Source organism: Durio zibethinus, chromosome 9 (genome assembly GCF_047325235.1).
Source record: "Durio zibethinus cultivar Kanyao isolate XHJ-2024 chromosome 9, ASM4732523v1, whole genome shotgun sequence".
In the NCBI taxonomy this organism is placed as follows: domain Eukaryota; kingdom Viridiplantae; phylum Streptophyta; class Magnoliopsida; order Malvales; family Malvaceae; genus Durio; species Durio zibethinus.
In genome coordinates, this window is record NC_143170.1 from 21569642 (window position 1) to 21641730 (window position 72089).

Below are 72089 nucleotides of genomic sequence, written 5' to 3' on the forward strand. Positions count from 1 at the left end.
ATCTTTTAATATGTTGGCAGGATTAAAATTTTATTTGTTTATGAAAATAATTTATTTTTAAAAATATCTTCCAATATGTTGATAAGATTTTCTGTTAAAGATTATCCTCCAATATATTGGTAGGATTTTTAAAAAATATTTTTTCAGAAAAATTCATTAAGCCCTCCAATAGTTTGGTAAGACTTAACTCAAGATTTAAATCTTTCAATAGTTTGATAAGATTGAAAAACATTTTTTGAAAACCTTTTTTTATTTAAAAGAAAAGATATCAATTAGAATAAACAAAAATCATCATACAAATAATACCATGAAATAATAATATCATATATCATGCAATAAAATATCATACAATTATCATGCAATTAAATATAATCATGCAATTATATAAAATATATTTAATAGATTACCCAATAAATATGAAAATATGCAATTATATAAAAAAATTATGCAAATATATTAAATTCATGCTAAAATAAGTACTAAAAAAATAAATTCATGCAAAAATAAACTATTTTTTCACCAAATTAATTCAAACAAACATAATAAATATTAAAATATAATATAATATATATAATAAAACCAAAAAATAAACAATAAAAGAAAAGGACAAACTTGCGAAACGAGCGAGTCAAAAACGGGTTATACAAGGATTCTATTCGAGTTCAGGTGGATCTTGAGTTCCAAAACAATACCATTTTGGCTTGATATAAAATAGGGCTCTCAGCTTGTTTTCCTCATAATGTCCTAGCCCATTCTTTCTATAACCTGATTTCCCTTTATTTTCTCTCTAGAAGTTTTATCGGGAAATTCAACCAAATGAAGAATCTAGCCAAGAAACTTAGGTTTTGACATCAAAAAATTCAATCGACCATTGGAAATAGCAAAATTTCCTAGAAAACCAATAAAATCGAGAAATCAGTCACTGTAGACCCCTCCAGCCACTGTTGAAAACCACCAGAAAAATCAAACTCCATCAGGATATTTAAGTAAAACCTAGAAAAAATCCAATTTTTCCAAAAAATTTCCAAAAAAATATCAAACCCAAAAAATAGATCTTAATCCAAGGATTTGAGATTCCACAAAACAAAACAAAAGCCTAAAATTATTTTTCTAACAACCAAGATTTGAACCAATCTTCAAAATCGCAAAATTATTCCTAGAATCTAGAAAAACTAAAAAAAAAAACCCATAAAACCCATGAAACAACCCAACACTCGAATCCCAACCCAAAAATTCCCTGTAATCCCAAAAAAACCCAGTTAAAGAGCACAAACCCAGAAAACCCAAAAGAATTCAAAGCCTTTGATTTTTTTGTATATTTTTCTTTCGTTTTTGTCTATTCATTGTTTTTATAGGGATTTAATCCCTCTCAAATCTGGAAACTAAATCAAACCGGTTATTGATTTGATTGATTGTGCTATGAATTGATTTTGTAATTAAGTTCCAAAATCATTGAATCCAAAATTTAATATTTCCACTTGTTTTTGTTCAAACTTTCCTTTTTCATTTTTTAACTGTTTTTTACTTTTTGACTTTTTGAGAAAAAAAAAAGAATAAAATCAAATAAAATTAGATAAAAAAATACAATCAAATAAAAAATAAAAATTTTCTTATTGGGCCCAAAGTTTCACAATTGGGCCCAACTTACGATCGAATGCCCATTTCATTTTCGGAGAAATTCCTAGACAAAACGGGTTATCTACAACAACAATTTTGCTACAAAAGAGATTTAATGAACATTTAAAAAATGGGCATTATTGAAAACCAATATTGACATTATGGTAAAATTTTATGTTCATTAAGTATCTGATATTCTTAGCTCCTTTAAGAATTATTTTTATGCATCTTATTTCAAATATACATGATTGAATTATGTAAACATAAACAAGATTTGTCTCTAATGAAAACATTATTGTTAGATCGTTATGGTATCTCTCATTACATGTAATGTTTAGTGGAAGGGACTAATAATGTGATACATGAAAGGGATTATGTTGAACTAATTATGATCCTTATTAGTTTTGCTTAATAATGATTTATAATTTAATTAATTTAAGAAAGGACTTAGTTTATATTTTGCACATTATATTTTATTAAACCATAAAGTTGAATAATATCACGTAGATTAAGTGAGAGAATGTTGAATTTATCATTTATGTGGCGTACATGTCAATTGTTCAACTTTAAGTAAATATGTTTTAATTTAATTAAAAGATAATAAATGGTTAAATGAATGCTAAGAATTTGAAAGGAAAAATGTTATTTTGATCAAAAGAGAATTACTAGTTTATTAAATCATATGGTGATGGAACGTATGAGTAACAGCTTTAAAAAAGTCGTTCCTCTCTTTCTATAAATTTAAACTTTCTCTCCATCAAGAAAATATGAAAAAGAAAAAGAGATCAAGAGAGAGAAACCAATCTTAATAAAATTTCATTTAAAAATTTATAATAGATTAAGATATGATTTTTCTTTAACCAAGAAATTGTGAAAATTATATATATTGTTATAAAATCTTAATACAAACAGTGGCGGATCCATTAAAGAAGCCCCCAAACATTTTGAATTGTTTATATGCATATATTATTTTCATAATAATTTTGAATTTTTTTAATAAAAAAACTAGTTTGGCCCCTCAAAATTAAATTTATTGTATTGATATATATTATTCTTTATTCTATGTTTTTATATTGGATATATAGTTACAAAAGTTATTTATATCTAAATATTGTAATTCTTAATTTCAAAATTTTATAATTTTATAATTTGTATTTAGTTATTATAAATAATTTTGAATTTCAAATGAATAATAAATTTGTGAACACTGTTTTTTCACAAACCAGTAAATTTAAGTTTAATATATACTAGTATTACAATAATTAAAACCGACTTGATAAATATTTAATTGTGATTTTTTTTAATTAAATTTTTTACTATATTCTGCATACTTATTTTATGTCAAATAATTAATATATATTTAAAAGCCAACAGTTTGATCTGAAAGATTTAAAACTTCAATCTGTCAACATGATGAAATTTGTGCTATTATATTATCTTCGCGTCCGAAGCTTGGTGGTATTACAGAGTGTGAAGCAGATTGAACATTTTGGTGATGGTTTGGTACCAAAGTGGAAAGGATTCATAGCAATTTCTCTCAACATGCACATGCATTTTTTTATTTTCAGTCATTTTCGAAATAATTTTTTTTTGAAGTAATATTTTCGAAATAATTTGTATATCTTTATTGTTATATGTTGGACTTGGAATAAAGCTAGCCTATTAAATCCATTTGAATTAGGATATGATCCTATGTGAATAATTTTTTTTACACTGAAATATATAATACATATCTTGTTGATTTATTTATGTATATTTTAAATTTTTAACTACCATTCTTTCCAAGACAATATGCCTGTATTTTTTTTTTTTTTTGGGTACATAAAAGAGCAGACAAAGTCTGCTAACATACACAAGACCTAGGTCTTGAAATATCCCAGCAGTCCTCAAGCGTAAAAAAAAAAAAAAAAAAAAAAAAAGGCTCTAAATATGTGAGTCTTCAACTGCTTTGTTGCTTGCCCGCTTGGTCAATGAATCAAGTATATCTATTGCTTTCTCTATTAACATGTAAAACCTTACCGTCAATCCTCGTGACTCTATATATCTTGCTTTCTCAGCCCTTATTTAAGGGAAAAGAAGAAGTCGGTTCTGCAGCAGTTATATGATAGTGTGCCAGGTTGGGCTGTAAGGATTTCTTAGTCAATTAATTTGTGTGTATTCATGTTGTGCCAAAACAAAATGAATAATTAAAAAAAATGAAAATAATTTTAAACGCGTCAAATTAAAACATGAATATAAAGTACGTTTATTATACATAGATATATCACATAACACGATTAACATTTTAAAAGTCAATTCATTTAGATACTTTATCCAATACAAAAAGATTTGGCATGATTAACATGTAAATAAAAAATTTATTAATGATCTAATTTTAATTAATATAAATAAAAATAAAATCATAACCTCAAAAATAAAATAAATTCTTAGTTTTATCTTTATTTTTAAAACATGTTTCATGGAGGAAAAAAATTTATTGATCATTATGTCTATTTGATTTAAAATTAAAGTATAAACAAAATTATATCTTAATTGAATAAATAATTAGATATCATAATTAAAAATTTAAGATACTCTTACATGCTAATAAACAATGTAATAAATGTGTTATATTTGTTTTCGTTAGATATGATTTAATTAAATGTATTATATATATATATATATATCTTAAACACGTTAAACATATAAAATACATTTTAAACATCAAATTATTATATTGAAATTTGTACCAATTAAATAAATATAAAACATGCTCTTTATTAAATTCATAAAAAAAAATATTTTATTTTATTTTTATATTAAATTATCATATCATATACTTATAATCTTGAGTGGTTCGTATTCTCTCTTTTAACTTTGTTAAATGATGTGAGTTACTATTATTGTATAATATTTAAGATTTGTCAGGAGATAATAGTTACCCTTGTTATTGTCACTTGAAATTGGGTGGCGATTGGCACGAGGTTGAGTTTTATTACCATGGAAAAAAAAAAAAAAAAAAAAAAGGTTGTATGAGTTTTACAAGGCTTCGGTTTACAAACAATTGATAAACAATTAAACATTTCTTAAACAATAAATTGTTCATTTTGGATTTACACAATTAATTTGTTGAGGGGTGGGGCCGAATAATTTAGATATAAGAAATAAGACCAGGAAATGTAAGTCAACCCGTCAAAAGCCCAACCTCAAATTATATTATATTATATTAGTATTATAATTGTTATTCAAACAAAACCTTTGTTTCCTTTGAAGAGCATTCCTTTACCATTTCCACATTTTAAACCGTCAAATTTTCAATGGTCAAATCTTGCTTTCGTTTTGGTTTATACTAACAATTCAATTTGAACGCTTCTCCTCGTCATTTCTTTCTACTTTTTTGTTAAGTCCTACACTTTGAATGCCGTGTGAAGAGCTTGAAATTAATTCAACGCCATTTGCTATATAAACCTCAAAAACACCCATTATCTTTCATAAAGACAAAAACAAAAAAACATTAACTCTTGTACATTTCTTGATTCTGACATCATTCTTCGGCAATGTTCAGTTGGAGGAGAAGGAAAAATACAGACCGTCATGGAGACAAAGGGCAGAAGCAGAAGGAGCTTGAGATCCCAAGTCATTTTCTATGCCCAATAACTCTTGATCTTATGAATGATCCCGTCACATTATCTTCTGGGATAACTTACGATCGAGAAAGCATCAACACATGGCTTGAGGATGGCAATTTCACCTGCCCTGTTACGAATCAGGTTCTCAGAAATTTTGATCAGATACCCAATCACTCTCTCAGGATAATGATTCAAGATTGGTGTGTAGAGAATCGGAACTATGGCGTTGAAAGGATACCAACGCCAAGAATTCCTGTCACCTCACAGGAGGCCTCTGAAATTCTCTTTGGGATTATGGATTCAAACAGACGCTTGGATCAATGTGGCTGCCTAGATTCTGTGCGGAAAATCAAGAAATGGGGCATGGAAAGTGAGCGAAACAGACGTTGCATTATAGCAAACGAGACGGCTGGAGTCCTTGCTGCTGCATTTGACGCATTTGCAACCGACTCTTTTGAGAGGAATGCCAACTTGTTGGAGGAGATACTGTGTGTATTGAACTGGATGTTTCCACTTGCCAAGGAAGCTCAGCTTTACTTGGGGTCACAATCTTCTTTGCGTTGCATGGTTTGGTTTCTGAAATGCGGGGACATTTCAGTGAAGCAAAACTCCATGAATGCCCTGCAAGAGCTTCTTTCTTGCAACCAGCAATATGGAGAAGAGTTGGCGGCTATTAATGGGGTCAATGAAATGCTATTTAAGTTCATCAAAGACCCAATTTGTCCTTCAATCACAAAAGCTTCTCTCATGGTAATTTTCTACATGGTTTCATCTTCTTCTTCAAATGAGAAGATCAAGTCAGAATTCCTTGAGATGGATCTAGTTTCTTTACTGTTGGAGACTATTGTCGAATCTGAAAGAAGCCTCTGTGAGAGGGCATTAGGTGTTGTTGATAAACTCTGTGATTCCAAACAAGGGAGGGAAGCTGCTTACAATGATGCTCTGGCAATGCCAGTTCTGGTGAAAAAAATTTTGCGTGTTTCAGAATTAGCAACCGAGTATTCTGTTTCAACAATTTGGAAGCTGAGCAAATATGGAAAGGACCACGAAGAAAGAGTTTTGATTGAAGCTCTTCAAGTTGGTGCCTTTCAAAAGCTATTGTTACTCATACAGGTTGGGTGTGGCGATGAGACGAAAGAGAAAGCAACTGAGCTTTTGAAACTAATGAATCCTTACAGAGCTGGATTGGAGTGTATTGACTCTGTAGACTTCAAGAGCCTCAAGAGATCGTTTTGAAATGTTTGATCCAAATTCTTTATTCTTTAAAACTCCAAGCTAAGATCAGTGTTTGGAGTTTCAATTTATTGTACAAACTAAAAATATAGCATAATTTGTTCTTTGAATGGGAAATTCTGGAGATGCAAACTACACTGAAATGGAATTGTTTGGAAATCTGAGTATTAAAGTTTTGAGGAGAGGGATTCAAAATGACTAGTATATTATTCTATTCTAGCTATCACGGGTTCGTAGCAAAATTTTTCATTTCCCACTGGCAAAAGAATGAAGAAATCAAGCTAGGGTTAGAAATGTGAAAGGAGAAGCTCAAAGATTCCGTGTGGCTGGGGGGGGGGGGGGGGGTAAGGCTTAGTCCAAAGCCGTGGCGTGTAGCACTAGTTTTTGGACCGTCAAATTGACGCATTCAAGCCTGTTGGTAAGTTGATTGCAAGGGTTTGAACCAAGCAACGCCTGGTTTGATGCGTTCAAAGCAGACCAAATCAATTTCTGCAGTGGTATACTATTACCACCATTATCATTAGTTTGATACGTTTATTAAATTTTTTAATTTTAATAACCAAAATTTAGTATATGGTAACTTCAAATATAAACACCAAAGCAATTATGAGTCAATTTAGAAAAGGAATCATTTAATTATATTAATCTAGTTTATATAATTTTTTTAGGTTATTAGATTAAAGTTGTTAAATTTAAAAATATTATTCTAATTCAAATAAATCATTATTTTAATTTTAAAATAAAATTAAAAAAATAAAAATTACAATAATATAATATATTAGAACCTCCTCAAAAGTCAAAACCTAAAGCTATTTTGTCATTAAGAAAAGTATATATATATATATATATATATATATATATATATATATTTTAAGTCACCGGAAATTGAACTACACTATAATTTTTTTCTTTAAAAAAAATGAAAAAAGGAAAAGTGTAAACGTTGTCAAGATTTTAGCTTCGGGTGATTGGGATCTTTCTAATTGGAGTGGACAACGTGAACAGATTGAATCAACATCTCTCACTTTCGGACTTTGTAATGTGGCTTCCAATAAAATGAGAATGCGACCTATTTCTGAACATAATATATATATATATATATATATATATTTTAAGATTTGATTGTGAAATTAAGATGAGTATCATTTCTCAAACAAAATTGATTTCAAGAGCCAACGATTATTTTGCATGCTGGCAACTTTCTTTGTAGCACATTGTTTCTATGTGTGTTTTACATCTGCGCCATGCTTGTCACGTTCTCTATATACAGGCTTGTCAATCCTAATCGGGAGTGAATGTGTGAAAAGGATGGCATAGTTTTTAGTGATTTCTAACGAGAGTTAATGTCACCAAAAATCTACAAGTTCTAATAGAATATTAAATATAATATTTAAATTTTAAAAATTTTTAATATGATTTTTTATTATAAATTTATTAATTAATGTAATATTTATTTTTAATATGATTAATTTTAAAATAATGATACATCATAGATAAATTATTTTTTAAAATATTAAATTAGTATATAAATTTTTAATTTAAATATTATATTAAAAAAAATTTTAATTTAAATATTACATTAAATATTTTATTATAATTCAGAAGTTATTCATACATTAATCCTCACAACAATAAGGAGATAATATGACATTTTTTTTTTTCCAAAAAAAAAGAGCTAATGTTATTAATTTCCTTCTCATCGAAAATTTTGGCTTTTTAACAAATATATTTTTATATTATAAACTGGGATTTTTACATTGAGCCTAATTTAGAGATTATTTTCTTTGCCATCCTTAACTTTTTACTTACCCCTTGGAAGTCTATGTTCAAATAAAGGCCAACACAGACTTAAAGAAATCTTAATATATATATATAGATATGAAATGTTTAGTCTATATATGAAATTTAATCATCATCATCAACAATCATGTAATTTGTTAACAAATTATCGAACTTTTAATTTTAATAATCACAAATACCAAAAACAGAAATTTTATTATTTTTATTAATATGTGTTTATTAGTTTTAATTATCTATAATGCAATTCTTTGTTCATTTATAACTATTATTTAGAAAAAATTAGTATTTGATGTATTATTTTGTAACTTTAATTTTACAATTGAAATTAAAAGATGAAAATACGTCTCTTTTTTTAATTAGTTTTTTTTAAATACACCTAAAGAATATATATCACTTTATTAACCTCGTTTATGAAATTTAAAAATTTTACTGACAATTAATGAAATAGCTTTTCTGTTTGAAAATATATTAAAAAAAAACTTTCGTGGCATTTATGGAAAAAGATGCTAGCGTATAAAAAACTAATAGAACAAATATTGATAATTCTTTTATTGATGAATTTATAAAATTTAAACAATTTATGAATGAAAAGTTCAATTTTATTTAATTAATTCATTTGATAAAAAGAATAAAATTTTTATTTAATTGCTTTATCTTTTAAGTTTTAATATGACATTAACGCTAAAAATATCAAAATTTTCATTAATATGGTATTTTACACATTAAATAAAACTTTAAATGTTAATGCAAATTTTAACTATGATACACATTATTAATTTTAATTATTAGTACAATATGCAACATTATGTTTAATAAATAATTATTTAAAAATAAATAAAAAGGTTCACGTGCAAACAATGACTCTAATATAACTAAAAATTACAATTATATCACAATCAAACAAACAACCCTCAACTTAAAACATTTTTTTTCTCTAATTTTTTTAATGTCTTAATACTGTACTCTCTCTCTCTCTCTCTCTCTCTTTTTTAATTTGATTTACTCTTTTGGATATTCCAAATATATTTGTCATTATTATTTTACCTTCTAAAATAAAGAAGTTATCCTACATAAAATTTTTCACTCGAATCCAAAATGTTAACATAACCAACCTACACTCACACTCGAATAGAAAGATTTTGGAACGGAGGAAGTAAAAATACTGTAACATACTAACATTATTATAAAATTAACTTTTACAACTATTTCAACAATTCAGAGCTCAAATTCATAGAGCAAACTTTAGAAAAACTCTTCAACACTCAATCTCGAATGAACAACATTTGCTGAAACACACTCCTCGACACAAGGCTTGCCATATTTATGGCGCCTATCGATTGAAGGAACCTTATTCAATTGCTTCATGCCCGACAACAGAAACAACCAAGTATAGTTCTTCCTGAAAAAAGAGTTACAAATTCCGTTTAAAGAGAAAAAAACAAATACAAGGTGCTTTAGCCATAATGAAAACATGCCTTGGGGCATGAAACACATAATACAAATATAGGTAAATATACATACATACATACATATATATATATATATATATATATATATATAAATGCTTTTAACATAACATTATCTCTAGAGGTAACGTGAGTTTTGTTTAGAAACATTCTGAATTGAATTGATTGTCAGCCAATCCCATGATGGCCAACATAAGAAGTTACTGATTCTTGTATCTCTCCTCTACTTCCTCCAAACTCTGAATTTCCTTGTGATACTTGCAAATACGTTGGATACACCTGCATAAGGATCAGATGCAAATTATCTCAAAATTTAATAACTCCTAAAATTACCTTTTTCAAGCAAAGGCTGTCAAATTGCTAGCACATACCAGTATAGAAGACATGCAGTTGCACACAAAATTACATTCCTTTGAGCTTTGAAGACCTGCAAAGCATCCCACAAACTGAAATTATTTACAAGCCGAGCTCAACATAAGAATTCAAAAGATATTTCAGGGAACAACAATAGGATCCTGTTCCTTCTTCATATATTAATCAGATATAGCCAGCTTCATAAGAAGCAATGGAATGCTTAATTCATTAACTAATCATAAACAAACTCCATGTAAACCAATTGTAAAATGTATTAAAGCCCAAAAAACACAAATGATGGGGAAAATGCAGGTAGCCCCTATGGCTTTCTGAATTGAGGACCTCAATATTATTAGGCCTGTCTTGTCATCATAGCTTGTTGATGCAAATATTAGTCTTTGAACCTTGTTGATGCAATACTATTTGCCCCATCTTTGGAATTTAAAGCAATAACGAAGATGTCAGTTTCCCTAGCCCAAATAGGCAAAAAAAAAAAAAAAAAACCAAAAACAGGAACACGAAAGCTAGCACAGCAGAGTTATCAGTACTAAACACTATGTAGGTCCTGTGTGCATCCACATTAGCATCTTTGAATTGAGAAACACTAAATTATTTAACCCCCATTAATCCAAGTGGGAACATCAGATTTCAGGAAAACTTTGTACCTAAATTTTTTGTTCTACAACAAAGAAGTTTCCATTGGTTGATCCATAACATTAACTCCAATGTAGGTATCTAACATGGGTATTTTTCCAAATGTCTATGTCTTTTACTTGAACATTTTGGGCTTGAAGAGTTGGCTAAAGAAAATCCAAAAAGCAGGATATAGATATCTGTATTCATCTTGTATCTTATACAAATAAATTTTCTAATTTTATTTTCCTTGTGATCAAACGACATGACCTCTTTCTTTTAATATCTTTTGCATAACCAAATTCATTTATAGCTAGTGTTACCTCTAAATAGCTATCTTCTGTCAAAAGATTAAAGTACTATTGCTTAAATAACTTTGAATGGGCGAAAAACATAAAGCCCCCTCCGAAGAATTGAGAACTACACAACCACCTCTTGTTTGAATGGCAATTTACTGCCCTTGACTCTTAGGGAGTTAGCCAACGACTAGCCTTTTAGACTTGAATGCCATATCGAATAAGGTGAAGAGGAAACTTAAAAAAACTTAAACAGAAAAGGAGAAATTAATGATAGCTGTCTTTGAACTCTTTCTCTCTCCCTTCTATCACTTTATCATTCTTTTTTTTTAAGTTTTGAGCTCTTCCCCGGTTTCCCTCTTTTTTTTTTTCTGCTGATGATCTTGCAAACGTGTCTAAGTATTTGACCATGGTTGGTTTATATCATTTTTTTATTCTTAAAGGGATCTTTCCATCAATTCAACATTCCAAAAGCAACAAATGAAGAAAATAATCAAAACCAAGAGGGGAACTAATGTCTTAAAAGAAGAAAAGAAAAACTACAATCTGAAATGAACAAGACAAGGAAAATGATTTAAAGCTTGTAGATTCTAAATATGAGGCGACTAAAAACCTTAAGGAAATGAGTCAAGTCTGTAATTGACTAGTATTTTAAATTTTTATAAATACACACATGCACACTATATATATGTGTATATATATGTATGCAGGGTTTCAAATAGCAGTTGTGTAGTGGCATTATGGCTGCTATTTTGTGGTTTCGGTGGCCTCCGCCACTGCTACATACCCGAAATTGGGGTGTGAAAGGAATTCACACTCATAATGGCGGCTCATGGCCGCAAAATAACAGTTTAGAGGACAACAGCGGCTATAGCGGAACGCTACAGCTGTAATCACTGTTTTCAACCCAAAATGTAATTTGAAAACCCATTCCATTTTTCAGCAGTCACAGAATTTCAAATGAAGAAAACACATTCGAAACAAGAAACACCCTTAAGTCTATGACTTAATCAGCAAATATAAACCTAAATCAAGATCAAAGAAAATGTTATTGAAGTTAATCAATGACCACCTCAGACCATGAGAGTTGAGAAGAAGCAAAACATCTTTTAACTGCCAAGATGGAAAGATGAGGGGCTTAGGTTCACTAGTAGCATGGCTCGTGGCTTGGGTTGAGGAATAAGGTAGGGATAGCATGGCTGGAAATTGGAAGAGGTTAGGAGACAAGGAAGCATGGGAGATGCTGTGGATTTTTGGAGGAAGAGACAGAGAGAAAGGGAGACTCAGAGAGGTTTAATCGTGAATTTTGAAGAATGTAAGGATGTAGGAAAGGTTTGGTGGGTTTGGGTTCAGCCCAACCAATCACAGTGTTTATTTTTTTAACTTAAAATAACAGTATTTCAATATTACTAATGTTATTGTTAATTGTATATTTTTATCAGTTAATAAAGATTAGTTTGTCACTATTATATTATTTTGGTCAATTAGTTATTTAATATGTTGCACTTGAAAATTTGATCTAATGGTCAAGTATATGTATCCACGGTCAATGAGTTGGTTTTAATTATATTCCCCCAATAAACATATGTTATAAAAATATCTAAAATGTTCATCACTATTTTTCTAATTAAATTAATTATAATCTTAATTAACTTCATATAAGATTTTTTTTTTCCATCATATGTATTTATAACTTTTATGTCCATGAATTTAATGGGTATAATAATGAAAAGCATTTATAATATGCAATTTAATTCTGAATTATAACTATAAAATATAAAAAAAAATTATTTTAATTTATAAATAAAAAATTAAAAGTCATAAATTATTTTAAAAATTATAGAGTAATAATTTTTATTATTATAATTATAATTACTCCATTTCATAGTAAGTTGAGCAAAAATTAAAAAAATTCACAACCGTTATGACTGCAATGATCTCCGTTATATCCACAACCGCAATAAATACGATGCAACCAAAAACGTGTTCACAACCGCGATTTAAACCCTTGGTATGCATACACACATTCATATACATACATACATACATATATATATATGTATATATATATATATATTAGAAAATCAGGAAGAGAGGGGGCTGTATTATAAAAACAATCAATCAATATCATACAAAACTTGCATAGACTCAAACTTTGTGCACAGACAAACAAGATTCTGCTCTAAGGAAAAAAGATTTTCAATAACTTCAAAATTACATATACCAAAAGCAATCTTAATTGATGCTTTCAAACATGCATTTAATAATGATAACAGGCAACCTGGAGAGAGAGAGAGAGAGAGAGAGAGAGATTTAATACGTTTAATCTAGGTTAAAGCAACGTGTAAACATGTTTCTTTTGGGGCTTGATAAAAGAAAACAACAGTCAAAGGTTTCGTGATGAATATAGGTGTTACAAATATTTGATGGCAGAGATTGGAGGCATCAACAAAGAAGGCTTGCCTATTGCTCGACACTTAGGAGTTCACCCTCTTCGTGTAGAGTTGGATGCAGCTGTCGTGGTCTCATCCTTATAATGTCTTAATGATAGTGTTGAGCTTAATAAAGGTGGTTGGATGATTCAATTTAAAAATATTCACTAAGAAGGGAAGAGGTTTGCTCATTTTTAGCTAATCTTGGTCAAAATGCGAATGGGGGAGAGCTATTCTTGAGGAGCCTCTCCCACTTCTGCGGCCTTCATTGTTAGCTAAGGCTGCTGGGTTATCTATCATGCAGTTGTAACATGGGCAGATTTCATTTTTCATGTACCAACAAGATCTAGGTAAATCAAGAATCAAAGCAAGCATAAATGTTTCCTTTGAATTCTAAAAAACCAAACAAAAAACTAAAAGCACCACAAACAACAATAAAATATTCAAAGCTCATCTAGTCCTCCATAATTCTAGTTGAACACAACATCCATAAATGAAGTAGGCCAATTTGCAAATAAAGTAAATGAATCACAATATATATGGCCAAGGGAACTGGACATAAATGCAAAACAGAAAAACACTGGAAGCCACATTAGAAAATGTGGACAAGGGAGATAAAGATAAAACTTGGCATCTAACATTCCTTCCTCACAATCTTTCTAGTATTTGTTCCATCGCAATCAGAAGTTAAAAAAATTTGACAAAAGAAGTTAAAAATTGCTCTCAAATACCAACATCCTGCAAACATTAAGTACTCCAAATGCTTCATAATTTTCCACATGACAAAAAAAATGTGCACAAAAAATTGAGATGTGCTTCTTTTAATTTTAAAAGTTTCATTTTTCGTATTTGGTGCACTTATTTTCTTTTCACTAAATCAAGGCATTTCATCCCATAAAAATGCTACAACACTTTTCCCTTTTTTTTTTTCATAGTTCTTTTGGCCAGCAAAAGTTAAATTAGAGAAATAAATAAAATCCCTAAATAGCTCTTAGTGGTTCCAGAATCAAAGTTCAGACAATTATAATAAAACAACAAAACTATGTCACTGACTACCAATTTGAGGCAATGTTAATAGTAAGATTTCAGCGTAAAACATCTAGGATTTTCAACCACTTTAAATCCTTGAACTTACAGTCCCAAATAAAAGCAGTAATTAAAGATAAGGCTGATACAGATTAACATACAATAAAGCTCGCTCATGTGTTGGATAACTTAAGTTAAATAAGAAAAAAAAATGGTTCATATCATTCATAGAACGGACATAGACACGAGTGAAAGTGAGAGGAACTTAGAACTATTAATGTGGCCAAATTTGGTAAATAAATGAAGCGATGCCCCAAAGCCCATTTCAATTGAAAACGCAATATTTCATAATCAGATTCCAAAAATTGGAACAGTCTAACACTTACAGATTTCTCGTAACGATCTCTCTCGGCTGCAGTGCAGATCTCAGAGGTACATATCAAGCGATGCTCATTTTTCCAGTAGATGTCTGTAATCAAAAGAATGAAAAACCTAAAACCCATTTCATTAAAGATTGAAAAGGCACAAGCAAATCAATAGAGAAGCAACAAGGTGAGAAAACCTAAGATCTGGAATCCGGCAAAGGGGACAACGAACAGAGCAGGCTGCAGAATAAGAGAGATGAGAGAGACCAAGCGATTCTTCAAGAGCTTAGGAGAGGGAAGGGTCAAGATAAGAGCCAGCGCTGCCTCGGCTGCGACCACGTATGTAAGAATCAACCACTGCAACGCCATTGTCAATCCGTCTTTGAGCCTTTCTTCTTTTTTTTCCTCTCGGTTGCTTCCTTCGTTTGTAAGCTGCGAATTGCGAAAGCAGATTTCTGTTTTCCGTGGCTTTTTGGGCTTTGCTTAATGGTGAAGGCTACCGCTCGGATAAAACTTACATTAATTTCTTTCTTTAGTGAATTTTTTAAAAATAATTTAATAAAAATTCAATCCAATAAATCAAAGTTTAACGTGAAAAATTAATAATATATCAAAATTATTTATTATTTAAATTTGTTCAATATTTATTTAACGGTTAAAATATTATTAATATTTTTATTAAAAATATTTATCTAAAATATATCAAAATTTATTAAAATTTTCTTACATTTTGCACATTGATATGACAAGACTTTCAATATACCAATTTAAATTTTATCAATTTTAATAAAATTTTTTTATAAATTTCATCTAAAAAATTAATAGATATATTGAAAATAATTCCCTAAGAAATAACCAACCTACTACTCTTATAAATTGATAAGAATTTGACACATGATCAAATTAATTATTATGCTCTCGTATATTAATTATAAAAATAACATTTTTCTTATAATTATTTCCTATAATATCTTATATCGTAATTATAAAAATATCTTTATCTTAAATTGATTATTATACTCTCATATCAAAATTACAAAATATCCATTTTTTATAATTATTTACTATAATACTATCATATCATAATTATGAAAATATGTATTCTTTTAAATTAATTATTACGTCTTTATATCATAATTATAAAAATATACATTTTTTTAATAATTCTCTCGTATCATAATTATGAAAATACTCTTTTTTTTTTATTGAATTACATAAATATCTATTCTCTTATTATTGATAAAAATTACTAGAAGGCTTTCCTATCATAATTATGAAAATACTTTTATCTCATAATTGATCATAATTTCTATAATATCCCTCTTACTAAAATTATGAAAATACCCTTATTATAATTAGCTAAAATCTACTATAATGTCTCTCATATTATAATTACGAAAATATTTTTATAAATATTTCATAAGAAGTTGACTTCTCACATTTTGTTTCAAAATTATTATAATACTTATATTAAATTATATATTAAATTGTAATACAATATAAAGTTAATTATATATTAAATTATTAAAATATCATCACAATTGGTTTATAAAAATTTGACATATGACATTTTATTTGAAAATTATTATAATACACCTATTAAATTACATATAAAATTTTAGTATAATATAAAATTAACTACATATTAAATTATTAAAATACCCTTACTATTGCTTCATAAAAATTTGACATATAAAATTTTATTTGAAATTTACTATAATGCCAATATTAATTATTTATTAAATGTTAATTAACATATATTAAAACAATTTCTATAAAATTTATTATAACACCTTTTTATTTATTTGATATGATTTTGACACATAAATTTACTATAATACCTTTCTATCATAATTATGAAAATATTATTATTCTTATAATTAGTCATATTATTATAATACTTTTCTACCATAATTATAAAAATGCCCATCTTACTATAATTGATCAAAATTATTATAATGACATCTTATTATAATTACAAAAATACCTATGCTACTATATTTGATCAAATTTTCTATAATATGTCTCATTCAATTCTTATGAAAATGACTCATCTAACATAATTAACTAAAATTATTATAATGATTCTTATATTATAATTACGTAAATATTTTTATAAGTGTTTCATAAAAAATTAAGGTGACATTTTATTTTAAAATTATTATAATATTTTTGTTAAATTACATAATAAATTTTAATTTATTATAAAATTAATTATGAGATAGATAATTATTATTTTTATTAAAATAAAAATTTAAATAATTTATATTTTAAAATAAAATTATTTAATCCCAACTTGGGACCGCACACTAGTTTTGTTTAAATCTTTTCCAACTATTTCTCTTTCAGATGGGCGGCGGGGACTGCGTTGACTAAGTTTATGGCCGTTGGATTTCCAAACGCTAGATCGAGTGATCAACCACCATCCGAGTGGTTCGCTTTTACCATTGCTATTGCCTGTTAGCATTGGAAAAAAAAAAAAAATTCGACTACAATTTTTTTTTATTACAATGATATAATTACTCATTTATTAATAAAAAATTATATGAATATCAATCACTTATAAAAATGAATTTTACATAATATTTTATTAAATTTTATATAATTCTAAAATCTAATTAGTTAATTGTAATATAATTATTATAAGTGATATCTTTTAAAATAAATTTAATTTTAAAAAAAGCACAGTATCCCTGTAAATAATGTTGAAAAATTGTGTTTTGGGATTTTTAAATATTTTAGTATTTTTGGGTAAAAGCAATATTAAAATTAAAATATTTAGTAAAGACATGTGACTAAAATTATTATGAAATTTAATTTTAAAAGTGTATAAAAAAATTTTTAAATTTTTCTTTAAAAAATTAAATTAATTCAAGTTAAAAATAAAATACTTATGCTCACTATGTATTTTTATTTTAAGCTGAAAATCTGTTTGTTTTAAATTATAGTCAAGGTCAAGAGGGAGAGCAGCAGGATCCTTACGATGGTGAAAAAGTTCGAAGGCATCATCATGGTCATCTTGAACTACAATAGGAACATGGTATGGGTGGAGTCGAACCAGCTCTCCCAATAATGGCATGGATGACAGTCCGTGTCCCTCCGAAGGCAGAGTCATGAACAATCTCGAACTCTAGATGGATTTATTGGCCCATGATCCTAAAAAGTCTAGTTTAGGTGCTTATTTTCATGAATTTTCTAAGCCAACAAAATTCAAAATACACAAAAATTATCAACATATGGTGCCAAAGAGCACCTCATGCGACAAGTGCTTCTCCTTGCACACCTAGGTGACAAATTGGGCCCCCTATCACTTCAATGTGGCCCACCACAGAATGCCCGCATTCTTCACATCCATGGGCTGCAAAACCTCTAATTGCCTCAATCTATTTCATTGTAAAATAATCGGGTTTCACGGGGGGAAAGTTTCTGCTCATATCATTTTGTTGAATTGGACAAGCTCAAACAAAACAAAACAAAAAGTCTTCTTATTTCACTCATTCTCGCGCCTTACAACATGTCATTCACTTAGCGTGGTAAAAATTATGGAAAAATTATCTACGAAGAATTCCGAGAAAATAAAAATAAAAATTAAAGTATTAGGATTAGTTAAGAGTTTCTTTCCACTTCTTTTCCTTCATCTTTTCATTGCATTTTGCATTCATCTTAGGCATATCTTCTCAGCTTTATGGCATCTTCACATTTATAGATCATTAATGCATCGATACATGTATGTACTTGTGTCACGGGTCGAGACTCAAGCTTCGAATTCGTGCGGCTCCGAGACCCGGACATTCACCCTTCCGACGTTTCAGATCAGCCTTCCGTCACGGTTCACAGTTTTGTCTTACAAAAGGCGTCTCACAAGGAAGAGGTGGTGTGAACCCTTTTATACCTCAGGGACCCTTCTATTATGTTTGATGTGGGATTCAAGACTCTTTCTTAGGTCCGTGACATTCTCCTGCACCCAACCTCGTGACGCCCTTGTCACGGAGGCTGGCCACCCTGCCTACCTCCCTCGAAGTGCTTGGCGTGGATCGAACGGTTTAGGGCTGGCTTTGATATCACTTGTCACGGGTCGAGACTCAAGCTCCGAACCCGTGCGGCTCCGAGACCTGGGCATTCACCCTTCCGGCGTCCCAGATCAGCCTTCCGTCACAGTTCACACCCTTGTGAGGTATTGTCCGCTCTGACCCCCCTAGCCTCACGGTTTTGTCCTACAAAAGGCGCCTCACAAGGAAGAGGTGGTGTGAACCCTTTTATACCCCAAGGACCCTCCTATTATGTTCGATGTGGGATTCAGGACTCTTTCTTAGGTCCCTGATACTTGTACATTCATCTCATCATTACATAATATGAAAGCGTCGATTCATGTTTTGTAGTTTAATCAAGAGGAATTTTAACATGATATTCGAAAGATAAAATTGCTGCTTACTAGATTGATGAAAATTGTCTGACCACTACTTCCATAGCCTACTCTCAAATTCATAAAAAATAAACAAAAAAAAAAAAAACTCTAAATCCTCATTTAAAACAATTCTATTTAAGGTGACAAAAACTTAAAAATTAAAAATTGATTTAAAATAGTAATATTCGAATCAGATTGGCTTTTCTCTTATTCAATTTAGTTTAAGTTAATTATTTTATATTTTAATTCAGTTCGATTTAATTTTTAGATTGAAAAGTGAAAAAAAATTTAAATCAAATCGAATTATATATTTTCATAAATTTTTATAAATATTTTAAATTATATAAAATAAAATAAATATTTTATATCTAAATATATTTAAATATATGTCAAATAATATAAAAAAATTAAAACAATTAATTTAAAAAAATTGATAAACTAAACCAAATTGATAAAATTCGATTCAAATCAATTTAATTTCCTAAAAAAATTAATTTGGGTTTAGATTGAACTTTTAAAATTATAATATTATACATTAACTAATGATTTGATTTTTAAATATTCATAATATTTTATATTAACCAAAGTAATCAAATTGAATCTAACCTGATCCATTAGCTTTCTTACCTTTATTATAATTTATATATTGTGAGAACATGTTACGTCCCCGATGCTTGTCCCAACGCTGAGGTTCATAGTTTGAGTAGGAGCAATCAATCAATTTATTTATATCTTAAGAATCAATGTCGATTGCAAGGTCAATATTGAAAGAATCAAAACTCCAAATCTAGTATGGGATAAAACCAAGCTTACTTTTTCACTTCAGACCATAACCCAACTTAGCTTTTAATTGAATAACAAAACTGTCCAGTTTATTCTTTTATGGCATGCAATTTCACAATTAATTATATATCTCGTACGGTCACATATGCATTTAAAAAGATACATAAGTGTTTGACAATTTCAATTAATTTATTAACCAGTAAATGATGCAAACACCATTTTGTCAAACAAATACATTGAAAAATAAATCAATTCATGCCGTATTATAAAGAAAAAAAAAAAAAGAAAAAGAAAGTACCCGAAGAAACGTGTAATACAACCCAGTCTAGATGGGATACTTAAATGACAATTTATAAAATGCTTTTATGACATATTTAATGCAACTCATTTATTTATATAAACTATGTGACAAGATTGAGCATGAGATGATAGATGTAAGTTTACATCATAAAATACACTACAAGAAAACACATCTTTAACGACAATTTTTTTGATGAAAAATTTTCATAAAAAAATCTCTTACCTTTAACAACGAATTTTCGACATAACTGCAACAGAATATGAATCATACGACTCAAAATTTTCGACAAAATTCCATTGAAAAATACCAACGAAATCTAAAACCGAAAGCATTTCTGCTAAAATTTAACAACGAAAATTATTTCGATGACAATTCCATCAACAAACATGGTACCATTTAATTACATTTTTATGCAACTTTTTTCAGCAAAATTAACGACAAAAATACGTCAAAAGTAATAGTTTTTTCCATCGAATTGTGTAAACTAATCTTGTTCTAATTAACTTTTCATATTCAAAGACATATTGGTAACATCAATTAATTATCTAAAAACCGATCATGAACAACTCGAACTCGATTCATATTCTGAGTTAGAACAATTTTACTAAACCTGATTTAGCCAGGTTTAAATCACTCAATTACGAATAAGGAGAGGAGCCAGAAAAATAAAAGCTTGGTCAAGCTTGAGGAAAGATTCAAACCGCCTGTTTTCAAATCAGCTTGGCAAATTATGGACTCAGTCTGATTACATCCCTAGTCTCAATAGTCAAGGAAGGCCATCCTAAGTCAACATTTGACCCATGCAAAATACAGCATTATTATTTTGAATAGTTCTATTTAGATATTGAATTACATTTCCGGAAGCTTTCGATATTCAATAATATGTATGGATAAAATTCGCTTTCTCAGCTTAATGCACGCCCCACGCCCCCCACCCCCCAACCAAAAAAAAAAATGCATAAGCAGAAAGCCAATTAGTTAACCATAAACAAAACTTTGCTTGGTCAATCTGCAGCAAAAAGCAAACATCAAGTGTATGTTGAGGATAAAATTTTGAAAGTTTGATAGATGAGCTCATGAAGCTTGATATTTATCCATCACAGCCAAAGCTGCTGCTCTGTACCAGGCAGCTGCGGCCATTGCACCAGGATCTGGAACTGTTGCAAGTACACCGGCAGATACATAGCTTGACCGCCCAGCCTGCAACAGCTACCATCAGATCCCCAAACACACAAACTGATATGCATTATAACAGCAAATAGTTACTCAATATAACATAATATAACAATGCAAAAATTTATAAATATTGTACAAATGAAACAAATTATAGTGTTAAATTATTTTAAAATTATATTTTATCAATATACATTATGAAACATTAATCATATGTTTAAATACATCGAATAAGCACTAAGGCAAACCTAAAAATATATAAGACAGAAATATTTAACATTTTAAAATTAAAGGCTATATTTTCATGTTCTGTTAGTATAATGTTTAATACATAGTATATTATTTTAACATTAAAATATTATAAAACTTATTATTTAATATTTAAGTTTAATTACTGTGAAAAAATACTTATTTACAATTGGTTGTAATCTTGTAATCTATATAATTATATTTGTATATTTAGAATTAAGCATTTGTATCCATAAAATTAAAGACAAAAAAATTATAATAAATAATATGCCAATTGTAAGATCAGTTTTAGGAAGATTTAATTTCCTGATTTATCAACTAGTTAGTTGTATATAAACTTAATATGCTTGTACAATTCTTTATGAGCAGTTTTTCAATATACTTTCAATTTTACTTTTAGTTTTTCACAATTTTATTTTTTAGTTTTTCTACATGTTTTCAGAGTTTTAGGCTCTTTTTGGGAAGAAAATTTATTCAATCTTCATTACTGAATTCAATTTCACACTTTCATAGCCCAATCTTGTTAAATCTTTTAGTCTTTTTTTTTTTTTTTTTTGGCCTTCATTGCCTAGAAACGTCTCTGATTAAACCTTGACTATCAAAACTCATTTCAGTGTTGAGAAAGATAACCATGCCAAAGATAACAGAATCTGCCACTACTACAAAATTTGAGGTAGTGACAACTAGTAAAACCACCAGAGTATTACAGAAGTCTCGAGAACAAAAAGAGTTGGCCAGAAAAAAGATTGAGAAACTTAGAAGCCTATTAAAAACTCTCGAAATGCCTACTAAGATATGTTTTTTGGATAAGCTCTCTAGTTCAGGTAAAGCTTCTAATTCTCATGGATTAAATGTCTTGATTAAACCTATTACGAGTTCTTGGGTCATTGACTCAGGAACCATAGACGATATGACACATTTCTCACAGAAGTTTGGTACATATACCCTGTGTCCTAGTAGTAAGAAAATTGTTGTTGTAGATGGTTCATTTACTATAGTAACAGGATTAAGAGATGCTCAAATTAATCCCTCGTTTGTTCTTAAATATGTTCTTCATGTTTTTGGATTGTCTACTAATATGATATTTATACAAAAACTTACCAGAGACAAGAATGGCAAAATGACTTTTTTATCCCTCTTATTATGAATTTCTGAACCAGAGTTCGGAGAAGAAGATTGGACTTGCTAAGGAGATGGATGGACTATACTATCTTGAGACATAAAACAACACAAGTAATATCAAGAATAGTTTACCTTTGTCATTTCTTTGTGAAAAATCATATAACTAAGACAAAATCTGACTTTATCATTTCCTCTTGGACATCCTTCTTTTGAAACTTTGAAAAACATGTTTTTTTTTTTTTTGTTCAAAGGATTAAATGCCAAAGATTTTTTTTGTGATGTTTGTGAACTTGCAAAACATAAACGTGTATCATTTCCAATTAGCAATAAAAGAAGTTATACTTCTTTTTACTTGATTCATAGTGACATTTGAAGTCCCTTTATAATTTTTAATATTTCTAGTGCAAGGTGATTTGTTTCTTTTATAGATGATTATACGAAAGTCTTTTGAATATTTTTACTTAAATCCAAATCAGATGTGAATAATGTATTTTTAAGCTCCTAAAACATGATTCAAAATCAATTCGGAGTGAAAATCAAGAGATTTAAGTCTGATAATGCTAGAGACTATTTCAATTAGAGTTTATCTACCTATTTTCAAAAAAAGAGATTATCCATGAGTCATTTTGTGTTAATATTCTACAGCAGAATGGAGTGACAGAAAGGAAAAACAATCATTTACTAGCCACAAACCAAGCTCTATTTTTTCAAGCAAACATAACCAAATCCTATTAAAAGGAAGTCGTTCTCAATGCCACACATATTATAAATAAGTTACCTTCAAGGGTTTTGAGATTTAAAACTCCTATGAAACTACTCTCATAATTCAATCCCAACTTTAATACTACAAACAACCTCACACCTAGGATATTTGGTTGTACATCATTTGTTCATGTTCATAGTCATAATAGGGGGAAGTTGGATCTTAGAGCAATTAAGTGATTTTTGTGAGATATTCATCAATTTAGAAAATGTATAAATGCTATGAGCCTCCTACCAAAAAATTATGTGTCTATAGATGTTACTTTCGAAGAAAGTAAACTATTTTTTACTCAACCTTATCTTCAGGGAGAGACTTTATTCATGGAAGATAAGGATAAAGATTTTTTTTTTTTTTGCTTGATTTGTCTTCCTCTTCAATATTTTCACCCATTAATTCTTCTGAGTCAAAACCTGTTTCTTCTAAGTCTAAGTCAAACACTAAATTTGAGTCTAAACCCATTTCAAACACAAAAGATGTGACGAAGGCTAATATTGTTCTTGATTGTATAAAAGAATTATAGGTGTACTCAAGAAGAAAAGTTTCAGATCCTGAACCAGTGCAAGTCCAAGAACCTGATCCTAATTTTTGAAATGAGGTAACTACAGTCTGTGACTTTGTTTCTCAAAATGAACATGAATCTCTTAAAACTAGAAAATGAACCAAAGGATGTACTAAGTATCCACTATAACCAATATCTAATTTTGTGTCATTTGAAAAATTTTCACTATCCCACAAAAATTTTCTTGTGAGCCTAAATATTATTCTGTTCTAACTATATTATCTGAGACATTATCCAGTGAGAAATGGAAGCAAGCCATGAAAATAGAAATAAAGGCCTTAAAGAAAAATAAGAATTGGAACTGGTAGATTTGCCTAAAGGAAAAATTCAATTAGGTCTAAATGAGTTTTTACTGTAAAATACAAGACAAATGATATTGTTGAAAGGTATAAAGCTAAGTTGGTCGCTAAAGGTTATACTCAAATTTATGGAATGGATTATCAAGAAACTTTAGCTCCAGTTGCCAAGATGAATATAGTTAGGATTTTGTTATCATTGGTTGCAAATTACAATTGGCAGCTTCAACAATTCGATGTAAAGAATGCTTTTCTACATAGTGATTTGGAAGATGAAATATATATGAAGGTTCCACCATGAATTTAGAGATCACCTAAAAGCAAACAAAGTATACAAGCTGAAAAAAGCTTTATATGGCCTTAAACAGTCTCCTAGCGCTTAGTTCGAGAGATTTGCCATAATGATGTTAGCAATGAAATATAAGCAGAATCAAGGAGATCACACATTATTTATCAAGCACTCTGATTCAAAGAGAGTCAATTCTATTAGTGTATGTTGATGATATAATTATAATCGAAGACGATGACAAAGAGAGAGAATCTCTAAAATAGTGTTTGACTAGAGAATTTGAGATAAAAGAGCTAGGAAGATTGAAATTCTTCCTAGGAATTGAAGTAGGTCACTCACGGTCTGGTATTTTCATCTCATAACAAAAATATGTGATGGATCTTTTGAAAGAAATTGAGAAGCTTGCATATAAACCTGCAAATACTCCTATAGATCCTAATCATAAACTTGGACAAGCTGATGAAGATGCTGCTGTAGATAGAAAGATATTCCAAAGATTAGTTGAAAGGCTCATTTATTTCTCTCATACTAGACCTGATATAGCATATATTGAGTGTGATAAATCAATTTATGCATAGTCCTAAAGAAGTGCACCTACAAGTTGTCTATCATGCATTGCACTATTTGAAGGCCAATCCTGAGAGATGTATCTTATTTAAAAGAAATTCATGGCTGGTTCTAAAGGCATACATAGATGCTGATTATGCAGATTCAGTAACTGATAGAAGAATCACCTCAGGCTACTGCACTTTCTTAGGTGGTAATCTTATTACTTAAAAGAGTAAAAAATAGAATGTGGTGGTAAGATCAAGTGCTAAAGCATAGTTCAGAGTAATGGCTCAAGGAATTTGTGAACTACTATGGTTAAAGATTATCCTAAAAGACTTGAAGATCAAGTGAGATAGACTAATGAGACTCTACTATAATAATAAGTCTGCAATAAACATTGTACATAATCCTATGCAATATGACAGAACAAAACACATTAAAATAGACCGACATTTCATAAAAGAGAAACTAGACGTGAGTTGATTTGTACACCGTATGTATCAACCAAGGGTCAACTTATAGATGCATTAAGTAAAAATCTCAGTAGTGCAACATTTCAAAAAATTATTTTCAAGCAGGGAATGAAAAACACTTATTCACCAGCTTGAAAAAGAGTGTGAAAAAATACTTATTTATATCTGATTGTAATCTCGTAATCTGTATTTTTATATTTGTATACTTAGAATTAAATATTTTTATCTCTAAAATTAAGGACAAAAAATTAAGATAAACAATCCATCAATTATAGGATCAATTTTAGAAAGATTTAATTTTTTAATTTACCCACTAGTTAGTTATATATAAAGTTAAGGTGCTTGTATAATTTTTTATGAGTAATTTTTCAATATACATTCAGTTTTAGTTTTAGTTTTTCATACAATTTTATTTTTTAGTTTTTTCACAACTACTAATACAAGTGCTGCTGTTATTTTTATTTAAAAGAAACATGTTAAAAATTTTCAGATAATAAGATATAACATGGTATAACATAGACACAAATTTATAACATTATTAGAATATATTATATTAGATAAGATATTATTTATTACTAGTTTGTTAAAAGTTGGCTTCTATATTGAATTATCATGTTTGCAATAATTTCATTCTCCTTTATTATTATTATTATTATTATTATTATTATTATTATTATTATTAATTTTTCAACATGTAACAACACTACTTCTCAAACATGTTTTTTGCTTTCAATATTTTAAAGATAATACAAAGTAAAATTTGTTAGAAAACACAAAATATTAAGGAGTAAACTTGAACCAAACAGATCTCAATCAATTAAAAAAATAATTATCCTATATAAAGTTTTGTTACAATTCTGTCATAATCCTTTTGTTGGCCATTATGTTTTTCCGTGGTTGCACAAATTTGAAATCACAGATTGTGATTTAGGAAATTGATGACACAAGCAACTCTCCCAAAAAGGAACGAAGAAAAAAATAACTGCAAAAGAATAATTATCCCGTCTATCTTGTTTCTAGTAAGTTGCTTCTGTAAGTTTTAGAGTTTAATTTGCAGCTCATAGCTTTAAAAGCTTCTTACTTTAATATACCTTTCGCAATCACAGCATTTTAATAAAATTTTATACCCTATAACAGCCAACCGAAAGGAACAGCCAAGTAAAATCAAAATTCTAAATAGTATATAAGCAAAGGCAAAATGATACAGCAACCTGTGCCTGCATGTCTTTAGTTGATTCAGCTCCTGCCAATGCTGCTTCAGATGAGAGAACAAAAGCAGTAGAGGAATCATCAGCAGCAGCTAATCTCTGCTTGCAAAACAAAATATTAACATGAAATCTTGGACCACAAAAAAAAAAAAAAAGGCAAAGAATGGCAGTTGTTCTATATAACCTCCTTAAGAACTGCTAATGCAGGAATAAGAGCATCCAATAATGTACGACAACCACCACTAGCACCACCATATTTACTGACTGCAGCAATGGCAGCTTCAAGTGCTTCAGCCCCTGAAATCAAGAGTCATTAAGTCAAGGTGTTTAAATCAGAAAATCTTTCAGATGAAGAGCATCATCTCACATTTGTTTGCTGTGACAGCTGAATCCGAGTTTGCTTTCAACTGTGCATATGCTGCCTTACAAAATATATTGTACCTGTTCAAAGAGAAATGTCGAGAGTTTATATTTCTAGTTATCTGTTTAAGTATATATAAAGCAGAGAGAACAGGCAAGTAAACTACAAGACTCCACTTGTTCCTCCCATAGTTCTTCTAATAGATGATCCAATTTCATTCACTGTTTCTGCAGCATCATTCAGAGGATAACTGGGAAAAGATGAAGATGATTCATCAAGTAAGACCATCAAGAAAAGAATGAAAATATTTGTTTGGAATGATAATCACTGAGGTGCAAAAGCATTATTTCACATTAAAAATTTAAAACTACAGGCTCTAAAGCTGACAGCTATCAATCAATACATAACACATGCAAATGTGTACTATTGTGCAAATTATAATGGAGGCAAAAGAACTAATTATGACAGGGCTAGAAACAGAGCAATAACACAACAATGCTCGAAACTCCAGCAACCTGTTTGACTACAACAGTTTTATACATTACTATATCTATTAGGAGAAATATCCTCTGTAGAATCATGGGCACATCCAAGTTTTTGAGGCATCTCAACCACCAATTTTTCTGGGATTCTTGGCATTGCAATGAAACTAACACAGTGTATAATAAGTGAAATACAAAATTAATTCACATGTACCTCACTAATTTTAAGTCTAATCAAGTAGTTGTAGAACCAAGAAAAAGATCTATGCGCAGGCCATGTCAGCCCACATTGGAGTAAGAGTCTTAAAATATATATAATACTCAGTACTATTGGCAAGCATTATAAATTCAAGTTAAATATATCCCTTCCTACATGTCTAAGAGAATGACCCATCAAAACCTGCAACACTTCATTGAAAACCTATATATGTCCAGCAACCTTAAAACCAATTACTATGGTGGGCAGACAGCTTGCAGAAGTAAATATATGTCCTAGCATTCTGGCCTAGGACTGCCAGACAACTACTATGGTTCCCTTATTCAAGCAAAAAAAAGAAAACGTAAAAATAGAGAAAGGGCATACTATTTTTTCATATCATCAAGGATTGCTGTTGCACCTCTGTACATCTGCAAAGCAAATTAATCACACATATCACGCAATAAACTGTGAACCAAAAGCTAAATGATAAATTAAGACAGTTTTGAGTGTACAACTTACCGTTGACCCACAGTCACCATCACCTACTTTGCTATCCCAGTCATTCAAACAGTCCCTCATATCAATTACGGCATTTGCCGCTGCCTCTATAGCGGCTTCAAGAATACGGCCTTGTTCATTAAGCTGCAGTGGCCGACTTAATGACTACCAGAAACAAACACGAATGATCAGCTTGACTGAAGGTTATCCTCTATCCATAACCCCCTCCCCTTCCTGATTTCCATTTCCTCCTCTTTTTAAGCATTTCATTTTTGTTTTTCATTTTGGTGATCGTAACATACAGGTCAAAAACAACTATAAACTGCCTTTTATTCAAACCCAACATCTCTTAATAATGTCAAGTGCCTCAAGAACTTAAGCAATAAAAAATATTTGCTATTTAATGGATATTAACAACCCCACCCACCACCATGTGTAATACACTGTTCAGGTACCAAAAAGAATGTAACCACAGGATTTAGTTCCAAAGGAAATGAAATTTCATCACTAACTAATGTACATACATTTTTGTCCTTTCGTTCTTCTTTGGTTTACTAATTTTTTCTGTTTGCCCTTTTTGGACAATAAAACACCTGCAGTTATTTGTGAAACTATTTTATTTTTCAAGTCAAAAAAGCCTAACATTAACCATATGAGCTTCTCAGGCTATTGCAGTTGATCCAGAGGATTATCAGTGTAATCCATATTATTTTTGGTTATTCTGTGGACTTGACCGATTTGTATTCATCAACAGAACATAAAACTCAGTAATTAAATATTTTATTTTTGGTACATAATGAGTGCTTAAATATGATGCCATTACATTCTCTTCCATTGATAGTAGTAACCCCATTATATTTTTCATAGCCTACCAAGCAAGTCTAAGATTGTGCATTTGTCACTTTGGGCTGTCTATAACTATCAATGGTAACATCAAACACTTGAAACGAAGCCAATCTATTTAATAATAGCAATTAAAACCTAATATGCACTTTCTGCATGAAAGAGATGTTAATTAACTGTAAATGTCACTTTTAACTAGAAAACTTATCTATAATAAATGACATGTCCATTCCTAATATACCCTTTTATAGTAACCAATAATTCCTAGAACCTACCTCCTCACTCTTTGTTAAACGAGATGGTGGCAATGGAACAGGAATCTTGGCAGGTGGACGATTACCTACAAGAAAACAGATCATTTGAGCTCAATGAACCCAAATATCTTTTTAACTTTATTCTAAAATTTCAATCTGTAGAAACTGAAATGGTTAACCTTAGAAACCATTATACTGAAAGGTCGAGTTTATATTCTTAACACTGCAATTTAGATCATCAATACTTGATGCAATATATGATGTTAATTCCACTCCACGTTTCTTACTCAAGCATCTTATAGACAATTGGAAAAAGAAAACATAAACAAGAAGTATTGATATTCTAACACATTCACAGACCAGCAGAACCAACAGGCCAATGTGGAGCCTTAGTGGTAGCATCCAGGCGTTGCAACAGAGTTTGATCAGCCTTCATTATAGAGATTGAAAATCCTGAAAGAAACATTGTATTAATAATGAACAATACTTCTAATAAACAAGAATTTTTTTTTTTATAAACAACAAACCTGCCATATCAAGAGAGGTCATAAATGACCCTGTATAGACTCTTTCAACAGCAAGCCCAAAGTCCAGCTGCAATTTAGGGACAGTCTTTCCAGCTGCAATCATCAGTTCCATCACAGGAGTGGCACCTAACCTGCATGTCAAAAGATCTTTAAAAAAGTTATAGTAACAACAATAATATAAAAATGTTGAAAAGACATGAAGAAAAACTACCACAGCATGTAAATGCAAAGGGGTACATACATGAGCCAAAAGAAGCTCAATTAGGGAGATAATTTAAGCATTCATTGAGTTCAAGCTTTTATTAAGCCTAAAATTTGGTGATTGAGCCCATTAGTTTAAGTTCTTTGAGTTTGAACTCAATTTTTTTCAAACAAATCAGCCTAATTTGAGCTTTTACACGAGTTCAACTCTGAGCTTTTTTAATAAGCTAATATATTTACTCAAACTCTTAAAATAATAATACTAATAAAAAAATTTTAAATCATAATTCTAACCTAATTCAATCAACATAAATACAATTAAAGATCACAATAACAATTTTTCAAATGAAAACAAAAAAAAAAACCAAAAAACAAAAAACAAAAAAGACATTTCAAACAACAGCAATTAAACTAGTAGAATAAAAACATAAAATTGAACCTCTGAAACAGCCTTATTCACAAACGTAAAGACATAAACAAGCTAAGCAACCTGAGAAGCTTGCTTATTACAAAACAAGCTCCATTTTCAAGCTTGAGCTAACCAAATAAACAAGTCCAAATCAAGCCAAACTAGAACTAGACCAGCTCATAAGCTGTCTATCCACTTTCTTCCCTATGCAGTCATCAGCTCCATCATTGCAGTGGCACCAATGCTGCAGGTTGCAAGGTTTTAAGTAATGATAACAACAAAAAGTAGAACACACACGTCAATTACAGTACACACAAGAAATCAAAGAAGTGGCAATCATAACAGCTTGAGGCAACCAGAGTGGAGATTTTAGAAACATGGGAGTTCTCAAAACTAACTGGCATCGTCAAAAAGCACACTAAGCACATGATTTGTAGAAAACGTATTGACTACAACATTGGGAACAGATGAAGTTGAATTTTTATTAAAAAAAAATAAGTCTCAATCATGGTCCATGCAAGTTATTTAAACAGCCAAAAAGCATAAGTTTCATCAAAGAAGAGAAGAAAGTTTAGCTTGGATAATTCAGTATTTACTTAACAACCAGTGTAAGACTTCACAAGAATACCGACTATGTTAATAGGTTTTAATTGTGACAATATACATTATCCAGCATTTAAAAAAAAAAAAGTATTGGCACATTTCCAGGAATCATTTGGAGCATCTAATGCATAACCAACAAGTTTAACAAGAGAGAGAGAGAGAGAGAGAAAGAGAGAGTAAGCCGCATCACATAACATCAAAAGCCATCAAGTCTCACCTTTTGCATATACTATATTCATAGAAGGCTGGTTTTGACTACTTAAGTAGAAAAAACAATTTGTGAAGACTCCAATTGGTATAAACTTATAAGATTTCATTAAGAATTAACAAAATAGAAATAATGTTAAGAAGAGAAACCAATGCAAAGCAACTATTTGAGGGATTAAACTAATTTAGATTATCTTTTGTTACTTTGTTGTATTTTATGGGCTAATGTTCCGTAGATTCAGGATTTTTCAGCTATTCAAGCTAATTTATGTTAATTAGGCCTTTTTTGTTGGGGAGTCCAGTGAAAAAAGTGCACCCCCCTCCCCAGAGAAAAAAAATTCCCTTTGGTGTTTTGTTTATTTTTCAAGTATAAGGGACTTCACTTCAGTTAAATATGGTATTTTGTGTTTAGTATCTTAATGTGGGTCTTCCTTATCCCATTGCCTTTTATTTTAAGCAAATTAATTTTCTATTTACAGTCTTCAGTGTTTCTTAAAGTCCTTATTGGAGTAAGAGAGCTAGTTCCTATGGGATTAGGAATTCCAGGAGTCTATGTCAAAATGAATGTACTCTTCTCAAAAATAAAATAAAATAGCCACGTACTCTTTCTTTTGAGATAGAGAACTAATACCAAAGAATTTCAAGTATTATTGCGATTATAATTGGGTGATTGTGGATGCGATCAACCGTAGATGTGACTCCTACAGAACCCTAGGTTCAAAGCCAACGGATTTTTTCTTCCTTTTTTCTTTCTTTATTCTCAATTTTCCATTTTTCCCTCAAGCATTCAAATCAGAGAATTGCCATAATTCCTAGAAAACAGCTGTCCTACATCAAAATCTTTAGTTATTTAAAGTATAAAGTAACAAAGTAAAATAAACGCTTCATTTGTTTGCAACTTTTGCTATTTGCTTTTGCTTTCATAAGCAACTTAGCTTCTTTTCTTCCTTTTTTTTTTTCTTTATTCTCAATTTTCCATTTTTCCCTCAAGCATTCAAATCAGAGCATTGCCATAAATCCTGGAACACAGCTGTCCTACATCGAAATCTTTAGTTATTTAAAGTCTAAAGTAACAAAGTAAAATTAATGCTTCATTTGTTTGCAACTTTTGCTATTTGCTTTTGCTTTCATAAGCAAGAAAGCAAAAGAGGTGTGTGGATACAAAGGCAAATAAAATTTTTAAAGGATTATACAGAAAATATGTAATTCTTTTTAGATGACAAAATGCATGATTCTAATTCTAAATAGACTAATTATATTATAATGAGTGTCACATTTTACTTATTAGTCCATTTTAAACCAATTATGATAGTTTCTTTTACCTTTTATTTTTGATTTGTAGCAACTCTACCAAATAAACAAAAAAAATACAAAACAAAATAAAACAAAAGTATCAAACAAATGAAGCCCTCAAGGATCATTATTTTATGCTTTTATGCTGAGGCAACTTAACAAACAGACAAAAAAAAACATACTTCCAGAGCAGGCAACCTACGCTAGCATTCATGATTTACCTTCCCTACTATCTTCCAACCTATAATACAAGACATGGCAAGCCCCTTCCTTGTCCATGTCCAACAGAAACACCCCTACGATGTGGCCAGATACATGTCAGACATTATGAGACGCAGAAGAGAAAGTAAGGTACATTTAGACTCTGGACATGGCAAGAATATGGGAAAGACATGGGGAGGACATATGATCAAACAATCCCCGAGGATTACAAATGCAACTTCACACAACATTGATCATCCACCATGATCAGCTAGTAGTACAATCTATGACTTTGATGACCAGATGAAATTCATGAATCTCTGCAGGATATCTAGGGAAGTTGGGAATAGGAAGAACAAAATTTGAGTAAAAGGAGAGGAAAAAATTAAAAAAGAGAGCTACTGGCCAGAATTGAAGCAACAGAATGGAGGACAAGATGAAGAAGAGCTTGTCTCTTTGAGGGTATTTATACTTGGGCTCTAGATGCCTTTATAGGCATAATGGATATGAGTTATTATGAGGCAAATTTTGGTTAAAGTAGAGGCTTATTTAGGCCAGCAAACTTGGCTAACAGCCCACCATTAAAAATTTAAAATCAAGCAAAAACATATGGCCAAAACTAAGTATAATTTAATCAAATAAAAAAGCCCATTTCCAAAATCAAATAAACAAATCAATATTTGCATTCATGCTAAAATTGTATTATGACATATGAAATATATAGAAAAAATATTATTTATTGTCATGTCTGCATCATGTCATACCCATTTCTTGTATCTAAGCTAACAGTTCATACATTCAGTTATGTGAAATCATTTTACCTGATTCCCATTTTATGTTCTGAAGCTAAAACAATAAATATAAGATCAGTAAATTTTAAAGCCCAAGCTACACCTACCAAGCTGAAACTCAAACCTACTTGCATCTGCAACCAAGCCAAAGAAAAAAGTTCAAAATTCTAACCTGGCTTAAAATCCAACTTATTTACAACATATATTGTGAACACATTGTCATTGATAAATGTATTATTATTTCTAGCTTAAGGCCATACTCCTCAGTCCTCATCTTTTTCCCCTATCTATTCTTTTGTTGGCCTTATGTCTCATCATCTTGTATCAACGACACCAAGTACCTATAACAATGGCAAGTCTTAACAGCATAGGGCATGATCAATATAGTTATTTGCTATGAAATGCTAGTGTATTTCCTAGCTGAAGGTAGAAATATGAAATATAAGCACCAGATTAGATTCAGATTTGAAGCCCCAAAAGTATACTGAACAGAAAACACCTCCTGGTCCCAAAAAGCAGGTAGAGAGAAAACTCAACAGCAGAAAAGAAAATTAATATGCATACATACCCATTAATCATGAGCACCACTCTATTGCCCCGTGTAATTGGAACATAGTTAGTTTCCTGAAAAGATTATATAATTAAAAATTAATTTGTCAAAATAATTAAGTTGTGAAATGAATTAAAACATTCCAGAAGAGGGAAAAAGAGGTAACAGTGAGATTGATACAAATGGCCAAGCAGAGTGTAGTGATGCAGCTGATTGTGTTCATGGCAGATCAAGCATTTAATGGCAATATCTTGTTCTGCTATCCTTTTTTATCAATGTCTGGGAGGCCCTTTCTGGGTCAACCAAGACAGGAAAGGCAAAGAGATGATGTTTAACTGAAACTAACCTGTGGTAAAACACTTATTTACAGCTGATAGTAACTTGTAATTTGTATATTTATATTTGTATCCCTAAAATTAAGGACAGAAAATTAGAATAGACAATCCCTCAATTATAAGATCAGTTTTAGGAAGATTTAGTTTCCTAGTTTACCCACTAGTTGTATATAAACCTAAGGTGCTTGTATAATTCTTTATGAGCAGTTTTTCAATATACATTTAGTTTTACTCTTGATTTTCCACACAGTTTTATTTCTTAGTTTTTTCACATTGTATCAAAGCTTTAAGCTCTTCTTGGGAAGAAAATTTTTTCAATCTTCATTGCTAAATTCTATTTCAGGCCTTCATAGCCAAATCTTGTTTAAACTTTCAATCTTATTTTTTCCCTCTTTGGCCTTCGTTGTCTAAGAATCGTCTCTGGTAAACCTTTACTATCAAGACTCGTTTCAATCCTGAAAAAGATAACCATGCCAAAAATAGCAAAATCTGCCACCACTATCTGATTTGAGAAAGTGACAACTAGTAAAACCACTGAAATACTACAGAAGTCTCGGAAGTAAAGAGAGTTAGATAGAGAAGAGATTGAGAAACTAAGAAGCCTATTGAAAACTCTCGAAATGCCTACTAGGGTATGTTCTTTGGGTAAGGTTTCTAGTTTAGGTAAAGCTTCTGGTTTTCATGGATTAAATGTCTCGATTAACCCTATTACGAGTTCTTGGGTCATTGACTCAAGAGCCACAAACCATATGATGCATTTTTCATAGAAGTTTAGTACACATACCGTGTCCTAGTAATAAGAAAATTGTTGTTGCAGATGGTTCACTTACTATAGTGGCAAGATTAGGAGATGTTCAAATTAATCCCTTGTTTGTTCTTCAAAATGTTTTTCATGTTCCTGGATTGTTTACTAATCTGATATCTATACAAAAACTTACCAGAGACATGAACTGCAAAGTGACTTTTTATCCCTCTTATTGTGAATTTCAAGACCAAGGTTAGGAGAAGATGATTGGACTTGCTAAGGGGATGGACTGACTATATTATCTTAAGACATCAAACACCACAAGTAATATCAAGAACAGTTTACCTTTGTCATTTCTTTTTGAAAAATCTCCTAATAAAGACAATCTAGCTTTATCATTTTCGTCTTGGACATCCTTCTTTTGGAATTTTGAAAAACATGTTTCCTTATTTGTTCAAAGGATTAAAAGCCAAAAAGTTTCACTGTGATGTTTGTGAACTTGCAAGCATAGACGTGTGTCTTTTCCAGTTAGCAATAAAAGTTCTACTCATTTTTACTTGATTCATAGTGACATATAGGGTCCCTTTACAATTCCTAATATTTCTGGTGCAAGGTGGTTTGTTTCTTTCATAGGTGATTATATCAGGGTCTCTTGGATATTTTTACTTAAATCCAAATTAGATGTGAATAGTGTGTTTTTAAGCTTCCAAAACATGATCCAAAATCAATTTGGAATGAAAATCAAGAGATTTAGGTCTGATAATGCAAGAGACCATGTTAACCAAAGTTTATCTACCTATTTCCAAAAGGAAAGGATTATTCATAAGTCATCTTATGTTAATACTCCACAGCAAAATGGAGTGAAAAAAAGGAAAAATAATCATTTACTAGCCACAACTTGAGCTAAACTTTTTCAAGCAAACCATTTTTTACTCAACCTTATCTTTAGGGGAAGACTTCATTCATGGAAGATAAGGATAAAGATTTCTTTTTGCTTGATTTGTCCTCCTTTTCAATATTTTCACCCATTAATTTTTCTGAGTCGAAACCTATTTCTTCTAAGTCCAAATCAAACACTAAATTTGAGTCTGAACCCATTCCAAACATAAAAGATGACACAAAGGATAATATTGTTCTTGATTCTATGAAGGAATTACAGGTGTATTCAAGAAGGAAAGTTCCAGATCCTGCATTGGACCTGAACCTAATTCTGGAAATAAGGTAACTACAGTCTTTAACTCTGCTTCTCAAAATGAGCATGAATCTCCTAAAACTATAACTAGTGATTATGATATAACTACTGCCATTAGGAAAGGAACTAGAGAATGTACTAAGCATTCATTATACCCCATCTCTAATTTTGTGTCATTTGAAAAATTCTCACCATCTTACAAAATTTTCTTGTGAGCCTAAACACTATTTCTATTCCAACTACATTATCCAAGGCATTATCCAATGAGAAATGGAAGCAAGCCATTAAAATAGAAATGGAGGCCTTAGAGAAAAATAAGACATGGGAATTGGTAGAGTTGCCCAAAGGAAAAAATCCAATTAGGTGTAAATAGGTTTTCACTGTAAAATACAAGGTGGATGGTATTGTTGAAAGGTATAAAGCTAGGTTGGTAGCTAAGAGCTACACTCAAACTTATGGAGTAGATTATTAGGAAACTTTTGCTCCAGTTGCCAAAATGAATACAGTTAGGATTTTGCTATCATTGGCTGCAAATTTCAATTAGCATCTTCAACAATTTGATGTAAAAAATGCTTTTTTACATGGTGATTTGGAAAAAGAAATATACATATGAAGGTTCCACAAGGATTTGGGGGTCATCTAGAGGTAAACAAAGTATGCAAGCTAAAAAAGGCTTTATATGGCCTCAAACAGTCTCCTAGGGCTTGGTTCGAGAGATTTGCCAATGTGATGCTAACAATGGAATATAAGCAGAGTCAAGGAGATCACATATTGTTTGTCAAGCACTTTAATTCAGGGAGAGTCACAGTTCTATTAGCGTATGTTAATAATATAATTGTAACAGAGATGATGAAAAAGAGAGAATCTCTAAAACAGTGTTTGGCTAGAGAATTTGAAATAAAAGAGCTAGGGAGATTGAAGTACTTCATAGGAATTGAAGTAGCTCACTCACTGCATGGTATTTTCATTTCACAATAGAAATATGTGATGGATCTTTTGAAGGAAACTGGGAAGCTCACATGTAAACCTGCAAATTCCCCTATAGATCCTAATCATAAACTTGGAAAAGTTAATGAAGATGCTGTTGTAGATAGAGAGATATACCAAAGATTAGTTGGAAGACTCATCTCTCACATACTAGACCTAATATAACATATGATGTGAGTGTGATAAGTCAATTTATACATAGTCTTAAAGAAGTGCACCTATAGGCTATCTACCATGTATTGCACTATTTGATGGCCAATCCTAGGAGAAGTATCTTATTTAAAAGAAATTCGAGGTTGGTTCTAAAGGCATATACAGATGTTGATTATGCAGGATTAATAACTGATAGAAGATCCACCTCAAGCTACTGCACTTTCTTAGGTGGTAATTTTGTGACTTAGAAGAGTAAAAAACAAAATGTGGTGGCAAGATCAAGTGCTAAAGGCTACTCTACTTTCCTAGGTGGTAATTTTGTGACTTAGAGGAGTAAAAAACAAAATGTGGTGGCAAGATCAAGTGCTAAAGCAGAGTTCAGTGCAATGGCTCAAGGAATTTGTGAACTACTATGGCTAAAGATTATCCTAGAAGACTCAAAAATCAAGTGGGATGGACCAACAAGACTCTACTGTGATAACAACTGTGCAATAAGCATTGCACACAATCCTATGCAACATGATAGAATAAAACACATTAAAGTAGGCCAGCATTACATAAAGGAGAAACTAGACAATGGGTTGATTTGTACACCATATGTATCAACTAAGGGTCAACTTGCAAATGTGTTGACTAAAGATCCCAGCAGTGCAACATTTCAAGAAATTATTTCTAAGCTGGGAATGAAAAACATCAATTCATCAGCTTGAAGGGGAGTGTGAGAAAATACTTATTTACAGCTGGTTGTAATCTTATAATCTATATATTTATATTTGTATCTCTAGAATTAAGTATTTGTATCCCTAAAATTAAAGACAAAAAATTCGAATAGACAACCCCTCAATTATAGGATCAGTTTAAGGATGATTTAGTTTCCTCGTTTATTTACTAGTTAGTTGTATATAAACCTAAGGTTCTTTTATGATTTTTTATAAGCAGTTGTTCAATATACATTCAGTTTTACTCTTAATTTTCCACATAGTTTTATTTCTTAGTTTTTCCACATAACCTTTAATAAATAATAATACTAGCAGTTTTGAATCTTCAGAAGATACAATGGTGTTTTCAACTAAATGAGATACGGCCTAATGTCCCGAGATAAGCTAGCAGATGACATGATTCAACATTTGAACCTAAAGTATTCCCCAAATCGAATAGTTTTAGAAATTTAATATCATCACTTAAGAATGCCATCATTGCTATTGTGAAGAGAATAAGAGAAACAAGCTATAGAGATTACTTTGTGTGGGAAAACACTTATTAACAGCTGATTGTAATCTTGTAATTTGAGTATTTATATTTGTATCCCTAGAATCAAGTATTTGTATCCCTAGAATTAAGCACAAAAAATCAGGATAGACAATCCCTCAATTATAGGATCAGTTTTTAAGAAGATTTAGTTTCTTAGTTTACCCACTAGTTAGTTCTATATAAACCTAAGGTGTTTGTATAATTCTTTATGAGCGGTTTTTAAATATACATTCAGTTTTATCTTAAGTTTTTCACACAGTTTTACTTCTTAGTTTTTCTACATAATATCAAAGCTTTAGGCTTTTCTTGGGAAGCAAAATTTTCAACCTTCATTGCCGACTTCTATTTTAGGCCTTCATTGTTGAAACCTATTAAGTCCTCCATAGCCATTTTATTTTTCCCTTCTTTAGCCTTCATTGCTAAAAGTCATTTCTGGTTATATCTTAAGGCTTATTTCAGTTCAAAGAAAGATATCACTATCACCCAATTTGAGGAAGTGTCAACTGGAAAAATCATCGAAGTACTATAAATATCTTGGAAACAAAAAGAGTTGGATAGAGAAGAGATTGAGAAGCTAAGAAGCCTATTGAAAACCCTTGAAAAGCCTACTAGTGTATGTTCCTTGGGTAAGGTCTCTAATTCAAATAAAGCTTCTGGTTCTCATGGATCAAATGCCTCGGTTAAGCCTATTACCAATTCTTGGCTCATTGACACAGGAGCCATAGACCATATGACACATTCCTCACAGAACTTTAGTACATATACCTTGTATCCTAGTAATAAAAAAAATTGTTGTTGCAGATGATTCACTTACTACAGTGGCAAGATTAGGAGCTGTTCAAATTAATCCCTCATTTGTTCTTAAAAATGTTTTTCATGTTCCTGGATTGTCTACTAATCTAATATCTATACAAAAACTTACCAGAGATATGAACTGCAAAGTGACTTTTATCCCTCTCATTGTGAATTTCAGGACCAGAGTTCGGGGAAGAGGATTAAACTTGCTAAGGAGAAGAATGGACTATATTATCTTGAGACATCAAACAACACAAGCAATATTAAGAATAGTTTACCTTTGTCATTTTTTTTTGAAAAATCTCTTAATAAAGACAAAATCTAGATTTATCATTTTGTCTTGGACATCCTTCTTTTGGAACTTTGAAAAACATGTTTCCTTTTTTGTTCAAAGAATTAAATGCCGAAAATTTTCATTGTGATGTTTGTGAACTTGCAAAGCATAGACATGTCTTTTCCAGTTAGCAATAAAAAAAGTTCTACTCCTTTTTACTTGATTCATAGTGACATATGGGGTCCTTCTACAATTCCTAATATTTCGAGTGCAAAGTAGTTTATTTCCTTCATAAATGATTGTACTAGGGTCTCTCGGATATTTTTACTAAAATCCAAATCAAATGTGAATAATGTGTTTTTAAGCTTCCAAAACATGATCCATAATCAATTTGGAGTGAAAATCAAGAGATTTAGGTATGATAATACAAGAGACTATTTCAACCAGAGTTTATCTACTTATTTCCAAAATGAGGGGATTATCCATGAGTTATCTTGTGGTAATACTTCGTAGTAGAATGGAGTGGCAAAGAGGAAAAACAATCATTTACTAGTCACAACCTGAGCTTTACTTTCTCATGCAAATGTACCCAAATCCTACTGGGGAGAAGCTGTTCTCACTGCCACACATACTATAAATAGGTTACCTTCAACGGTTTTGAGATTTAAAACTCTTATGGAACTACTCTCACAATTCTATCCCAACTTTAATACTACAAACAACCTCACACCTAGGATATTTGGTTGTACATCATTTGTTCATGTTCATAGTCACATTAAAGGGAAGTTGGATCCTAGAGCAATTAAGTACATTTTTGTGGGATATTCATCAACTCAGAAAGGGTATAAGTGTTACCATCCTCCTACAAAAAAAAAATTTATGTATCTGTAGATGTCACTTTTGAAGAAAGTAAACTATTTTTTACTCAACCTTATTGTAGACACCCCATTTTGTCCAAAAATATTTTTTTGGAGTTTAACCCTAGTTGAGAGATTTTTGGGATTTAATTCTAGAATCAATTGGCATTTGATATGGAGAGATTGTTGGGATTTAATTCCATAATCAATTCACATTAAAATGATAAGGAGAGATTTTTGGGATTTGATTTCGAAATCAATTCTCATTAAAACGGAAATCAAACAAAATCATGGATTTAAAGAGAATTGATTGAGCATGAACTTCTATATAAACCTGTGACCAAAGCAAGGGAAGAGAGGGAAATAAAAGATTATGCAAAAAAAAAACTCTTGAGAGAGAAAAAAATTATGCAGAAACTCTGGAGAGAAAAAAATAAAAGAAATTTGTTTAGCAACCAAGAGGTTTTAGGTCCTGGGTTTGATTTGTTTAGATTTTCTATGATTAGGTTTTGGTGTTTTTGGGTTTGAATTTCTGTAGGGTTTTGCATTGCAGAGATTTCTGGGTTTAGCTTTCAAGACAATTTGTCGGATTCTTGGAAATTCCCTATCAACTTTTGGGATTTATTCGTCAATTTCTGGAAATCAGTTAGAAAGAAGATAGAAGAATAGACATTTTAGAAAGAGAGGCATACTAAAACACTTCTGAATAAAAGCCTGAAATGTGAGACATTAAGATCTGTGTGTTTTACCATGCACAACCCTACCTGATCACATGTATTTTCTTTCCCTTTTCCACTCCGTTTTCTGTTTTGATTCTATTTTTCTTATTTTGTTTACTTTATTTGCTTTTATTATTTCTTATATTAAATTGAAAAAAATACATTACTTATTATTATGATTTTTTTGTACTTATTTATGAAATAAATAAAAAACATTTTTCAAATAAGTTTAAAAGAATAAAAAACTGAAAAAATCTTTGTAAATAAAGTTTTCAAAATAATAGAAAAATCTTTTTTAAAAGGAAAAGGGACTTTTCAAATAAACAAAAATTATTTTTATCCTCTAAACTATTGAAGGATTGCTTTGAAGTAAGACTTACCAAACTATTGGGAGGTTTTACTGTTTTTTTTTTTAACAAAAATTAATAAATCCGACGACGGAGCCTCTTCAGAGTGGGACACTAGTCTCCATGAATACTCCTGAGGTGAGAGAATTATCCTAAATAGCTACCAAACTATTGGGACAATTTTAGGGTTAATTTTCAATATTGAATTATTTGGTAAATCATAAAAATGATCAAGGCTTAGATAATTTGAAATCAAAACTGGTACCATCCTTGGATGGGCGTTATGGGGATGCTACAACCTTCCCCATGCGTAACCGACTCCCGAACCTAACATCTGTTTTGTAAATCAGATTCAATCAGGTGGCCAATCACACCTAGACAAAAAGAGATTAGTGGCGACTCCTTCTAATCCATGTCTAGCGATAGGTCTATGGATCTATACATTATGACACTTATCTTTAAGGGGAGACTTCATTCATGAAAGATAAGGATAAAAACTTCTTTTTGCTTGATTTGTCATCTTCTTCAACATTTTCACCCATTAATTCTTCTAAGTCAAAATCTGTTTCTTCCAAGTCCAAGTTAAACACTGAATTTGAGTCTGAACCCATTTCAAACACAGACGATGTGACAAAAGATAATATTGTTCTTGATTCTATGAAGGAATTACAGGTGTACTCAAGAAAAAAGGTTTCAGATCCTGAACTAGTGCCAGTCCAAAAACCTAATCCTAATTTCGAAAATGAGGTAACTATAGCCTTTGACTTTGTTTGTCAAAATGAGTATGAATCTCCTAAAACTATAACTAGTGATTACGATCTTCTTATTGCCATTAGAAAAGGAACTGGAGAATGTATCCACTATACCCAATCTCTAATTTTGTGTCATTTGAAAATTTTTCAACATCCCACAAAAATTTTCTTGTGAGCCTAAGCACTATTTTTGTTCCAACTACATGATCCGAGGCATAATCCAATGAGATGAAGGCAACCCATGAAAATGAAAATTGAGGTCTTAGAGAAAAATAAGACATGGGAACTACTAGAGTTGCCTAAAGGAAAAAAATCCAATTGGGTGTAAATGGGTTTTCACTATAAAATACAGGACGGATGGTACTATTAAAAGGTATAAAGCCAGGTTAGTGGCTAAGGGCTACACTCAAACTTATGGAGTGGATTATCAGGAAACTTTTGCTCTAGTTGCCAAGATGAATAAAGTTAGGGTTTTGTTATCATTGGTTGAAAATTACAATTGGCAGCTTCAACAATTTGATGTAAAGAATACTTTTTTACATGGTGATTTGGAAGAAGAAATATATATATATATATGAAGGTTCCACCGGGATTTGGAGGTCATCTAGAAGCAAACAAAGTATGCAAGCTGAAAATGGCTTTATATGGCCTTAAACAGTCTCCTAGGGCTTGGTTCAGGAGATTTGCCAAAGTGATACTAGCAATGGGATATAAGCAGAGTCAAAGAGATCACACATTGTTTATCAAGCACTCTGATTCAGGGACAGTCACAGTTCTATTAGTGTATGTTGATGATATAATTGTAACTGGAGATGATGAAAAAGAGAAAGAATTTTTAAAACAATGTTTGGCTAGAGAATTTGAGATAAAAGAGTTAGGGAGATTGAAGTAATTCCTAAGAATTGAAGTAGCTCACTCATGGCATGGTATTTTCATCTCACAACAAAAATATGTGATGGATCTTCTGAAGGAAACTAGGAAGCTCGCATGTAAACCTACAAATACCCCTATAGATTCTAATCATAAACTTAGAGAAGCTAATGAAGATGCTGCTTTAGATAGAGAGATGTACCAAAGATTAGTTGGAAGACTCATTTATCTTTCACATACTAGACTTGATATAGCATATGCTGTGAGTGTGATAAGTCAATTTATACATAGTCCAAAAGAAGTGCACCTATAGGCTGTCTACCGTGTATTGCACTATTTGAAGGCCAATCCTGGGAAATGTATCTTATTCAAAAAAAATTCGGGACTAGTTCTAGAGGCATATACAAATGCTGATTACGCATGTTCAGTAATTGATAGAAGATCCACCTCAGGCTACTGCACTTTCCTAGGTGGTAATCTTTTGACTTGGAGTAAAAAACAGAATGTGGTGGCAAGATCAAGTGCTAAAGTAGAGTTCAGAGCAATGGCTCAAGGAATTAGCGAACTACCATGGTTAAAGATTATCTTAGAAGATTGGAAGATCAACTGGGATGGACCAATGAAACTCTCCTGTGATAACAAGTTTGCAATAAGCATTGCACACAATCTTGTGCAACACGACAGAACAAAACACATTGAAGTAAACCGGCATTTCATAAAGGAGAAACTAAACAATGGGTTGATTTGTACATCGTATGTATCAACCAAGGGTTAATTTGCAGATGTGTTAACTAAAGGTTTTAGCAGTGCAACATTTCAAGAAATTATTTTCAAGCTGGGAATGGAAAACACCTATTCACCAGCTTGAGGGAAAGTGTTGGAAAATACTTATTAACAGCTGATTGTAATCTTATAATCTGTATATTTATATTTGTATCCCTAGAATTAGGGACAAAAAAATATGATAGACAATCCCTCAATTATAGGATCAGTTTTTTGGAATATTTAATTTCCTAGTTTACCCACTGGTTAGTTGTAAATAAACAGAATATGCTTGTATAATTCTTTATGCGCAGTTTTTCAATATATATTCAGTTTTACTTTTAGTTTTTCACACAGTTTTATTTCTTAGTTTTTCCACAATCTAAAATTTTCTTTCTTTTTAATTTTTTTATAGTAGGATATGGGTAGCAATTTATTTTATTCAATTAGGAACAAATTGTCTTGAATGGTTCTTTAAAAGTCTTCTATGGTGATCTAAGCCACATTTATCTTACCATAACAGCATAATTGAACAGCATGCCTTGAGCACCACTAATATTTGGACTTAAATGAGCCAATTTGAAAGGGGAAGGCTCAATTAGACCAAATAAAAGTATTATTTTTATTTAAATCCAAAGTGCAACTTAAATAGCTTCCAGTGAAATTAGGCACATTATTTTTGTACCTTCAAAGCAGCAGCAAAAATAACAAAAAATGACAACCAAACAAGACATAACAGTATCATGCTGAACTACTTGAGAAAACAATTCAAGGCTATTTTCTTCACAAAAGCAATAGTAGACATATCATCAGACATCATAAACTCTAAGTAGTATGAGATGTATGTAGCACAAGTTCTTTTTTCCTTAAGAGGTAATGAAGAGGGTAGGGGGTTAAAAAAGATAAGCTGGTGCTCAACTATTGAGACATACCGGTGATAATATTTCCTTAAGAGCATGAGAAACCACTACATCCACAGGCTGGAGGTCTGCCACAGCAGCACCAGGTTCCCCATGCTGGGAGAAAAACACCCGTTAGCTCAACTTGAGAAGTATTGAAGTAGAAATCAAATCAGAAAACAAACATAGTGCCAGACAACACTCAAAGGCTAAGCGTATAGAACTAAAGTCTAAAAGTGATCAACTCAAAATAAAAATAAAAAGAAAACTAATTTCACTTGGTACCACAGAAACATAAGTATAAAGTAACTTACAATTCCCAGACCAAGTTCTATCTTTCCTGGGCCCAAGCGATCAGACGTAACCTGCCCAGGCAATGTGCAAACAGATAGTGCGACACCCATAGTTCCAACCACCTCAGATGCACGTTTTGCCTCTGAAGCAACATCAGCAAGAGAAAGGCCAGCTGCAGCCGCAGCTCCAGCAACCTGCATTCCACAAAGAGGAAGAGAGCAGCTTTTTAAGAATTCAGTGCAAGTAAATTTTTTTAAGAAGAAAAAAGCCAATTTGCTAAAGTTAGAGCTTTACAGAGAGCAACTTTACAAAATTAAAAAGAAAGTGTACACAGTGGAAAATCCCATTGACGATTTATAATTATGCAGTTTACCTCCTGTCAAACAGCATGAGAGAGAGAGAGAGAACCTTATTAACAAGAATAGTTCCTGCCAAACCTCTTCGTCCAGCAATGCCTCGAGGTGGAGGTAATGCACAATCATCTCCAACAATTAAAGTCTGCAAAGGGAAGGAATTGTATCCATGTTTTGATTTTATTCTCCCTTAAAATGCTTCGGACATCCAAAGAAATAAAAATATTTCTTTAAAAAGATGATGTTTAGCATGAAAACATACTTCTATTTTATAGCCTTCAGACCTTGCTTGCTCAGCAGCTAAACCAAAATTCAAACGATCACCGGTATAATTCTGTTCATATGGTTATACCATGAATTAGAACAAGAAATAAATTAGCCACAATATGCTCCTTGCTTCAAATCTAAACTTGCTTCTAACCTTTACATTAATAAGTCTAACAATGGTTTTTCATTTTACTTACCTCTTTCAAACTTCTTTTTTTTTTTTACAGGTTGGCGAGAATTAAAAAGAGGAATCTTATAAAACAAAACAAAAAATTAGAGCACAAATCTTAATAGCACTAAATTACCCAATACAGCTATCGATATCATATAAACCTATAACCTGATTTATTAGGAAAGAAAAATACCATAACTATCAGAAGACATCCCATAGGACCAGTCACAGCTCGAATGCCCTGGTGAAATAATTTCAATCACATATGGGAAGATGTTAACATTATCAGCAGGATGGCACAGCCTTTTAAACCAAAAAAAAAAAAGTAGGAAATAGAAAGCATACAGCTAAAATTGAATCAACTGGAGGAGAAGCGAAAACATCTCCACAAATGGAAGCTGTCAGCATTCCTTCTCCCACAAATCCAGCATGTGCAGGTTCATGCCCACTTCCTCCTCCTGCATCACAAATTATATCAAATAAAAAATTCCTGTGAACTGTTTTCACAATTTTCTTTTTCAAAAAGGGTTCCTAAGAGAGACAATATGACAATGGCCTGACCACCATTCTCCTGAGGCTAGAAAATTCAACAACAACAACAAACTAAGCCTTATACCCATAACTCTGGGGTCAGCTATATGAAAGGCCAAAAATAGGAATAATGTTAGATCGTAGTTTTGAATCTTCTTGCACCACTCATTACTATCAAAAACAACCTTTCTGAGGGTAGAAAATTCAATAAATTTCTTCTTCCATTTTCTTTTTACCTATTTCTTTTTAAACAAAAACTGTAAGAAAAGTAAACAAGATGTAACATGTGCAAACAGGAATATCCATGGACATAAATAAAACCCATACAGTTAAAACATAAGTGGCTACATGAAAGAAACTAAACTTTCAATGGAAAAGACTGGAGAACTGTAAGAAGTACAGAATCATGCATGCTCCAAAGTTTATGTTGAATGATGCATACCAACTAATTGATAATGCGACCTGGAAAATCAGAATAGTTACTAATATACTTTGTTAAGATGTGAGGGAAATTTTCTGAGCATACATGTTAAGGAAAACTACAAATTTGGTCCCCAAAGTTGCCTAACAAAGAGCAGGCTAAACTAATTGATTGACAAAATCATTAGAAACGCAAAAGGTGACTGGAGCTCTAAAGTTGTCGCTTAAGAAGATATTAAAAGTAATGAAGAATAGAATTTAGATTTAGTTTTCCAGCACAAGAAAACAGATATGAATTTTTAGCAGCTTTGCAGGGTCCGAACCTGATATGACTGCAACCTTGTCATATGTTGAACCTGAAACATCAGCACGTATTACAACCTTAACCTGCAAATTAACAAGTTACTGTTTTGTGAATATAAAGCCTAATTGCAGTAATGAACATGGGCAAAGATGAAAACCAAATAACCTCAGGGAAACCATCTAAGTACTGGAGTCCTGGATAGGTTTCCACAAGACCCTCAATAAATTCAGTCACGACATCTGCTGCCATCATAACAAAAGAACGTCAAAAATGGTTTTTCATAAAACAGAAAGCTGAAATTGTAAATTCACTTTATTAATAGGTCACCCAATTGTTTTTCATATTTTATATCTTCTAGATTGGTAGAATGGGCATAGTAAAGTAATGCAACCGAGAAACAATAGAATATAAAGGTTGATTTAGCACTAAACACAGTGTAGCTAATGCAGAAAATTTAAGAAATGAAATAGTAATCATTTGCCTGAAAACTTCTCTTTTTTTCCTATTTTAGCAATAGCCTTGCTTAACTCTGAGCTTTCAATTTTCTCAGGAAATGAAGGAAAACACAGAAACAAACAAGAATTACTATTCAATAAAAAAATAAAAATTATAATATATATATATATATTATCCATTTTCTAATTGCTAATTAGAGGGCAGAGCACAAATACAACAAAAAAATTCCACATTTTCACAATCCGAACACAAATAAACAAGAAATTTGGAAATGTGAGCCAATTCCATACTTTAAAAAAAAAAAAGGGATGAACCAATAGAGAAGGGGAGACAAGTGAGAAAAAGAAAAGAAAACTAAATTCTTTTTCCTTGTTTTGTTCTCGGCAAACAAAATTCAGAAAATCTAAGGTAATTTATAAGTAATAGAAAGACAATAGTGAGAAATAAAGAGAAAGAAGAACGAACCGTTAGGGTTGTTGATGAGTTTCTTCCCGTGAAAAGCCATAATCGAAGACTATTTCTTTTTTTTTTTTTTTGGGCGAAAATTTGAATTCAGATTTGAGAAGCGAGAGAGAGACCGTTTTGATTTTTTGGGTATTTGGACTTTGGACTGTTTAGGTGGAGAGCCTCTCTATTTGCAGAGTCTCACCTGAAACAGAACAGTTATTTTCCTGTATAAGACCGGCGAGTTGTTGCTTGTCCGAAGAAATTCCCCTTCAATTACAATAATGGAACGAATCCCTTCTAAACTATTATCAAATATTTACTATAGTATCTTAATTTTAAATTTTTTTAATATATTAATTAAATTATAAATTTGTTAATTAAAATGAGACTTTAAAAGTTATTTATTCAATCTTCACTAAAAATTAATAATATTAGAGATGAACTGTATTAATTAACAATTGATTAAATGTCATATAAAAAATTATTAAATTTCATGTACTATGTTAATAATTTGATTATATTCAATGTATCCATCAGGAAAGCAACAAAGCTCATGGTAGGATAATCCATTCAACATCTAATCAATGAAAAGCAAAGGAAAGTAGTCTTTCCTTTTCGCCTTATTTAGTTTTAATCATCCATACAAACTTTTCGGTTAGTCACAATTCTAATGGATATCATCTCATTGTTTTCATATGACATTACACTCATCCTATCTTTTTTTGATATATATTGGATTGGACTAACTCATGAGTATCGAATATATGATTCTAGTGTTAAGCCATTTGATTATTTTCTTTTTAACAACCTCTTTCATGGCTAGATTCTAACAACACCGATGCTTTATGGTTGATTTATATCCCTCTTCTAGCAAAATTTTGTGTGTGTAAAAAGAAAGATCGATTCCTCTAACATCAACTATGGACTATTCTAAAGCTAACTTATGATCTTTTAACATATATAATAAATGGACCACTTGATCACAGTTAAATAAGCTGAAATGATCACAAGCAAAGTATCATTCTTTCCTAAATAAGCATACCTAATATGAGATGGCAATGGTTTAAGTTCTAAAACTAGTGGCTCTACAATAGAATGTTTCAACATTTTAGGGACAAACTCAAAAACATCTAAAGGTTCAACACTAGTAGGTGCAAATTGACACACAAAAATCATAACTATATTCTCAGCATCATCTAGATCCATGTCTACTACATCATTAATCTCAAAAGGTTCCTTAAAGGGAGAATTCATGTGCTCAATTTGAAAAATATTATCAACTAAGCTACTAAGCACTTCTACCCTCAAATACTCACCAAAATCATCAAAATACTTCAAAGCTTTAAAAACATTTAATTTGACCTCTTGATCTTGAACTCTCATAATCACCTCCTTCATCTGTATATCTATGATAACTTTACTAATTGCTAAGAAAGGCCTCCTTAAAATGATCAAGATCTCATGTTTTACCTCTATATCTAAGACGACAAAATCAGTAAAGAAAATAAATTTCTTTACTTTAACTATCACATCCTTTACCATCCCTCAAGATATTTTAATGATCAATCAACCAATTACAGAATAACAGAGGTGGGTTTCGCTTCTCCTATGCCTAGCTTTATGAAAATTAACAAGGGCATTAAATTGATACTAGCCTCTAAATCACATAATTCCTTATCAAAGGACACATTGCTGATTATACAAAGACTAGTAAACTACTAAGATCCTTAAGTTTTGGTGACAAGCCTCTCTGAATCAATGAACTACGCTCATAAGTGAATGTCACTGTCTCATAATCCTCTAATCTCCTTTTTCTAAAGATTATATCCTTTATGAACTTAACATAGGTAGACATTTACTTTAATGTATCCACAAAAAGAATATTAATGTGAAGTTCCTTAAACATTTTTAAAAACTTAAGAATTGTTTCTTTTCTTTTTACTTTTGGAATCCTTGAAGGAAAAGAATATAAGGTCTAGGTGGCTTAACTCTAAAGGAGTTGGCTTAGAGGAACTAGGTATTGAAATCTGGGTAAGCTTTATCATTTCATTAACCTCTTTACCTTTTTCTTACTTCTAAACATTTACTTCATTTTTCTCAACCTCACACTCATCTACTACATCCCTAAGTGTAGCATGAACAGGGTCACTAGCTAACACCTTACCAAATCATCTCAGCTAGTAATAGAATCTAATGGCATGGAAGATAACCACCTTTTAGCTCTATCTTTAAGGAAAAAAGGATATAACTTAAGTTTAATGACATCTTCAATAACACCATTATGTTTGAATGTATCATATATCTCCAAGAAATCCCATAAGTAAGCATTAAAGTCCTCATTTGCATAACCACTAAATTGCACTAAATATTGAATCATTTGGATAATTACAGGTTTAGTTTTAAAGTTATTGGCTTGAATAATTGGTCTCCTAATGCTAGTTTGGAAACCATTAAGCTTGGGCATAGTATAATCTTTAAGGGTTCTAGTGCTATTATGGTAAAATCAATTTGTCTCTTTTTTCTAATTTTCTTAAGTTTGTTTTATATCTCAAGATCTAGAGAGATCAACTCACGACTCCTAATTGATTACATACATTGGCCATAAGGAAAGCTAGATCAAATAAAAGAATTCTAAAGAGATGATCTAAGTGTGTACAACTAATGAAATGAGACAACAAAAAAGTTAATTTTGTACACCCTAAAGAAACAAACTCATGGCAAGTTAGTAACTAGCTTAGCATATGTACATTAAAGGATGAATTAATCTATAAAAAAGCACGTCAAAGTACAATATTAGTCTAAAAGAAATCTTGACACCTAATACCCGACAATAGCACCAAAAACTTGATTGGAGATTTCTGCAAGTGTATAGATCATTTAAGTAATAATAGTGATCAAACTCAAAATATCATTCCCACGAAGATTAGTAAGAGAGCCTAGCTAAGTATCTATTATTGACATATCTATCTAACAATAATTCTTTCGAAAACAAGAGGCATCATTACTCTAAGCTCAACAAGAAAATACAAACAAGAAAGTAAATTGCACAAACCAAAAGTATACTAAATCAAGTAAAAAGAATGCATAACATGTAATCTTATGCAAAGTAGTAGCTAAATTGCATTAATTTAAATCAAACATTAAAGGAAAGCATCTCTAAACTAATGAACATAAAATATAAAGCTTGAATTAAAACAAGACAAAAAGTGAAAGGCTTGAATATGTAATTCAACTATAAACCGAAACTAACTAACAAAAACCAAAACTACCTAACAATTAAACTTCAAATGAAAATGCACTTCAACTCTAAATGAATTCATACTAAAACAAAATCTTAAATGCAAAAACATTAGTAAAACAAGAATTAACTTAAATTGAATTAAAATTGTTCAATTGAAAATGCAAAAAAAGATCATAATATTTGAAAATCGAACTAATCTTTAAGCTAGAAATATAAAAACAGTGGAATTAAAACGTAGATCTATAATCTTAGAGTGTGAATGAACTTGAAATGAGTTGAGGCAACTTAGATCTATAAGTTAACTACAAGATCAAGCAAAAAAATCAATTAAAACAATGCATTAACAAGCTCAATCAACTTCAACAAAAATCGAGTGTATAAATTGTAAAAATGGAGCAATTGAAAGAAATTAGGCAAACAGCCAAGGAAAACATCAAATATAAAGGAAGAAATTGAAATAAAGCAAGTAAACAAGTGAAATAACAAGCAGAAGTAAATGAGGAATGGATCGAACACCTAGCAATGAGAGAAAACTCCTCAAGTGCTATGTTGCTAGAGCTCTTACTTAAACTTCCAAGAATTTTAGAAAAATTTATAGAATGAACTTGTAAGTGAAACTTTTAGATTTGAAGTACCATGAATTGAAAGTTTGTAGAAAAAAATTGGATCAAAACTCCTAAGAATTAATTGAGATCTAATGAGAAAACTGAAATTAGTGCAATGAAAGAAATTGCTAAACAACATTGAGTAAGTAAAAGAAAAGCTTGATTATGTAAGAAAATTTAAAGGAAATTAAATTTTGTTGCTTGAATCTTAAAGTGCATGAAAAGTAAACGCAAGAAAAGTAAAATTTTTGTTGGAAAATATTAAGAATTTTCTCCTAAACAGCCCTCTAAATGAACAAAGAGGAAATTGCTAGCGAGAAAATTAATAAGAAAGTAAAATGCAAGAAATGAAAAAAAATCTAAAACTTTCTAAAACTTCCCTCTTTGGCCAACCACTACCCTTATTTAAGGTCAAGAATGATGTGTTTCAACCAATCAAATTACAAAAAATAGCCTACTAGGATGCCACATAAGCTAGATATTTCATGTCATTCAATTTTGCTTCATAAGCTTCCTAATTTGCCTCTTTTCACTTCACTTCACTTCAAGCTCTCTTCCTTTGATCTTGTGAACTTTAAAATGTTAAAATTATGACCAATTAGGAGCTTCCAAAATTCCAACTAAGCCACTGCCCATTGGCTTTCCTCTTTGAATTTAAAACTCAACGCTAATCTCACTTGATCATCAAATGCATCTAATGGTTAAGACCTACTCCTTGTCTTTAATTTTAGGCACCAATCCTATTCCATTTGATCTTTAATTTCTAGCCAATTGAGAGTCATATTTAATTACCAAATTACCCTTGTAGAAATCTAGAAACTTTTAACTCCAATTCAAGCTTAAAAAACTACACTTGGGCATTACATCAATTTTGGCTCATAAAACTTTACAACAAAGGTGACAAAGACTTAATGAGCTAAAAATAATATTTAAACAAGGAAACTATGAAGAATAAACTTGAATTAAAGTTTAATTAAAGTTAATATGCAAAGGAAGTAATGAAGAAAAGTTATGAAAAATCTCTCAAGTATGGCATTTGCACAAGCTTGACTAAGTTTGGCCGAATGGTGGATTTTTACAGCAAAATGCATCCAAAATGACTCAAAAATTTAATTTTTTCACTTTTTTCATATTTTTACTTACACATTGAATATTTAAGTAATAAAAAGTATTTTTACCACTCTAAATCAAGCAAATATTCACAAAATGCCCTAAAAAGTATGATAAATCACTAAAATTTTATTACAATCAAACCCCCAAACTTAAGCTTTTGCTTGTCCTCATGCAAAACAAGATTAAGCTAGAATCATCACTAACTTCTATTGTTTCATTCAACATGAATGCTTCATGGATTAATTAATGAATATAACTAAAGCAAAATCATGAACATGGGTTAATTTACAAGAATCGGCCTAGGTTATGGTTCAAATGCAAACACTACATTTCTCAAATCCTTGCATGAAATCTAATGATGCTATGTAAAACATGAAAATTCCAAAACAAAGATCATTAAAGTGTCATCAAGTTTTATATGTTTACCTATCATATCTCTCTCCACTAATGTAGACAAACACATAACCAAAGATCATTTAAGACTTTGTAAGCTTGTAATGTAAGGCTAGGGTTAAGGTATGACAAAAAGCATTTTAGGCTTAAGCACCCTAACAATGCATTACTTTCATAGGATCATTCAATGTTAAGCTTTCAAGGTAAACAAAGGTATTATTGGTATTTGCCTTTTAAGCCAAATCATTTTTTTGCTAAGATATTATCATATTTATAGTAATTGAATATTTGATATCTTATAAAGGTCTTATTTCTATATCATTGAGCTTGTGTACATATATTTCAATATTGATGCTTATATGATAAAGTTCTTGGAATATAAATAAAGCTTTGCAAGAAAAATACAATGAAATTGTAATTATGAGATCATCATTACATAAAAACTATATGTTCCAAAATTGTTCCTAGTCAATGCTTTATTAATAAGATTACATTGACAATAGCTTTAAGACTAGCACATGGTTATGCTCTTACTTAAGAAGTAAGCAACTGATCTCATAAGTTAAAATTTGGGTAAGCTGGAGCTAACATGTAGATGCTTGGTACAATACCAACTTCACTGAACATGACCCAGAATGAGATTGATGTATGGTAGTTCACATAGTATCTATAACTACATTCTCATGTGATGATTGTATAAGTGATCATTTGACTTAAGATTACTTATGATCTTATATGATGAATGTTATACTTTGACTTTACTTATGGTTCTAACCAAGAATGCTCTAGTCAAGTATTGTTAGGTATAACATGAGGCATATGAAGATGCATGAAGTAATCAAGATATGATTCATCTCTTTCTATGATCAAGAGAGTATCTCAACCAGTCTTGATTAAATTAACTTGATATATCTTTGGTCAAAGTGAAATAAGATTTTAGAATTGTTCTAAAACTTATTCAGAGCTAAGGTCAAGGATAAGATTTAACATGGTTGAACAAAATTAAGAAGACACTAAACCATACTAAATGTTCAAACTAAGATACTATGTGATGAAAAGATATTAATTATACACTAAAACCATTCACGGATAAGTTGTCAAGCCATATTGACTTTTCTTTAGCAATTAGGGGTCATGGTAATAAAGTTAGCGTTAATCATGATCTATAAATATAAAATTGACTAATTGAAGAATTGGTGATGAAGACAAAAAGTTTGTTTCATCCATAGCTGAATATTAAAGCTTATAATGCTTGTGTTTATTGCTAACATGCTAAAGAACCTAATGGGTCACATACAATAGGATAATTGTGAAAGATTGAAATTGGGACAAATTAAGTTGGACTTAATTTGATTTTGGTATGACAAAATAGAGGAAATAAAAAACAAGAGAAAGAGTTTCCCTTATTTGGTACATTCGGCTAGCATAAGGTTAGTTATAGAAATTTGCATTCCAAGCGTTAAACCTAATGTGGTCGAATGGTTCCCTTATAAAAAGAACATCAAGCCACCCCCTTATTGTAAGAGTAACCAACTAAGTTTCTAAAGATCACTCAAGAAAATACAAGAAGTGTTGCAAATACTTATTAGCTATAGTGTGACTTTGAGTTCTATCAAACCTTAGAGAAGATTCTTTCACAAGAGATTATGTGGATTAGCATTAGAGGTTGAACTCTTAGGCAGCTTTTTGACTTAAAATCTATTTGGAAGGTCACCATATTGAATTGAGGAATTTTCGGCATTTAAGGTAACACTTTTAGCCGAAACTATGCATGTTTGTATATATATGTTATTTGTATAGTCTTGTTGATTAATCTTGGCTTTAGAGAATTAAAATTTTAAAAAATTTCATTGCTTTAACTCTGTATAATGATGCATAATTCCCTCTAAGTGGTATCAATGTCTTGTCAATATAGATTATACAAATTAAAAGTTTGTTTGGTTGTTTATGATATTAAAACTGTTTTGATTACAATATGTTGTTGTGATGTAGAGGCAGGAAAATGAATTTTGTTCTATATTTTTTTTGATTGGATTCGTTTAGAATATCAAAGCATGATGTCTTTGGATGATTGGATTAAATTTTATGATTTATGGATACATTTGCATGCTTAATGAATTTTTTTGTTTGTAATCTATCTATATTAGAAAAATTATATTGTAATGATATTATGAAAATTGTTTCTCACTTTAGGGATATTGTTTGGCTACAAAATTTTAACACATTAAAATAGACATACTAATGATCATTATGTAAAAAATTTCAGAATTTTTGGAGTTGATTTGGTTATTCAAAAGTTGATGACAATTTCAGCCTAGAAATTTGCCAATGGTAGTTGGGCATTTAAAATATGCATATGATGCATGGTTACCCCAATATGATTATGGTACTTGATTTTCTTGATGCAACTGGTATTCTTAAAAGTTAAGAGACTTTAAAAACTTTTTCACTAAAATTTTAATGAAAATCTACTTGTAATCAATATTTGAAATCTTAGGAAACTTGTTCACCAAGATTTCAAGATTTACTTTCTTGATCACCAAGTTTAGTGAATTATTTTTATAAAAGGTCAAAGTAACTATTACTTGTGATTCAAGAATCATGACCAAAGGCATATGAAAGCATGGGAATGAGTTTAGGACTCTTAGATGGTGGCTAGAAAGGGTGGCATAGCAAAAGATGGCCTAAACTACCTAGTTTCCATAAAAACTACCTTAGCCACAACTTGCTTTCCTTCTTGGATAAGTTTTTGACTAAGTCCTAGATTGGTGTTATTTCTTGTTGAATTTGGATTCGTAAATAGTTTGGGTTTAAGAAATAAGATTTAATATAAAATCCAAATTGAATTGAACTTTCTAAATTGTTTGGAACTTCTAATTAATAAAAAACTATTTCACTATAACACCTAATTGGACTAGAAAAATCCCAATGCATGTAATTTGGCTTGATGTTAATTGATTGATATTCCTAAGTAGATTAGAGTGATGTTGACCGTGTTACATTAAAATTCAAGTAAAATTATAATTTCTTACTTGTTTAGGAAATTATTATTGCAAATTACATGTTCCTAAGATAATAGTTAGATATATTCAACCATGCTAACCAAACATGTTTATGCCTTGAATCACATTGAATTGGATTGATGATTGATATATGATATTGATATTGATTCAAAGAACATATGTGCAAGATCATGAATTTGAACCAAACATGATGATTGTTGTAGAATGTATGTTAGTTATGTGATAAATACTATGTATGCTATATTGATTTATTGTTATACATGCTAGAATTTATGTGATAAATGCCATGTATAATTGTGAGATGCAGGATAAGATTACATGTATTGGATATATGATGAATTCTTTGCATGCTTAATGAGACCTATAGCGAATAAAAAATTATTAATGAAAAATATTAAGTTTTGATGCCTTCCATTAACATAAACAATTGAACTTTTTACTAGTAGGGCTTGTTAAGACAAAACTTAAGGTACTCATTATTCGAAATAAGGTGTTATGGTTAATGGGTTTTACTTAACTATCATTGTATTGTCTAGATGCAAAAAATTTAGTCATATAATGATAAAGGCAATGATTGAGTGAATCACATAAGATGTGATTAGACAAAGAGTTGTCACCCAATAGATCTAGAAGTCACATGGGATGTCATTGATAAGGAAATTATCTACCTAATTTACTTATTATGGCTTGTTAAGTCAAACCTCAAGGTTATGGTAAACTAAATGGGATCTTAGCTCACTAGAAAATTATGATTTTTTTGAATTAATGTGAGAGTTATTGATTTGATTAAAATAGTGGGAGCAACTAATATATAGATTTAGACTTTATCTATATTAGTATTAAACAGTATGATTGATACTTGTTCATATTTTATAGGTTGCAAAAAATGAGTAATAACTTATTGCTTCATAGTATACTTAATGCTAACAAGCTTACAAGGCCTAATTTCAATGATTGGTATTGTAATTTGAAACTTGTCATAAGGTAAGAGAAAAGGCTTTATGTTTTCGATGAACAAATTCTATCAGAACTAGATGTTAGTGTTAATGATGCAGTGTAGTGGGTTTATGAAACCCACAAAGACCATGCTAATCAAGTCGCATGTATCAGGGTACGAGCATAAATGATGAGTTATAAAGGTAATGTGAGTATATGGATGTTCCGACAATCATTCTACCTTTTAAAGAGTTGTTTAACAAATAAGGGTGACTAAGAGGTTTGAGACCTCTAAGGAATTGTTCCAAATAATGAAGTCTGAGAACACTTCGGTTAAAGTGCATTATCTTAAGATGATCAATTGGATTGAAAAACTTGGACAATTGGGATTTGTGATAGATCATGAGTTATGTGTTAACTTAATCTTATTGTCTATTCCTAATAACTTTCATAATTTGAAATAAACTTCAATATGCATCAAATGGAAGCAACATTATCACAATTGATGAATATGCTTGACATTGTTGAAAAATCCATTAAAAATCAAAAGCTTGAGGCTTTTCTAGTTTCTTCATCTAAGGCCAATAAAAAGTTAACCAGAAAAAAGAAAAGTACGAAGGTTGATAAGAAAGAAAATGTAAGTAAGGCTATCAAGCCTACTAGCAACATCAAGAAGGATAAGGATGCATGTCACCATTGTGGTAAGGAAGGTTATTGGAAGAGGTATTGTAAGGTTTATTGGCAAGCTTGAAGAAGAAAAAGTCTACAAAGACTTTTACTTCAAGTATGTTTATGATTGAAATCGACCTATCTTTTTTGGACACATCTTCTTGGGTATTGGCTACTGGATGTAGTTTTTTCACTTATGTAATGACATATAGGGACTAAAGAAGAGTATATGCCTAAAGAAGGAACTGGTGTCCTTAGATGTTAGAAATGGCGTAAGTGTTATTGCCTATGCCATGGAGACTTATTATTTACCTTTACCTTCTAATTTAGTTTTAGAACTAAACGATTGTTATTATGTTTCTGTCATAATTTAAAACATCATTTCAGTTTCTTATTTAAGTATGAATGATGGATACTCATTTAATATTAAAGGTAATTATTGTTCTTTTATTTAAGTGATGTGTTTTATGGCATGGGAATGTATGATAATGGCTTATATGTTCTCAATATAAATGTCAAAAAGGCTAAACTAGATAAACCAAATCAATCTTACTTATGACATTATAAGCTTGGTCACATCAATGAAACAAGAATCATAAAGTTACATAAAACAAGGATATTTTGATACTTTTGATTATGAATAATATGAAGCTTATGAATCATGTTTACTCAGAAAGATGACCAAATCACTTTTTACTGGAAAAAGAGAAAGAGTTATTGTGGCTTTTGGACTAATACATTTGGATGTATGTGGCCTAATGATCATAAATCCTAAAAGAGGATACTGTTATTTCATTACATTCATTGGTGATTATATAAGATATGGTTACTTGTATTTAATGAAACACAAGTTTGAATCCTTTGAAAAGTTCAAAGAATTTAGAATGGAGGTTGAAACAAAAACTAGTAAAAGTATCATAACATTTAGATATGATCGAAGTGGTGAATACTTAAGCCATGATTTTCTAGGTTATCTAAAAGAGATGGGATTTTTTTACAATGGACTCCACCTAGAACACCATAACACAATAGAGTTTATGAGAGGAGAAATAAACCTAGTTGGATATGGTTCAATCCATGATGAGCAATTCAAAACATTTTATATCCTTCTAGGGTTATGCACTTGAAAGAACTGTTTATGTTCTAAATATAGTTCCATTTAAATTTATTAACATGACACCATATGAAATGTGGAAAGGTAAAAGACCTAACTTGTCACACATAAGGATTTGGGGATGTGATACTTCTGTGAAGCTTGCACAAGCCGATAAACATAAAGCTAGATCGGTTAAGTGCAAATTTGTGGGATATCCAAATGAAACTATTGGATATTATTTCTATAACTCTGAGGAATAAAATGTGTTTATTTCTAGACATGCTATCTTTTTGGAAAAAAAAGTTTATCCTTAAAGAAAATAGTAAGAGTAAAGTAAAACTTGAAGAAGTTCAAGAAATAAAAATTGACATAAGATGAAACTTGAGCAAAAGGCTAAAGCATCAAATGTGCAGTCGAAAGCTCAAAGTACATAAAAACTATGTAAGTCAAGTAGGACTCACCAAGCTTCTAAGAGATACGAATTTCTCATGAACAAGGATTAGTTGATCACAGATGATGATCCTACTACCTATTAAGAAGCAATGTTCGACATTGATTATGAGAAATGGCATAAGGTCATGAAATTCGTAATGGAATCCATGTATGCAAACCAAATATGGACTTTGATAAAACCACTCAAAGGGATAAAACCCATAAGGTGCAAGTGGGTTTTCAAGAAGAAAACCAACATCGATGGCAATTTACAAACATACAAAGGCAGGCTAGTTACAAAAGGTTATACTAAAAAACAAGATTTTGATTTTGATGAAACTTTTTCACTAGTAGCCATGTTAAAATCTATTAGGATTTACTTGCTATTTCTAAATACCATGACTATGAGATATGGCAAATGGATGTCAAAACAACATTCCTTAATGGAAATTTACAAACAGATGTGTACATGATACAATATAAGGGTTTTGAATCCAAAAAGAATGCTTACATGTCTGTGGACTTAAGTAAGCATCAAGGAATTGAAATATAAGTTTTCATAAAGCATTTATAGAATTTGGATTCATAAAAAACGTTGATGAACTTTATGTATAAAAGAAGATAAGGGGGAGTGCAATTGTTTTCATTGTGCTATATGTGGATGACATATTGCTTATGGGAAATGATATACCCATGCTATAATCTTCCAAGATATGGATATAAAAAAAGTTTTCCATGAAGGATTTAAGAAAAGTAACATATGTGTTAAGCATAAGGATTATAGAGATAGATTAAAAAGGCTGCTTAGTCTTGCACAATTCGAATACATAAATAAAGTGCAAAAAATGTTTAGCATGGAATAATCCAAAATAAGATTTTTTCTAGTGTTGCATGGCATAAATCTTTCTAAGGACATGTGTCTTAAGACACAAATTGAGAAAAATAGCATGAATAAGGGTCCATCTACTTTAATAAGTGGATCCACTATATATGCAATGCTATGTACAAGGCCTAATATCTTGTATGCTTTAAGCATAATAAGTATATATCAAGCAAATATAGGTGAATATCATTGGAAGGATATAAAAATAATCTTTTAGTATTTGAGAAAAACTAAGGATAAGTTTCTTGTCTATAGTGGAGCTGAAGTTCTGATTGAGGGCTATTGTGATACAAGCTTTCAATTCAACAATAATGATAACAAGTTTTAAGGTGGCTATATTTTTACTCTGAATGGTGAAGCAGTGAATTGAAAAAGTTTCAAATAAAGTACAACTGTAGACTCTACAATTAAAGCTGAATACATCTCTGCATCTGAGGCCACAAAAGTGGTTGTTTGGATCAAAAAATTTGAATTGAACTAAGCATTGTTCCTAGCATTGTTGATTTGATAATAATTTATTGTGACAACAATGGAGCTATTGCTTAAGCTAATGAACTAAGGTCTCATCAAAGATCCAAACATGTATTGAGGCGATATCATCTTATTAGAGACTTTGTTTCTAAAGGTGATGTTAAAATTGGATGAGTACCTACTGAGAACAACATTGTTGATTCTCTTACTAAAGCTATATCCTAGAAAAAACATGATAAAACATGTAGTTGGATATCATATTAGATACATGAATGAATGGCTTTAGTACAAATGGAAGAATTGGTATTTGCCCTTTAAGCTGAATCATATTTTCACTGGCATATTGTTATATTTATAGTATTTTGATATTTGATACCTTATAAAGGTCTTATTTCTTTATCATTGAGCTTATGTACATATATTGCAATGTTGATCCTTATATGATAAAGACCTTGGAATCTAAATAAAGCTTTATAAAGGAATTACAATGAGATTGTAATTATGAGATCATTATTACATAAAAGCTATATGTTCCAAAATTGTTCCTAGTTAATATTTTATCAATAAAAGAACTTTGCAAAAGCTGTTGAGATTAGTACATGATTATGCTCTTACTTATAAAGTAAGCAATTGATTTCTCAGGTTGAAGTTTGGGTAAACTTGAGTTAACATGTGGATGCTTGTTATAAGAACAAGTTTACTAAACATGACTCGATATGAGAATGCTATATAGTAGTTCACATAATGTCTATAACTTCATTTTCATGTGATGGTTATATAAATGATCATTTGACTTGAGATTGCTTATGATCTTACATGATGAACGTTACACTTTGACTTTACTTTTACTTATGGTTTTAACCAAGAATGCTCTAATTGAGTATTTTTAGGTATAACATGAGGTATATGAAGATGCATGAAGTAATCAAGATGGGATTCATCACCTTGTATGATCAAGATAATATCTCAACTAGTTTTGATTGAATTAACTTGAGAAATCTTTGGCCAAAGTGAAATAAGATTTTAAAATTGTTCTAAAACTTATTTGTGAGTTAATGTAAAGGACAAGCTTTAATATGGTTGAACAAGATTGAGTAGATACTAAACCATACTCAATATTCAAACCAAGATACTATATGATGAAAAGATATTAATTATACACTAAGACCATTTACGGATAAGTTGTTAAGCCATATTGACTTTTTTTTTTTTTTACAATTAGGGGTCATGACTATGAAGCTAGTATTGATTATGATCTATAAACATAAGATTGTCTAATTAAAAAATTGGTGGTAAAAAAAAAGTTTGTTTCATCATAGTTGAATATTAAGGCTGACAATGCTTGCGTTTATTGCCAATGTGCTAAAAAACCTAATGTCATATAATAGGATAATTATGAAATATTAAAATTAGGACAAATTAAGTTAGACTTAATTTGATTTTGGTATGGCCAAAAATAGAGGAAATAAAAAACAAGAGAAAGAGTTTCCCTTGTTTGGTACATTTGGCTAGCATAGGGTTAATTGTGGAAATTTGCATTCCAAGTATTAAACCTAATATGATCAGAGGCTTCCTTTACAAAGAGAACATCAAATTGACCCCTATTGTAAGAGTAACCAAACCAGCATCCAGAGATCACTTAAGAAAATACAAGAAGTCTTGCAAACACTTACTAGCTATAGTGTGGCTTTGAGTTTTATCAAACCTTAGAGAAGGTTTTTTAACAAGAGTTCGTGTGGATCACCATTAAAGGCTGAACACTTGGGTAGCTTCTTGGCTTGGAATATATTTGAAAGGTCACCAAATTGAACCCAAGGATTTTTGGCATTCAAGGTAACACCCTTAGCCAAAATTATGCATGCTTGTATATATATGTTGTTTTTATAATCTTGTTGATTAATTTTGGCTTTAAGGAATTAAAATTTTAAAAAATTCCATTCTTTAACTTTGTAGAATGATGCAAAATTCTCTTCAGGTAAGAGCTTTTCTAAAAAATCACCCTCAAACTTTTCTTTTTGCATGCTTTTCTTTTTCTTTCTTTGTTATTTTACTACTTTATTCTCTTTTCATTATTTTTTCTTTTACAAGCTAGCTTGTTTCTTTTTCATCACATATTTTTTTAATTTCTTCTTTTTTTTCCAAGCTCCACCTTTTCTCCTAATAATGTATATTTAAAAAATGATTCATGAATGTCCTAATGCATATAGGGTAAATGATCAAAAGATAAGAAATATAAGTACAAAGGCTTGGGTTCATAATATGTGTTCATATCAAAGAAAAGCATCAAAAGAGATGGCCATGGAAGAATTATATCAAGGTTAGCTTGAAAAGCTTAAATGATCTAACGATAGCTTATATCATTTCCCTTATCATGTGTCTTCTAAGATTTTACCTTAAGAGATGATTAAAACAAATTTTAAAACATGAAACATGACTTTAAAGACCAATAAAAAAAATCTCATGCTCATATAATCATGCAATAGAGAAAAAATACAATTCAATGAAGAAGTATTAACTCACAAATGAAAGCTCATACTTAAGAAATCACTAAACCTAAGCATAATCTCATATTTCACACAATATTTAATTTTTTCCTAAAGCTATATTCATTCTCATTTTTACTTATCAGTGGTTTCGTGAAGAACTAAATAAAAAAACATACTAATGATTCAAGCTGCAACAAATCAAGCTTAATTTCAAGGTAAAACTTAAAGAAAATTTTAAAAATTTTGAGCAATTTTTCCATACACTTAAACTTAAAGAACACATTATTCTCAATATGTAAACAAAAAGAATAAATCATATAAGAAGAGCAAATGAACTCCTTTATCATCATTGGAAGCATGGTGACCAAATGTAATGTGCAATATAGTCAAACCATTAGTTCCTAGCTTTAAGCTTTTTATTTTACTTACAAAACAAAGGAAATACCTATAAAAAGAACAAACATTAATATGAACAAAGAAATATAAGCAAAACAACAAAATAAGCCAATGAACAAAACATGAAATATGAACAAAAACAACACAATATCAACAAGAAATAACATGAAAAGTAAAACTTAGGTTGCCTCCCAAAGGGCATTTTATTTAAAGTCAAAAGCTTAAACTATGCAAAGTAAGTTTAAGAATTAATCAAATGCATCATATCAACTACACCCCAAACTCAACTCAAAAATAATGCCTCAACCTATGCCCATTCACCTTGATAAGTATTATCATAATCTCATCCATGATCTCAATAATGCCATAGAGAAAAACCTTAGTTACTATAATGGGATCCAACCATCTTGACTTAATCTTTCTAGGGAAAAGCTTTAAGCAAGAATTAAAAAGCAAAACAAGTAAACCGACACAAATGTACTGTCCAAAATTCATTTATCATGTCACATTTTCATCTTTTCTTTATGCAACCAAACATTGTCTAGCTTATAGAGCTATTAAAGATGTTTCTCACCCGCTATATCTAAATTAAAATTCAAATTCTTTATAGCCTAAAATGTCTTATACTTTAGCTCAATCGACAAATCAAGCTTTACAATAAACTAATTGATAGTGTGACATGCCAATCGAAGTCTTGTAAGCAGTCTTATAAGCCCATAATGCATCATTCAACCTTTTAGACCAATCTTTATGACTCAAATTAATGAGTTTCTCAAGAATTGACTTAATCTACTTATTTGACACTTCTACTTGACCACTACATTGCGGATGGTAAGTGGTTGCAACTTTATGAGTGACTTCATACTTAGCTACTAATAATTCTATATTTTATAAAATTATTCTAAGCTTAACTATATGAATTTTACCATCATAGATTTAATTTTAGCTTATTCCTAAGTAAATTCTTGCAAGTTTTCCTAAGCTTGTTTATTTTGTCTTTTGTGTAGGATTACTAAGCCAAAAATGCCAAATTAAAGTGAAAGAAAAAAGGATCAAAAAATTGCCATGACACTAAGAATTATGATGCATTTTCAAGTGATGCTACAAGCTGGTTAAATTATGCTAATTCGATTATTGAGTTAGTTGTAAGAAAAAACCTATTGGTCCACACTTCAAACCAGTTAATGAGCCATAAAGAGAAGTCTTAGAGAGCCAAGCCAATGCACATGAAAAAATAAAGAAAAAATTCAATTGCTTAGTTACATATAAGAAATGAAGAATTGAATTGCTTACCAAGTTGTTAAGCTGAGGTAAAATTGTGTGACTTACCTCTCAAGTTTGAATGAGCCATTGAGAAAGCTGTAAAGTTGATAAAAATATGCCTAGCCACATAGCTAAGTCACTAAGCCATGTAAGCAAGCTAAAGGGAGCTAAATTAGTTGCAACAAAATGAATTTTAGTTGTTGTCATAATTTGCACAAAGATCTACCACTTAAATTGCTGAGTTGGCCATTTATAAGTTGGAATTAATGGACACTTGGCCACCTTGCACGAAGAAAGAATGGTGTATAAGTGGACAAACAACGACTAGTTATATAACAAGAGAAGAAGAGCAGATGTTGTCTGTTGGAAATGCCATTCTTTACTACTATCACTATAAGATAAAAATGGGAATAAAATGAAAAAAAAAGTTAAGCATTGCTATTGGATTGCACAGTTTAAGAAGGACTTTTGATGGGCTAAGATAGTTCTTGATATAGGACATTTTAAAGAGAAAAAAAATGAAAGGCAAAACCTATCTTTGTTGGTAGTGTTTTTTTTTCTTCCATTTTCCTATTTCAACATCATTGGTAGGCAGCCCTTTATTGACCTTACCATGACTTTTAGGGGCTCATTTTAGTTTGTTTTCATGTATTTATTTGGAGTTTTATGTATGCTTTAAAGTTACTTTTGGGTATATTTTTAGTTTTAATTTGTTGCTCTAGGTTCTATTTTCTATCACTCTACTTTTTTTAATTGAAATTTTATTTCATGTTTTAATTCTACTTAGTTTAATTTTACGATATGTAACTTTCTATATTTAACAATATTTTTATTTTTAGTACTTGCCTTTTTTAATAAGTTTCCTTTCTAGGTCCTTGTTTACCATAATTGATAATAATTTAGGTTTAATTTATTTGATAATTTTATCAGATTAATTTTAGGTTAACTAGTTTAATTACAATTTTTTCGTGAGATCGGATATACCTAAATTGTTAAAATTGGTACTTATTCATAGGACTAGACTTTTTGAATCCCTAAGAAGACAATATTCAAAATACTTCTAATCTTATTACTTTTGCAACCTATACACTTGCGGTACTCCTAAAAGAAAACAATAAGTTTTTGGTGCTGTTATTGGGGATCTAGTGCATTTAGACTAGGGTTAATATTGATAGAGACATAATATGATGTTGCTTGGCTTTTTGTTTCTATAAATATTCTTATTTCATTTATCTATTTTTAGTTAATATTTTTATCTTTCATTTATTTCTCTATTATTCTACTACTTAGTGGTTGGTACATGCGTAGGTCTAAAAGCCTCGATCTTCTTCCTTTAGACCTAGAAATAAAAAGGACTTTTAGAAACCTTAGGAGAGAGAGATTATGTGCCCCTACTCTTACCCAACCTATGGCCAACCCACTTGATCATAAAATTTTGTGGGATTATGCTATACCCAACATTGATGGATTCCAAGCCAGTATTAAAGGCAAGCAATCCAATCTAACACTTTTGAGATTAAGCTTACCATAATCTAGATGGTCCAAAGATCTATCAAGTTTGGGGGTTTAGCTAGTGAAAACCTAAATGCTCGTATCGAGAACTTTCTTGAAATCTATAACACATTCGGCACAATGGCATTTCTAATGACACCATTCATTTTAGGTTGTTTCCATTTTCCTTAAAAGATAAGGCTAAAAGTTGGCTTACCTTTATGCCTCTTAGATCAATAAGCACATAGGATGATCTGGCATATAAATTCATGGTAAAGTTCTTCCATTTTATAATGACAGCAAAAATGAGGAACAACATTACTATTTTTTCATAGCAAGAGTCCGAACCTTTGTATGAGGCATGGGAAAGGCATGTGAAAGGTATAAGGAGTTACTCAGGAAGTGTCCCTAACATGATCTTCCACCATGGCTTAAGATTTAGTTTTTTACAATGGACATTCGAGACACCACTGATCCAATATAAATGTTACTGCTGATGGGGCTCTGATGAACAAATCCATTAAAGATGCTTATAAGTTGATTGAGGTGGTAGTTGCAAACCACTATCAGTGAACATCTAAGATGTAGAATCCTTGAAAACCCGTCGACATGTATAATATTGATGTTGTTACTTCTTTGATTGCTCAGATAAAGCTCTCACTAAGAAAATTAACACTTTAGGATCTAACTATACTAAAAACCCAGTCCATTCTATCAGCCCAGTTTAGTCCATTAGCTTTTCTCAAGCTTTGAGATGTATAGAAGTGGCCATTCAGTATATCATTGTCCTATTAGGATAGAGCTTGTCCATTTTATCAGTTAACCTAGTAGACAACAAAATAATCCACACTTTAACATATATAACCTTAGTTGGAAAACCACTCAAATCTTTCATGGTCAAATACTTAAAGTCAATCCTCTAGTTTTAAACCCTAATACCCTCATGGTTTCTCTCATCACCAGTGCTTTAGTACTCACCACACTTTCTCCTACCTCAGGAAAAAAAAAAACTCTTTCTTTTCCATTTTTTAGAATAAAAACAATATATTAATGAATCAAGCTAATCTCATCCAAAGGTAAGCTATTACACTCCAAAGATAGGTTGTTGCCATTAAGAACTTAAAAGTATAGATGGGGTAGATTGCTAGTGCCTATAACATTCACCCTCAAGATAGCCTTCCTAGCAACATTGAAACAAATCCAAGAAGGAAAAAAAAATAGCATTGCAAAGCAATTTCCCTCAAGAGCAGTAGACACTTAGCTGACCACCCTACCTCAGCCATAGCATCCACCGCTAGTTCAACTACCCAACTTGTCCTTGCTGATGAGGAAGAGCAAGAAAACAAAGAATAGTCAAAGTAAAAAGACAAAATAGGTGATGTTGTAATTCTTTATATTTCTCTAAAAAGTAGTGTCTATCCCTTCATCAGTAAACCAAACACTTACAAACCTTTGATACCATTTTCTTAGAGATTTCAGAAGTAAAAGAATGAGAAGTAGTTTACGAAATTTTTGGAAATTTTTAAAAAATTACATATCAACATCCTTTTTATTGATGCCTAGCTATGCAAAGTTCATGAAAGAGATAATTTTAAGAAAAAAAAGGTTGTAAGACTATGAGACCATTGCACTTACTAAAGATTACAGTGCCATTATCCAATGAAGCATTCCTCTTAAACTTAAGGACCCTAATAGTTTCAGTATGCCCTACACCAAAGATAATATTTTCTTTGATAGGGCACTTTGTGATTTAGGTGCCGACATTAGTTTGATGTCTCTATCCATCTTTAGGAAATTAAGGTTATGTGAGGCCAAACCTACTAGAGTGACACTTCAGTTAGCTGATAGGTCTTTAAAATACGTTAAAGGCATTATAAAGGATGTATTGGTCAAGGTTGACACTTTTATCTTTATAGTTGATTTTGTAGTTTTAGAGATAAAGAAGGAGAAAGAAGAACCAATCATCCCAGGTAGACCTTTCCATACTATTGGTAAGACTAGCATTGATGTTTAGAAGGGAGAACTCATTGTGTGAGTCTAGGATGAGGAAGGAAAATTTAATGTCTATCAAGCAATGAAATATCTTGGAGATTGCAATGACTATTTTAAGGTAGATACAGTGAGTAGATTAGTTCATGGAGCTTTAGTAAACAATCACCCTAGTAACCTCTATAAGTCTTCCTTTGATAATGAGTCTTATGATAGTGTCAAGTGGGTTATAACCATAAGTTCTAGTCTTCAAGGTTGATTTGAGCCATTAGAATGCCTTTGTTTACTAGCCCTTTAAAACTTTCCATAAAAGAGCTTCCCTTCTTAAAACTAAAACCTTTGCATAATCACCTTAGGAATGTATTCTTAAGAGAGGACTCTACCTTTCCAGTTATTATTTCTTATGCTTTGGATCCTGTTCACTGGAGTGATTATACTAAAATTTTAGTATTTTTATGCTCATTTTTAGTGTAATTTTTCATATTTTTGGCTTGTTCCCTAGGATTTTTAACAAAATTACTTCTAAATACACATTTATCTCATGTATAGGTACAAATAATGGAATTGAGGAATTTTGGACATTTTTTATACAAATTTCAAGGATTTTTGGTGCAATTTGAGCAAATGGCCTAAACTAGTATCAATATGTAAAATTGACACTTATGAGTTTTCTTGACTTTCTAGCATAATTTTTTTGTATTATTTTCATAGCTTTTTCTAGTAAATTGTAGGATAAAAATGTTCATAAAGTGCTTGAAATTTTTTGCAAAAAAAAAAGAAAAAATAGAATAAAGGATGCATGAATGAATGACATGCATGGGTGCACGGTTGAATGGGCACCAAAAGTGCAAAGTGTCACCAAGGTTCAAGTGCATAAAGCTGGGGGTTGAGTTGGCACATTAAGAGGCTGTGATGAGCTACCAATTTGACTTCTTAGACCAACTATTCCATGTGAAATGAAGTTGAAGAAATCATCCAAGCATCAGCATTGTAGTGCCAATCATGCCCACCAACGAGAAAAGAGAAGGATCTAGAAGCCAACCAAAAGAAGAACTTTCTAGATTTCTTTTAGACTTTAAACTAATTTCCTCTACCTATAAATAGGGGGAGAAGGCTAGCCATAGGAGCAGATTTAGTTTAGGATTTAAATTTTTTTCCTTTACTTTCTTGCATTTTCTTTTTTGCACTTTACATTTTCTTAGCTTACAAACACTTTATTTCCAACATTTTCCCTTTGATTTTCATTACAATTTTATTGTTTCTTAAGTATTTTCAGTGATCTTTTAAAATCTTTTAACAAAATTTCCATTTGAATTCATTGTTTAGCTCAAATCTATTTATTTCTCATGAATGTTCAAATCTATTTTTGAACCTATCTACTTTGACCTACATGCAATTTTTGGATGATGTCTCCATCAAATCTTCATTTTTTTTGTTCAAATTTTTTTCACAATTTTTTAATTCATTTATCTACAACATAATAAAAATTTAGCTTCAAACTTACACCACAACGTTGCAGATCAAACTTGGAAGTTTCAGCTTGTAAGTAACAGTTCAATTCCAATTTTGAGCAACCAGTTTGGCATGGATTGTTTCTCCACTTTGGTGATTTGTTTGCTTTTTTTCTTCTTTAGATCATTATTTCTACTTGTTACCTTGCTTATTTTAATTTTGTGCACTTTTATTTCATGCTTTTCATTGCTATTTGGTTAATTTTCTTTGATCTTATTTTGTTTTTATAGATTCTATAGTGGTATTGAAGTTGAGTTTGTTGAGCTTGTTTTCTTTTTAATTTTTGTGAACTTTTTATTGAATTTTGTAGTAAGCTTGTTGAGGAATGATATATTAGCTCAGTTCAAGTTTAATTTTAGTGTAAGTCTTTAGATCTTTTTTTTTTGTTATTAAGTAAGTCACAGCTTCATTTCCTAGTTTGGTTTTAGTTCCTTTTAGTTTGTTTATGTATTTTCTTTCACGTTTTATTTTGGAACTGTAAACCCCATTTAGTTCTTTACACACTCTTTTAAATTCCAGCTCAAATGCATTTCAATTTGCTTCCTTTAAACTTAAAAACCATGAATTACAAGTAAGATTCCAGTTTTTGTTCAATTTCAGTTTTTGTTTTAGATAAGTAAAATTTGTAAGTGCTATTAGGTTCTATTTGGTTTTTACTCTTTAATTCAATCTTTCAATTCGTTCTCTACATGTTTGTGTAAATTTTAGTGCATGAACTTGTGTCTTTGCATCGTTTAGATTTAGCACAAGTTAGCCAAATTCAGTTGCAAGTTAGTTAGTTATGTAAGTCACAATTTAGTTGAGGCTAGTTGTGAATTTTTTGGTTTTGAAATTTTAGTGATGATGTGCATTTTCATCACTTCAATTTTATTCAAATTTGTTTTTTTTTTTTTTATGGATTTAGCTACCGTATTTTACATTTTATAGTATGCATTCACTTTTTATTCTTGTTTATTTTCTCTTTTACTTAGCTTTATATTTTTTATGCTTTATTCACTTTTATTTTCGTAGTTAATTTCATGCTTATTTAAATTTTTAAAATGTTTTGATTAATTTTTTTTATCATTTTTAGATTTTTTTTGTTAAAAAGTGAATTTAGCTATTTTACTTACTTTACATAATGCATGCTATAATCTGGTGATTTTACTTAGTTATTTTTAGCTTTGGTTGATTTTATTCTTTTAGATTAGCTTAATTTTCATGTTAATTCTTTGATCGAACTAACTTTAGAAGGGTAAGGTGATAACTGGTACTTAGCTTAGGAATTTCTACCTAATCTTTGTGGGATTGACATTCTAATCGAAAGTTCATTTTTACTACTTGTCTAGCCTGTGCAGTTGCAGAATTGTCTAATCAAGTTTTTGGCATTGTTGCCGGGGATTAGCATTTAAAAGTCTTAGTTTAATATCTACCTTCACCATACCTTTTTATAGATTGGTTCCCTTTAGTGTACATACCTTAGGCTAGAGCTTAGGTTTACCTCAGTTTT

The 72089-nt window shown here is 30.7% G+C and overlaps 2 protein-coding genes and 1 pseudogene across 3 annotated transcripts; 1 reads left to right on the plus strand and 2 right to left on the minus strand.

Moving 5' to 3' along the window:
- Nucleotides 1-5076: 5076 nt before the first annotated feature.
- On the plus strand, nt 5077-6637 carry LOC111317125 (U-box domain-containing protein 21 pseudogene; annotated as a pseudogene).
- A 2781-nt stretch (nt 6638-9418) lies between these two features.
- LOC111311493 (uncharacterized) lies at nt 9419-15329 on the minus strand. The gene is made up of 4 exons (XM_022910911.2): nt 15028-15329; nt 14852-14934; nt 10096-10151; nt 9419-10003 (listed from the first exon to the last, which is right to left on the minus strand). The coding sequence occupies exons 1-4, from the start codon at nt 15197-15199 to the stop codon at nt 9925-9927; spliced, it is 390 nt and encodes a 129-aa protein (XP_022766646.2). The 5' UTR covers nt 15200-15329; the 3' UTR covers nt 9419-9924.
- A 5673-nt stretch (nt 15330-21002) lies between these two features.
- LOC111311500 (putative 3,4-dihydroxy-2-butanone kinase) lies at nt 21003-48889 on the minus strand. Of its 2 annotated transcripts, none has more exons than XM_022910932.2 (20): nt 48620-48889; nt 47864-47937; nt 47718-47781; nt 46789-46901; nt 46637-46684; nt 46267-46338; nt 46060-46149; nt 45672-45845; nt 45391-45474; nt 34438-34493; nt 30165-30295; nt 29998-30090; nt 29659-29723; nt 28562-28705; nt 28427-28470; nt 27528-27611; nt 27368-27441; nt 27185-27297; nt 27004-27099; nt 21003-21519 (listed from the first exon to the last, which is right to left on the minus strand). In XM_022910932.2, exons 1-20 carry the CDS (start codon nt 48657-48659, stop codon nt 21394-21396), a joined length of 1785 nt encoding a protein of 594 aa, XP_022766667.1. In that variant the 5' UTR covers nt 48660-48889; the 3' UTR covers nt 21003-21393. The 2 variants fall into 2 exon arrangements, with proteins under 2 accessions (XP_022766667.1, XP_022766659.1); XM_022910924.2 differs by having other exon boundaries at nt 47864-47940.
- Nucleotides 48890-72089: the final 23200 nt, after the last annotated feature.

Bases quoted from the DNA above. Each gene is read 5' to 3' on its own strand.
- LOC111311493 (XM_022910911.2), bottom strand. From the start codon at position 15,199: ATGGCGTTGCAGTGGTTGATTCTTACATACGTGGTCGCAGCCGAGGCA. The intron at 14,935-15,027 runs GTTTTCTCACCT...TTTTGATTACAG, and splicing joins TGCCGGATTCCAGATCTTAG to ACATCTACTGGAAAAATGAG. The intron at 10,004-10,095 runs GTATGTGCTAGC...ATCCTTATGCAG, and splicing joins ACTGCATGTCTTCTATACTG to GTGTATCCAACGTATTTGCA.
- LOC111311500 (XM_022910924.2), bottom strand. From the start codon at position 48,659: ATGGCTTTTCACGGGAAGAAACTCATCAACAACCCTAACG. The intron at 46,902-47,717 runs GTTCGGACCCTG...TTTGTGATGCAG, and splicing joins CAAGGTTGCAGTCATATCAG to GAGGAGGAAGTGGGCATGAA. The intron at 29,724-29,997 runs GTCTGTGAATGT...GTTTTCTTGTAG, and splicing joins TTGGCCTGTTGGTTCTGCTG to GTAATCGTCCACCTGCCAAG.